Here is a 60,974-nt window from a genome sequence, read left to right on the forward strand (position 1 = left end):
ACCTACATATTTATTTTATATTTATTTCGCTCCACGTTGTTTCTTTTTCTTCTAATTGCAGGTGCGTGATTCTGACTCGTTTGATAGTTATTTACTTAACTTACATTTGTTTAAAATTGTTTAATTCAGGACGTCCAACTGCCTGTCATATGCGTTCAGGTTTGGTTCGGGTTCACTAATTTTATTGTTTTGGAGGGTTCCAGTTTCGTTCAGGATTTAAAAATACACTTTTTCGGGTTCGAGTACTTTTTTTATTGTAGTTTAACATACTTTGTTTTTAATACAGGTTACAGGAAACTTTTGAACATAAAAAGTAAAGAGATACTAAACAATTAACGCAATTTACCTCGTTTTAGGCATTACAGTATTTGTTACCTACCTTGTGATTGGACCGACATTTCGTTTGAAGAAGAATCTACCTCCATATCTTGAATGTTATCACCCATTTCGGTTTCAAAAAAACTTTATTTGTATTTTTACTGTAGTGAGCTAAAACCACTATTTCCTAAACACTGTGAAATTGAAAATATATCTTTATGAACATATAATGATCGCACAGCAAGCTTATTTGCAGTAAAAGGAAATTATTTGGTTAAATCAGACTTTAGAAAAATCCGGAGGATCAAACGTTTGGAATTATTACCATACAATGCGTCTAAGTTCAATGATTGGAATACCGGAAAACGTTAACCCTTTCCTCACAGCCGTCGGACGCTGCAAATTGGAAGGTCACTGTCTGTGTCAAGAACGTTAAAAAGCATGTTTGTATCATCCTGATGACTTTCTTTTCTATTTCACCCATCTTAAAATAACTGCGTTGGAAATTTTATACTAAACACAGTGTCCTGACTGAAAAAACGGACAAATTATTCTACTAAACAATATGCCAACAAACTCTTCTCTTGGCCTGAGCAACTGGAGTCACGCTTTCTATAGTAGCTGTTTTAAAGGATAAGCCGAAGTTGCACCACAACTTGTTACTACATGGATTTCACGGCATGACGTCACTTTTTGTATTTTACGGTGTTTAATTACGGTGTTTAAGACACAATTACACCACTTGTGCCTATATATTGTACACAACCGGATTTTTCAGAATCTCTTGGTAAATTTGTTGCTACCAACATACTGTTTATGGCTCTAGACTTCGCAGTAACTTGGGAGACCCCTAAAAGAGGTACGTGACTGAAGACCACTTTTTTAATACAAACCAATCTATTATTTTGAAAATAATAGAAGGCATTGATTAACTTTAACTTTCTGCACTCCAGGTTAAAAAAAACATTTTTTTTCTTTTGTTGTTTGCAATTAAACAATGTTTTGTTCCCGTCGCAAAAACAACCAAATTGGTAAACATCCCAAAGTTGTATTCAAATTGTTGATGTTGTTATCATGCTCTGAGTCGATATTTACAATCATTTGTACGAGAAACCAATTAGTTAGGCAAACAACACATACATCGTATGGCCAGGCAATTTGGATTAAAGACAAGATGTACAGTTTGAGCAACTTTTTAAAGCAAATGCTTTTGCCATAGAACAAAGTGGTAGGCTACGTTATTACAGCAAGATATTATACAGTGAGTAGATGTCTAATACAGACATTATTGTGAACATATTGATATCAAACAATTCTTCAACCTCAGATTTACAAGCTCACAACTTCATGCACAAAACCACTGAAACGTATTATTTAAGGTCAAGTTGTTTTGGTTCGTTGACATCTTTTCCGACGAGGTTTATCGTTGTGTTTTCGATTTCCCCATTCGAAAACAAAGTGTTAAGGTTTCTCACTCTGCTGCCAGGATTAGTTTGACGCACTTGAACTCCTTCAAAACAAAAACATGGTAATTGCTAGTGGCCGAACACTTGATTAAAAGTGTAATGTGGATTCGCTGTTGGAAATCATAGATTTTATAGCCCATGTTTATAAATTTTTTTAACTGAATAGGACGTACTAAATTCTGTTCAACAAAAACTAAACGGGCAACTGTAATTAACAGATTTTGCACAACCAAAGTATTTGATAAATTGAATTTCACAGTTATCTACCGTCCTCATAGCTGTTTATATCTCCGCCACACATGGTGAGTTCTGAATTTTTTACAGTCGACTTGTCCATGCGAAATCCCAATTTTTCTGCTTCATCATGTTGCTTTAACTGTCGTTGATGTTGCTGTTGCTCATGATTCTCGTCTGAAACACATGAGCACTTAATATTGTTTGTGTAATTTTATGTTTCAGAATGTGAAATCGTACACACCTGGACTTATTTGAAAAAACATGTCGTTTTTTGGAAATGAAAAAAAATATGTATCCTAAATGTTACCACTTTATAATCGAAAAAACATAACAATTTAAACTTGCCACTGCTGATAGTGTTCTTGCTACCACCAACGACATGTAAAGTAACAGCTGTAAGTTTCTCGTTTTCGAAGTTATGATCAAACCCCTTTCTTTCATCCCCAGCAGATGGGCTTTTAACACCAGCAGCACCTGAAACTAAGCACAATAGCTCATAATGGTTAAGTAACATTAAAAAAAATCCGTTTAAAACTAAAAGGTTGGACACATCAAATGCTGCAAGCATCCCACGTGTTTAGTTAATTCGGTTATACGAACATCCGATGAACATTGTCCATCCTCTACTTAACCATTTTTGCGAAGCTTTACTATCAAGAGGGCGAAGAAACACTAAAAAAATTCCCACTGGACACGCCACTGGTCACCATCAGCAAATTCTACCCAACCTGCTGTTACTTCTTGTGTGTAGCATACCTGATACTTGTATTGTTGCACATGACAGATATGACTTGCACGAAAGTAACTCCCGTAACTTAGTCCCGGTAAAAATCAATTTTAAAGCAATTACCCGGATGGAAATAATGAACATATTCAAGTGCAGAGTGGAACGTAAATTTAAACTAATTTCGTTTCTCACCGGATTCAACTTTTTTAACATAAAAGGTAAAGCGCTACTAAAAATTGTAGGAGTTTGTAGCAATACAGTATGTGTTACTTACCTTGTGATTGGCTCGAAGTTTCGGTTGTAGAGGAATCTACCTCCATATCTTGAATGTTATCACCCATTTTGGTTTTAAAATTGCCTTATTTGTTTTTTACTGTTAGTAAGCTAATTTCACTATTTTCTATAACAACCATAGCAAAACATTTTAAAATGTTTAAAACAAACCAAACCAAACGTGTTCCTTTAGGATAGTCATAACGATCGAACAACACACTAATTCAGTACAGGGAAATTCATTGCTAAAATCACTTTCTAAGGAAATGACCACAAGAAAAGGAGAAAGAAGCCACTAACCGCGAGGGTCAAAAGTTCAGAATTATTACCATACAATGCGACTGCAATAACTTGAACAGCAGAAAAGGTTTTTTCTTTGTTTTAAGCACTGATGAATAGAAGGCCACAGTCTAAATTCAATACTTTTAATTGTTGCTTGCTGGTGATGAACCTTTTCATTTAGCCCATCTAAAAGCAGCTGCTTTCGTAAATTTGTACCAAAAACGTTGAACCGACTAAAAAACTGACAAAATCATTCTACTAAACAGTATGCCAACAAACGTTGTTTTTGTCCGAAGCAACTGGAGTCGTAATTTCTAGCAACATTGTTAAAGAACTAGCCAAAGTTGCACCACACCTTGTCACCACCACATGAATTTCACGACTTGACATCACTTTTGTATTGTACGATGTCAAATTACAAAAATCAACAAAGACAATATTACTCCACTCGTGATCAGATTCTCGATTCAGTTACATCGCCACTAGCGGTTTCAAATTTCATTACGTAACGTTTATTTGGGGGCAGTGAACGAAAATACGGTGGTTCCAAATAGCAACTTCCTGGTTTTGTTACTTGTTTATTAAATAAAATTGGGTAATGTTGACGATTTGCGTTTGTGTAGTAGTTTTTACAAAAAACTACAGTTGTATACAAGAGAGATTTTCAGATTTTTTGGGTGAATTTGTTGCTTCCAACGTACTGAAAAAGATAATGAATGCAAGAAAAGGAAGGTGCCACAAACAGTGAGGTTCAAAAGTTCGAAATTATTACCAATGCATCTGATGACTAAATTAACGGAAAAGATTTGCTATAGTCTCGCAGCCGCCAGGCACTGGAGAATAAAAGGTTACTGACAGTACCAAAAACTCAAAAAGCATTTTTTGTACCTTACTGATGTTTTTTTTAAAAAAAACTGCGTTCGAAAGTTTGTACTAAAAAAATTGACTTGACTAAGAGAAGGCTGACAAATCATTCTACTAAACAGTATGCCCACAAACGCTCTTCTTGCCCTGAGTAAGCGCATTTTCTTAAACAGGAGTTTTGATGTAATAGCAGGAGTTGCACCACAGCTTGTCACCACTACATGGATTTCCCAAGTGACACCCCTTTTATATTTTATATTTTTTTAGGGTGTCAAATTATAACAATATACTGAAACAAATAAGTTCCTGATTCAATTGTTTTACACCTTACGCCACTCGTGACTATATCGTTAATTCAGTTACACCACCATTGACGGTTTCCGACGGTGATTCAAAATTGAGACGGTGGTTTAAAACAGCAATTTCCATGTTTTAGTGCTTGTTAATTAAAACAAAAATGGTTGATTTTTTGACGATTTGTGTTTGTTGAGTAGTTGCCCGAAATAATAGTTACACATAACGTAATTTTTGAGATTTACTTGGTGTATTTGTTGCTGACAACGTACTACTTTGGCTCTTGGGCTTTGCAGTAACTTTTCGCTTTCTTTATGTTATCTTGTCTTTCTTAAATCAGCTGCCTAACTTCAACTGGTAAAATTGTATGATGAACCAAAATATTGCCTTGACCAAGCATATTTACATCTTTTGCTTTAAATGCATTAACTGTTTGGCATAAACTGTGAAAACTCTGCCTTAACAAAGTCACAGTACAAAAAGGTCATTGGCTGGATATATTGTATACACTTTGTTTGCGATTATCGAAGCGGAACAAGTTCAAAATGTCAACCACCCTTCAATAGAGTGAAACCAAACAACTGTTAGGAAGAAAAACAGAGCACAAAGACCAAACAGAATGTGCTTAAAAATTAGGCACAAAAAAAAGAAAGCAGCCTGTTACACGTATACAATGTGTTTTTATGTATAAATACCCTTTTATAATCTTGATGTATTGTATCGTGTGTTTTTTTCGATATTTAAGTGTGCTCCACGTTGTTTCTTTTTAGATAACCTATTGCTGCCAAGCATAATATCAAGGTAATAGAGCTCTTCTGGCAAATGTATTTTATTGCTACGTTTTGACGTCCTATCATGCCGCCTTCATCAGCGTAAATGACACTAAATGCGCGTAGTACAGTGCAAGATAAACAAAGGAAAAAAAGAATTAAACGCAAGCACGTTACAACGCAACGAAAACACCGCGCGATAACGGATGATTGGGCCTCTAATGTTTGAGCAGGTACCTGTAGCACGCTGAAAGCATCACGTCTGTTTTGATGTTCATTGTGTTGCCCCGTTGGTGAATATTCCATGCTTTAAGAAATAGTCTTTTCCTGTGGTCAGGCTCTCAGACCACAACAGACGCCGCATTGAAATTAATACGGTGGCCTTGTGACACCGCGTGATTGGAAAGGGACGACTTCTTCGCGTCCCTGTTGACAACATCCCGTGGATGTTCTTTTCGGCGGGTGTTGAGTGACTTTCCAGTTTCCCCGATATATACCAGAGGATACTCGGCGCAAGGAATAAAATATACAACACATCGTTGTTCAAAGGTATTGATGGGATCTTTCGGGTGACTCAGTAGTAACATGTTGCGATGTTGCGACGCGAAGAAGTCGGCCCAGTGCAAATCAACATAGCAGTTGACTCACCACTGTGGCATATCTTTCAAACCAGTGGTACTCAACCTGTGGTGCGCGTATAACTAGCGGCACGCCGTATCATCAAGTTGTACGTGATTAGCTATCTGTCTTACTCAGTTTAAGTCAGATTCTATATCATAACTCAACTGACCCAACTGATCAGCCCTGGTTTGGGGCGAAACTCGATAAGAACATAGTGACTTGGGACCAGCTAATGAAACCAAAATGGCTAGTTGCATTAAGCCATGCAGTGGCTTAAAACAATCCGGCTAAAAACGGGTCGTGGCTTAAACTCGTTGTATCATATTGCATAGTTTATCTGGCTTACATGTCATTACATGTAGCCAATTGAAAATCCATTTTGCCTGACTTAAAACGTGTCCGAAAAGATAAATGTCATTGCAGAAGGTTTTGCGACCAAACGAATCAAATCCCAACCTACAGTCAAGAAAAAATGACCAGCTTAGGCATTTGGATTATCACCTGCCAATATTAGCCTTTGACGTTTATATACATATATACACATAGAAATATGATTATCTACATACAGAACTGTAGATTTGGAGTTCTGTAAATGGTGGAGGCTGATTTGATTGTAGACCGCTTTAAATCAATGAAATATTTTGAAAATAATGCAAGGAATTTTACATCGCTTTTGTTCACTCAAGTTTGGAAAAAAAACGCACAAATTTGTTTCAAACCGTTGTATTTAAGTTGTTGTTTCTTGTAGCATCACGTCAAGAAACCAAACAATTTTGCTGACAATATTTACAAATCCCTTGCTAATATTTACATTTCTTAGCTCGAGAAACCAACTGATTAAGTAAACACATCATTTGTTTGATCAGGCAGTTTGAATTAACGGCTAGTTTGTCCAATCAAAACAAAACGTTCTCCCAGATAAAATGTAGTTTGTTATTACAGCAAGATTGTAGAACAATCACATACACTCATACAGTGTAGTTCAAATACAGATTTTTCAACAATTTAACATTAAACAAAGTAAAAAAAAGCTTACTATTCTGGCATAAAAAGCGTATAGGCTAATTTTAAGCACAAACTTCTGGAAACTTATTATGTTAGGTTAATCTGTTTCGGTTTGTTGACTTTTTTCCCGACGAGGTTATATCGTCGTATTTTTTAATTTCCCATTCGAAAACAAAGTGCTGGCTGTTTTGTTTTCGTTGCCAGAACCAGATGGACGCGACTCAAAAACGTTTTCTTTAACTGAATTGAACTTCCAAGTTCAATTCTGCCCAAAGAAAGCAAAACGGACAAATGTAACGGTATTGTGCAACCAAAGTATTTGATGGATTGAATTTCACGGTTACCTACCATCTTCGAATCTGTTAAAATCTCCGCCACACTCGGTTATTTCAGAATCTGTAGCAGTCAAATTGTCTGCACGAAAACCCAGTTTTCCCGCTTTGCCATTTTGTTTGAGTTGCTGTTGTTGCTGCTGATTTACAACTAAAAAACATGGACACTTAATATTTTAATTGTGCTACAAAAGGATCGGCAACCATTTTTGCACTTTGGACCGTTTTTAAAACTGATTATTTTGCGGACCGGCCTTTAAAAAACTACAAGTATTCAGCAATACAAACGCATTTATTAGTTTATGATTTTAGGGATGGACGGCAAAGTGTTTCAAAGCATCTGATATAACTTATAATTTAATATAACTTTCATTCTGAAAAACTAAAACTAGATCAACTTACCACTGGTGATATCGTTCATGTTTTCACCAACGGCATTTAAGGTGGCGCCTGCAAGTTCCTCATTTTCGATGTTGTGGTCGAACCCTTTCTTTCATCTACGGCAGATAGGCTAACGTCAGCATCATCCAAAACTACAAAAACACAAACACTCGTAATGGTCAAGTAACGTCTTAAACGAGTGCCGTCTAAAACTGTGGGTACGTTGAACACATCATAAGCTACAAGCCCAAAGGTCTGACGAAATTCGACTGTACAAATTTTCGATGAACTATCTTCGACCACTGACTTAACATTTTTGTGGAAGTTTAAAAAGAAGCCCAAGAAACATACGCTTCTAATTCCCAGAAAAATCAACTGGGTACATTATTAAACCTATCGTTCCTGTTTTTTCGTGCAACATGCTAAATATTCGTATTGTTGTACATGTACAAGTAGAACGTAAGTTGATGATGTTATTTTTCGCGAGTGTAAACTTTTTTAACATAAAAAGTAAAGAGATACTAAACAAATAATGCATTTTCCCTCGTTTTAAGCTTTACAGTATTTGTTACCTACCTTGTGAATGGCCCGACATTTCATTTGAAGAAGAATCTACCTCCATATGTTGAATGTTATCAGTCATTTAACTTTATTTCCTAAACATAGTGAAATTGAAAGTATATCTTCAGGAAGTTTTCCATAATGATCGCACAGCAAACCAATTTACCGTAAAAGGAAATTGTTTGGTTTAATCAGTCTTTAGAAAAATAACTATAAGAAAAGGGAGAAGACGTTAATCACCCGGAGGATCAAAAGTTCGGAATTATTACCATACAATGCGACTAAAGTCCAATGACTGGAATAACGGAAAAATTTTTGCCTCTCGGCCATCGGAGGCTGCAAATTGGAAGGTCACTAACTGTATGAAGAACTTGAAAAAAGCGTTTTTTGTATCATCCTGATGACTTGCTTTTCTATTTCACCCATCCTAAAATAACTGCGTTCGTAAATTTTTCCTAAAAACAGTGACCTGACTGAAAATACTGACAAATCATTCTACTAAACAGTATGCCAACAAACGCTGTTTTTGCCCTGAGCAACTGGGCTCGCAATTTCTATGCAGCAGTTGTAAAGGATAAGCCGAAGTTGCACCACAACTTGTCACTATATGACGTCACTTTTTGTATTTTACGGTGTTTAGTTACAAACACAATTTGTGACAAAGACACCATTACACCACTCGTGACTATATTGTCGAATCAGTTCCATCACCAACAGCGGTTTTATATTTCATTACGCAACCTTTATTTAGGGTAGTGGACGAAATAGACTCTGCTTTGAATGGGCAAGTTCCTGGATTGGGTGCTTGTCTCTTAAAAAACTTGGGCATTTTTTTTATTTGTTTGTTCAGTAGTTGCCAGTTGTACTCAACAGAATTTTTCAGACACTGCCAACGTACTATTTATGGCTCAAAATGTATGCGGACAAATTACCGCTTACGTACGCATTTTTGAAGAAAAAATCCTAAAATTTGATTAAACGTTGCCGCTTAGACCCATGTTTAGGGCACATGGGGTTCCATTATTCAGTCTATCTAAGTTAGCACGGTTGTACTAATTGTTTACCAACGGCGTTTTTTCGTTGACCATTGCCATCTACAACCAGTGGCGGCTCGTGCCTAAAATTTCTGGGGGTGCTGCTCCAAATTTTAGCCTTTATTGAACATATATAAGTTGGCAATATATATAGGAAAGCCACATTTCTAGATTTCCAGCCATTGTTTTGTGTAGAAAAACAAGTAATACAAATCTTAATTAGCAACTCCATTGTGACGTAATTTTCGTTACGCATTAATGTATACGAGTGTAACAGCAGACGGTATCATTGGGGAATTTTGTTTACTTGCATGGCAACGGGCCAAACTCAATAACGTGCAGTAATAATGTGACACAAAAACACACGTGACACAGACTGGAAACGAAGCGGTTGCAAATACGGTAAAACACAGCAACAATATATTGAACAAAATAGTAATAAATGAGTCGAAAAGTATTTCAGTTTGACAACACCTAAGAATAACTGGTTATAACAATGACCACTAACTAACACACCTGCTATTCAGTCATTAATATAGTCATGTTTTATTTGAGTAACTTATAGTCACAGACTACAACACAAATGAATTGAGAGCTTTAAACATTGTATACTTTTTTCTGGAAAAAAAGGTAAACGTATACACAACTTTAAACAAATACAGAGTGATTGGAAAGGAATTTTATAGTTAACACGTTTTGTAGTACATGTATAGCTTATGTGTAACGGTTAACATCGCCCGCGTTTAGATTCAACTGTCCTCCTTTTATCTCTCCTCCAATGAAAGTATTACTGGTAACCACAGTTCCGGTCTTTTTAACACCACCATCTTTATTTGGTGCAGCTCCTATAAACCACGTTAAATTATACTGTGTTTATTAAATTTTACAACATTTAACATCCACAAAGTTATATGCTACTGGAAAGCACACAAGAAAAAAAAACTAGGCAAACTGCGCCCTCGTTGGAATCGAAAATGGTGTATAATCACTTTATTGTATTGTGATGTTGCAAAACTTACCAGCTTTGTATTTGTTTACATCTCCTGCGTTTCCGTCAAATGTCACATTTTGTAATGTTGTATTTTCAAGGCAGTTTATCGTTTGTCTGTTCCCGTCAATTGCAGCCCTTTGTTGAGAAGGTCCTTGTCCTGAAAACTAATTGTTTGACACAGCCTTCTAGTAGTTATTTTTTATGCAACGTGTTATTAAACTTCGTTTCCGTGCAGAACAACTAATGAAAGTACAAACCTAACCGTTTTGCATGTGTATGAGAAAATTTAGACTTGTCTAGAATTTTCCTGTTAGTGATGTTTTTGTATGAATTATTCTTACCTTTCGTATAGTCGTTTACGCTTCCTGCATTTGCGCTTATAGCTGCATCGGTAATTGGAATGTCTTTGAATTTATTTTCCTGAACATATTTTTTTTCCTTGTTTACTTGTTCTGTAATTTGAAAACATTTGCAAATTTTTTAACTGATAATCAAAAACAGATTTATATAAGATGCAGCCTTCCACACTTTACTGGTACTTTGTCGTTTAAAATTAGTAAATTAATTAAATTGTCGTTTATACAATTACTATGCAAAATCTTTTCAAACCTAGCTAAGATATAAAAAAAGCAGAAAGTAGGTCGCTTTGTCATTATTGCTTCGTCTGTGGCATAGAAATATTGCTATAACTAAACCAAGATACTCTTAACTTACGTTGGGCCTTGGGATACACATCTTGGAATGGACTGTGTTTTTTTTGTTTTTGCTGATGAGGTGTTTCTTTAGGACCTGGCATGATACGAGATTGATGATTTTGTTTCATACAGCTTGCGACATTTTTAAGATAAACGGTAATCAATACAAAACAATTGCAGTAGTTTGTAACATTGTACTATTTGTTGCCTACCTTATGATTGGCTCAAAGTTTCGGTTGCTGAGGAATCTACCTCCATGTCTTCGACGTTATCCCCCATTTTGGTTTCAAAAATGCTTTGTTTTTTACTGTTAATGACCTAAAACCACTATTTCCTATAACAACCATAACAAAACATTACAGAAAGTTTAAAACAAACAATATGAAACCAAACGTGTTCCTTTAGGTTAGGTTCCATAACGATCGTGCGACAAACTAATTCAGTACAAGGAAATTTATGGATAGAATTACTTTTTTATAAAAATGACCTCAACAAAAGGAAAAAGATGCCACTAACCATGAGGATTAAAAGTTCGGAATTATTACCGTACAATGCGACTAAGTTCAATGCCTGGGTACCGGAAAATGTTTGTTTTTGCTTTAAAACTGCCCTGCACTGGAGAATGGAAAATCACTGTTTGAATCTAATACTTGTACCTTCGTGGTAATCAACCTTTTCATCTAACCCATCTAAAAACAGCTGCTTTCGTAAATTTGCACTAAAACATTGACCCGACTCAAAATACTGCACATCATTCTACTAAACAGTATGCCAGCAAACGCTGTTCTTGTCATAAGCAACTGGAATCGCAATTTCTAGTAGCAGTTTTAAAGGATAAGCCGAAGTTGCACCACATTTTGTCACCACCACATGGATTTCCCCAGTGACGCCAATTTTGTTTTTTACGGTGTCAAATTATGAAAATCTACTGAAACAAGTTCCTGATTCAATTGTTTTACACCTCACACCACTCGTGACTTTGTTAATTCAGTTACGCCACCATTGACGGTTTCAAATTTCATTGCGCAACTTTTTCATTACGCAACTCCGACGGTGGTTCAAAAAGAGACGGTGGTTCAAAAACAGCAATTTCCATGGTTTGGTGCTTGTTAATTAAAACAAAATTGGTTGATTTTGTGTTTGTTGAGTAGTTGCCTAAAATAATAGTTGTACATAATATAATTTTTGAGATTCACTTGGTGAATTTGTTGCTGCCAACGTACTATTTGGCTCTTGGGCTTCGCAGTTACGCAGTAACTTCTCGCTTTCTTTATGTCATCTTGTCTTTCCTTAAATTAGGTGCCCAACTTCAACTGGTACAATTGTATGATGAACCAAAATATTGCCTTGACCAAGTATACGTTACATCTTTTGCTTAAAATGCACTAACTGTGGCAAAAACTCTGCCTTAACAAAGTCACAAAAAATAGTCATTGGTTGTATACATTGTATACACTTTGTTTGCGATTGTTATCAAAGCGGAACAAGTTCAATATGTCAACCACCCTTCAATGACATTTAGTGTTTGGTACAGGATCTTTCCCGCATGCAAGTAGTAGGCATCTTTATTGTCGACGATCGCTGATTATATATAAAATTATCTGTAAGAATAATTGACAAAGCAACAGTGTTTTCTAATCAGATAGAATCTATTTGAATAAGAACGACTCAAGATGCCTTTTTTGGGTGAAATATATATCGTTAAACAATTTTGTTGACTGATTTTAATTAGGAAGCACTGTTGCTTTGTCAATTATTCCACCCTTCAATGGAGTGAAACCAAACAACATTGGTTGCGAAAACATTTTTTTCAGTTAAAATCGAATAATTAACTAATATGAGATGGATTTTAAAATCTATGTCCATCACCTAACATCTGAAACATATTTTTGATCATTACGGGAAAATTTTTATTGCAATTTGGTTGCAAAAAGATCTAAGATGCAAAATATTTTGTCGCATTGAAAAGTCCCGAAGGAATTGAGTTACGAAAAACCCACAGATATTTTGTACTTTCCAAAATCTAAATTTGGGGTACTCTTCCCACATTTTAAATAAAACCCCCATCTTTATGACACGTGAAGGGTTTTGTATGGTGTTAATTCATTCGTAGCGACTACTGGCTGCCAGGAACAATGGCAAAGCGGAACTTGATGTCTTTGTGTCTGATACGCGCAACACACAGATGGTGAAATACCCAGCAAACTTTTCCAACCCGTATATTTGAATACGAGGAACTTGTCATTACCAGCTGATCTCAACTGTTGATCTTTTGCTTGTCGGAAAACGAACTAAGCAACGAATCAACTTTACTGTTGTTGTTTATTATGTTGTAACGAACTCATACCTTAATTGTGCATGTAACTTTGTCAATTTATGATTATGCAGACGAATTAGTGCTTATGATTACTGTTTAAAAATCCCCGTATTTGTTTAAACTTTGCCGTTTAGAGCCATGTTTGGGAAATATGGGATTCCACAATTCGGCATAGTAGGTTACGACGATTATACTAATTGTTTACCAAGGGTGTTTTACACCTTCACACTTTCTGAACGATTTTCTACAATTACACTACAGTAGTTCATGTAAAACGAATTTATGTAAATTATCTGAAATCAAATAAAATTGACCAATTTAAAATTTGCACTTTTCCATTGCATCTACCACACAAATGAACCGACAGTTTTAAACATTGTACACTTATTTACAACAAAAAAGGGTAAACGTACACGCAACTTTTAATATTCAGAATGACAGTAAAAGGCTTTATAGTAAACACGTTTTGTTAATATGCAGTTCATTTGTAACGGTTAACATTGCCCGCGCACAGATTAAACTCCCCTCCTTTTATCTTTCCTCCAGTAAAAGTATTAACCACATGTCCTGTCCTTACAACGCCACCAACTTCACTCGGAACAGCTCCTATAAACAATGTTAATTAAACCAACTTGGATGCTACTGGAAAAAAACAAACAAAACAATTGAGAAAACAACGCTCTCTTTTCGTTGGAATCGAAAATGGTAGATTACTGACTTTATTGTATCGTGATGTTGCAAAACTTACCAGCTTTGTATTTGTTTACATCTCCTCCGTTCCCGTCAAATGTCACGTTTTCTAATGTTGTGTTTTCAAAGCGGTTTATTGTTGTTTTGTTCTCGTCAGTTGCAGCCCTGGATTGTGATAACCCTTGTCCTAAAAAGTAAATATTTTGACATAGTCCGCAAGTTATTTTATTAATGCAACGGGTTATTAAACCTCGTTTTGTGCAATAATTAACTTTACAATGAAGGCAATGTCGCCATAAAAAGCTTGCAAAGGCGTTCATTTTGCTCATTCACAACGGGTTAATAACTTACTTATTGTTTATCAACCTGATTGCAAATCCAATTCTTAACACTTTTAAAAAACTTTTACAATTGCATGTGAATTTGTTAACTTATATTACATCTTGACCAAACGGTAAAGACACACAAACAAACATATCATTCTTACCTTTGGTGTAATCGTTTACGCTTCCTGCACATGCGCTTATGGTTGCATCAGTAATTGGAATGTTTTTGAATTCATTTTTCTGAACAGCGTTGTTTGCTTTATCTGTAAATTGGAAACATTTACACTAATCATTGAAACATATGAACATAACATGCAGCTTGAATTCACATTTTAATGGTGCTAATTTGTCGTTTCAAATTAGTAAATTAAACGAATTTTGTTTTTACAATTACCGTGGAAAAACTTTTATAACCTGGCAATTATACAAACAAAAATGCGGAACATAGGTCGATTTGTCATTATTTCGCTTTGTCTGTGGTAAAAGATTTGCTGTCACAGAATCAAGCTACTACTAACTTTACCTTGAAATAAACTGTCCTGTCTTTGTTTTTCCTGATAAAGTGTTTTGTGAGGGAGACCTGGCATGATTAATCGGCTTCTGACTTAAATACAAAAATTTGTATAAAGCTGAAAAATAGCTTGTAAAATAAACATAAAGAAGTTAATGTAAGACCAACCATCTTGTATAGGTTTTGTTACGATCTGATATTTCGATCGTCACACACAATCATACAAGCTTAGCAACAAAGACAGAATTAGGAGCTATCTGACAGCCGTTAAGGCTAACGCGACTGAACGCACATTAGAACCCGAATTGGGAACTATTTGATGGCCAGAAAAGAGTATGAACTTCGAGGTAGTATTTTCCACGGTAAAGTCCCTAAAAACTCCCGGGAAAATGTTTTAGGTTCATCCCCATGTCGTCTTACCCAAGCTCTTTTTGTGATGATTTCGCCACAGTTACGACATCGACAAAATTAGATATATATCGCAAAACTACATTATTTGTTGGGTTAAGCGTACAATAATATGATGTCGACCACTCAACAATCATTAACGGTGGTTGTGACGGGACTACAATAATGAGATGCCTATTTACGTTAACAGCCATAATAAAGTTACATACGTACAAACCTGTATGTTGCGCAACCCATTTGCCATATATTGTCTTTCGCGTGATCACCCTTAACACACCTGCTCTAGAAGGAACCGAAACTACACCCATTTTAAACAGCCAACTTTGCTAGCAGGTAGGTGAACATCATTATCCCCAGAAAGAGGAACTGAAACTTCCATTACCATTTAAGGCCGGTTATAGCCTATACACACCCACTGACTTCATCGGTGTTGACGCTTTTACCAAACGCGATTAATATAGTACTGTCTTATAGTTACCTATTTGTCGAGATGGCGTTTTTGGGGGGTAGTGGTGTTGATGGTAGGTTGTTGTTGCACAACATCCTAATGCATTGACTGCACATTTTGTATAATATTTACATCCTTCACCACCATGGCCCATATTACTCTGAGGGACCCAAGAATATCAAACTAAAATGGTTTGTTACTAATTAACTTTTACAGTTTCTGTTGCGCTGTCTTTTAATTGGTAGAGGGCGTGACTCTATGCGCCCAGACAGCACAGCAGGGGCGATCGCTTATATTCCTAGAACGGTTCTCAACGCGCCTTTCCTCGCGCTCAACAACTCCAAGGCACCAAGAGCCAAAATAACGAATTCTTTTATTAAGGCAATTCAGGACAGAGATGGCGCTCAAGGGTTCAGCAGCAAGACGAGCACAAGGGCAAATGCGGTTTCTGCGGGTGACACTAAAACGCTGAATGGGCGGGACGGGCGGAATGGGCGGGACGTCGTAAAAACCGCTGAATATCGGGTTAAATTGCTGACGGTTAGTGCTACTAAGGTTGGGATAAGGTTTTATAATAGAAAATCATTAAAAATAATTCCCCCGGATACCTTCCGCGACCGAGCGAAACATTCAGCGGCCGAGGGAAACATTCAGCGGCCGAGGGAGACTTCCCGCCCAAGCATTTTTGCTGAATGTCAGGAAACAGCTGAATAAGTTTTAGGCAGGGACATTTTTTGATTCACATACTTTTATAAAACCTCAACCCAACCCTAATAGCACTAACCGTCAGCAATTTACCCGATATTTAACGGTTTCCGCGACGTCCCGCCCGTCCCGCCCATTCAGCGTTTTAGTGTCACCCGTTTCTGCAAATATGCACTAATTTAGTTAAGGAAACAGACGAGAAATTATCAGTACATTTGACTCTTACCGAACTATTATTGGACCAGAGTCACAGTAACATTCAAAGCGATCAGGAGATTTTAGGTTCTGCAAATACAGCATCAAATTCAATAAACATCACCAAAACACAATAGTAACGAACTGCGAGACTTTAAGCAACAAGGCTTACCGGAAAAATACAGTTATTTACAGCAAACAGCAAGTTGGCTGACGACGGTGGGATCCGAGGGCCAGAAATGCACAAATTACACATTGGACGACCGGCAACAATTCAGTTAGCACAAATTTCCTATTTGTTACCAAAGAAACAAACATAACCGGTCAATTAGATAAAGCATGCTGCCTCTATAACATCCAGTCGCTAATAAACACGAGGCAGTCACGCTTACAAGTTGGGACTTCAGTAAAACAATGCCAAGGTTGTGACATCATAAGCACCGATTGTGTGATAGATAATGTCACCAGGTTGCACAACATTGCGCCATGCAAGAGAGTTAAGGTTACTGGCGGGAAACATAGAAAACATAATAATATGTACGATGGCGATGTAACAGTTTCTATTAAGCTGAAAGTGTTGGTGTAATGTGGCATTATGGGTCTCTCTTGTGATACAAAAAAGGTAAACCAGTTATGACCAGTGTTTGAAAGGAGCAGAATGTCTCGAACCAGTACTACTATTTCTTTTTCGGGACCCTGTATATTCCATAAGATGCATGTGATCACAAAAACTTTAAACACATTAGGATTTGGTAGTTAAATGAATTGAATGCATTTCCAACAGCAATGTTGCACACACGGTTGTTATTTCACCACTCATGACTTTCCTGACGGTTGAGTTACAACCGTAACAACGTCATTGCAGTTTCAGATTTCACTACGTATTTCTTCTCCGTTTAATGAGTCATTGGATCATATCGAATTAAAACATGTTAATTGAAAACCTAACACTGAATGAGAAATATGTTGTTATTGAATTGCACCTGAGTGCCATAAGTTACTTTTTCTAAATTTCGGGATAAACATGTTATTTAGCTTTACATAATTTAACAACCTTTCCACAAAAGCACAAACGTATTTGCTGAGAATTCACAAAAGTGTTTTGCAAAGGTCTTTTGTAAAGCTTTTATCACCGAAATTGGCTCATTTCCAGCTAGAAGCATTATCCTAGTTTAAATTTCCACATTTTGTAGATAATAAATCTTTTCCAGTCGTTTCGTTAATTTTTTGTAAATACGGTATTTGGTTTGTGGTTCAAAGCTTGACGCAACTAATATTTGGAACAGAAACTAGCCGTAACGCGAAAGTAAACGCAGGCTCTACAAACTTGTATGCAAATTAGTTTCTGTCGTTGTTGAACGATGGACCCCCAACACTAGTAATTTGGACACCATTTTAACGACTAAACTGGATGATTGTTGGAATGCACATTTTGTAAAGGTGCAAACTATTGTGCTGGAATGGCTAAAAATGTTTGTACATTTTGTGTTTACTCTGATTTTCAACCAAATCATTTTATTTGATTTTTTGATTTGCAAAATGAGGAGACCAATGTTAAAAGTTTAAGGCTTACTAAGAATGGCTTTATGGTGTAATTGGCATTCAAGGTAATTGCTTTGTTTATAGCGATTTTACTTAAAACAGCTACGTGCGGAAAACATAATAACCAGTAACACGTCAATGTAAGTAAATGTTTAAACAAAGAGGTTTAGTCTGTTAACGTTTAACCTGCGATACCGATATCAAATTTGGACGGCGCTGTTTACTCAGCTTCCGTCCATCAGTTTTCAACTTGAATAAACCAAGTAGCTTAACGAAGAGGCTCCTTTACCAGCACAAACCGCATGAAAACGCAAATCTACAGCACACAAAACTTTTACTCATTTATTAACCAAAATTTTATTTTTGATATTTATCTGTCAATATGTCAATACGATTCCGAAGTTAAGAACTAGTTTTTCTTTGGCCCCTTGTAAACGTTGCCAGCATTGAGATTGATGTCAGTTCCCTCAAACGTCCCACCAGAAAAAATGTTTGTAACGTTTCTTTCCCCTCCACCAGATTGACCCCTGACCGGTGGTTCAGCTCCTGCAAATCAATTAAACACCGATAATTAACATAAAACTATTAATGAGAAAAGTTTATTTAAAGTGTCGACGTGTTAATAAATAAAATAAAAGACCATCAAGCACTTTCAACACAGCGGCTAGTCGAAAAGCAAATAATACCTACTAACCTTACAGTCAAGCCGTCGAAAAATTAATCAACATACAAATAAAGGCATATTACATACCGTGCTCATATACATGTCCTGCGTTGCCTTGAAGTGATGTGTCTGTGTAAGTTCCTCCAGTGATAGTATTTCTCACCTCTGCCCGTTCTAAAACGCAAGGAGTTAAAATGATCAGAAAACAAACATAAATCTAAAGTCCAAAATAACTTGTTTTGCAAAAAAGGTATTGCTGAGCACTCGCAATGGCTATATTATATTGTACTTACAAGTTAAGGCCATTTTCATTGTTTAACGTTAACTTAAGCCTTGTAACTTACCCACAATAGATATGGCTCTCAGTTGAAAATCTTCGAGGTATGACAATTGGAATTTTCGTATTGCTTCCATGCATGTATCTTGAAGTGTAGTTCTAAACTTTCCCGACCGTGTGCTGACCACCAAGTTTGCTTGTTCATCTTCGTCCAAGTCAGCAACAAACGCCACACTACCAGGGCCAAAATTGTATGCTTTGAGGCCTAATTTGTACAAAGCATAGCAAAATACGACCACTGAACCGCCTTTAAACAGCTTGTCGTGTTTTCCAGCAAATATTTGGAAAAGGTTGGTGGTGAGATCATGCACGTTTCCTTCGACTACCAGTTTGTACTTTCCATTCTCAGTTTGCAGGTGAACCGCTGCATCCATAAACGTTCCTTCTGCTACAAAGGCGGTAGGCCGAAGTGCTTGTTCAGGGTTTGGTTGAATTGCACTGCTCATGATGTCGTTCGATTAATTCAGTAATGAACTGTACAGCTATAGCTTTTCAAAAAAACGATGTACCTGCAACTAATTTTACAAATTACTGTATTTGCAAATATTACTGTTATTTATGCCTGAACTTGTTATTTTGCAGACAAAACGTTTTTTATTTATTTATTTTGACATGACGCTGTTGTCTGAAGATTATATCAGTAATTAACAGTAGTTAATAAGCAATACCTAATGTAGCCACTTTCTAAAAAAAAAACTTGCCACAACTTTATTGACCTGGACTTTGCAGCAGTCAAGTAATAATGCCAAAACGAACGCAAAATAACCGTCTCTTAAACCAAAAGACTTATCTGATTTTTCGCTTGACTTCGGGTAGGATTAGAGACTATTGCAGAGGTTGGATATATTTTTTCTCTCATTTACCGCTTTTAAAGATCAACTGGTCTTCACTACAAAAATGTCAATGACGACAACCAACAAAAGTTAAAAGTTAGTTAATAAAACCTTGTTTTGCTAAATGTCAAGACTGTCGTAGAATCAAACGGCTTTTGTGTACAGTGCCAGCTCTGGTATCAGGTGAAGGTGAAAAAACACAAAATGAGGAAGTAAATTCAACGCACAGGAAGGTACGGTGCATTGTAATTCAATAGGCTTTGTAAGGTTGTGTATCCACAGACACAATGATAAAATAAAATAGCAACTGAAAAAATTATTTTACGTCTTAAAACAATTGCTCACAATACAATCGGCACAAAAAGAGGGAAGAACAAGATATGTCAGATGGTGGCTTTTGCGCTTTGACAAACCAAATGAGGCACAATTCAACGTTACTCTAAAATAGCAAGGCAAGGATATTACTGTGCTGAAATTTGCCACAGCATTTAATTTATTCCCTTTTTACCTTTTCGTTTTCCGAAAAGCAAATCTTACTCGCTCATTTAAACAAAACGTAATAGCTTTTTGCCTCCCTATACTTTATCCATTTAAAGTGTAAGTTTTTTTGCTGTCAGCAAGGTGTAAAAGTGGAAAGTAAAGAAAAATAGGAAAACTAAGTTACTTAGATTTAAGTAGTGGTGCTACAAACGTGAGAACTTAAATTACAAAAGTTTGCGAATCACTGGTAGCGCCAAGAGCATTAATAAATATTTCAAAGCAAAGTTGTGTGAAAATACTGACGTTAAGATTTTAGTTTTAAAATAGAAGAACTTTAAAATAAACCTAAAAACATAGTTGGTAACCTTAATTTAGTACCCAAAGCTGAAATAACTGAGCTCTTTGCGTCCTGTATCAGAATTTACCAAACTTTTATGATTTGAATGTTTACGTTAATAGCTCCACCTCATTTTATTCGTTATGATGAAAACGTTCTCAGTGTCTTTTAATCAGCTACCAGTAAGAGAAACAAGACCTGTTTATAATATGAAATTTATCTACAGCTGGGATTTAGTCGAGATACTGATGATGAAACATCATTCCTATAGATCATTTTAAAAATGTCTCTTTGTAGAATGCAAATGCTGATTTGTTTTTTGGAAACGTGTTCTCATAATTAGCAGTTCTCAACAGAATAATTGTGCGGATGCTTTTGGAAAATCTACTACGCACTGGATGGTCGCCATACACAGTTTGAGAACCACGGAAGGGAAGTAGTCCGACAACTTTTCAACCAAAGATATTCCGATTATCAACCATATTTTCAGCGCTGCTCCAGCAATGGTGGGGAGACAATGTCTCCGAGACATGCCCAGGAAATACAACCAGCCAAGCATAACGGCAGGAACAAAAGTCCAATTACTCACGCACATCATAAAATGTGTAGTGTAAAATTTGCAAAATCATACTTAATGCTGTTAGAAAAGAATGCTAAAAAAATATTTAAAAAATAGGAAACACTTATCTAGCCATTTCTATGGCGACCTCCATTTTTGGCACATTTGGCGCTACAGAGCTTTAATGCATTTCTACCTTACTACGTGCTGCGGCATTTAGTAATGCCGAAAATCTAAGCAATTGTGGGTGTGTCTGTGGCTGTGATTGTGTGTGTGTTGCCAACAGAAGTTTAAGTAGTTGTAAACAGTTAGTTATAAAATAGCTCTAGAAAAATATCAGTCAAAATGGACATTCTCTGGCGAGTCACCGATTACCTTATGGATTTTAATAAGGTGCGAGCATTTCAAGATTTGTGTGGCTTGCGCGAGTCCGAGGAAAATCTCCCAACCGGCAAAAGCAAAAACACCGATGATCACAGCAACATGTTGTATGATGAGTTTGAGCCGAGAGACAGCACATTACGCCAAGTTAATCAATCCAAAAAACATATTAGTTCCTGTGGAAAAGCGGAGAATGCTTCCTGTCCAAATTTGCCAGAACGGGTTTCTGAACAAAAAACTTATAATGTCAAGAACTGGTTTCTTTACTGTCTGTTTCGTTTTGGATCTACCCTTGGCCACGAAGTCTTTTACATCACGTTTATTCCCTGTATATTTTGGAACCTTGATCCATTCATCGGAAGAAAGATGATTGTTGTTTGGGTTGTTACGATGTAAGTGACAAGTTAATACAGCTTAATATAGCATATTTTGCTACAAATTGATTTAGTAAATGAAAATGCGATGACTAAAGATGACACTTAGATAAAAAAAATTAGCTGATATTTGTTGTTAAACTGTGATTTGTGGATTTCAACAAACCATGATTTTTTCAATAGCATTCAGTTCATTGTTGAACATATTTTGCTTTTTTTATTTGTAGGTATATTGGCCAAGCCTTAAAAGATTTAATTAAATGGCCACGTCCAACTTGGCCACCTGTATTCAAACTAGAAACAAGGGTTGAGGCTGAATATGGAATTCCATCCACACATGCTATTGCAGGAACAGCATTACCATTCTCATTTTTAATGGCAATGTATGGTAGATATGAGGTAAAGAATAATATTTTTATTTTGTAATAACAAAGCTTTTGTAACATTTAATTGTGACCAAAATAGTTAATATATACTTGGTAAATGCAACTACTCTATTCAATACGCATTGACTAACGTTTAGCATTAATTAACTTTTTGGTGAAACTTGCATACAAGCTAAAAAATGTTCACAATGGCAAGGTCTAAAAAATTGCACCTGACTTATTCTTGCTTTTTGCAACTTTATAGTTTCCTTTGGAGATTGGAATTATTCTTGCTTGCAGTTGGTGCCTGCTTGTGGCCCTGAGTAGACTTTATGTGGGAATGCATTCAATACTGGTATGCAGGAAATTGTTGTTGGTATTTTTGACACAAAAAGACACTATAATAATGTGTTTGCACTCTTGTCAAGGATGTTATTACTGGTGTCACCCTGACAGCAATTTATTTATGGCTTGGTTGGCCTTTCATGGATATGGTTGAGATTTATGCAATGACTTCAACCTTTGCACCATGGCTCATAGTAATGTCACATTTTCTGCTCGGTAAGCTTTTTAAAACCTTTAAGACTTTTTTCTAAAACCCAATGGTTTATGTTTCAATAGCACTGATTTTTTGCATCGGGTCATATTTTGACATCATGTGTGTACTAAATAGTGAAAATACAAGTTGGTCTTTGAGTCAAACCTTAAATTCATACTTTGAACTAGATTCAGTTGTTTACCAAGTGTCACATGCAGTTTGGCTCACATCATGTTAAAATAAACCTTTGCCCTAGTTGCATTTGCATCAATTGCCCTGGGGTTATGTTACATTCAAGAGGGCTTTGAATTTTGTCTGTTTGCTTCAGGTGTGTTTTATCCAAGCACCGATCGTTACACCACAACAAGAGGAGACACTGTAATTATACTGGCTGTTGGAGCTGGATCAAATTGTGTTACACACTGGCATTACCAATATGGATACAACTTGTAAGTGAGAAATACCTTTCTCAGTCTCTTTTTAGTATTAATATTAAATATTATATGTAGTTTCCTTGTGGTCACTGGTATGCTTTACTTTTTATGTAAATGCTTAATTAACTAACATTATGTGCACAAGTTGAGTCATGTTGGATATTGTCCAAGTTCCATGTCTGGAAAGTTTAGAACCTTGTTGTGGGTATTGAAGTATAATTTGAAATAAATTCATTTACCCAAAACTACCAGCAGATTTATCTTTTGTTATATTTTATTTACCCAATTAAAAAATTGACATCAAGGGTGTTGACTGCAATAGTACTAAAGATATAAGCCTTGATCAAACTGCTTCTATACGTCATGATGTGGTCACATGCAGATGTAGTAAGGCACAAGCAACAACAGAGTCACATGTCCCAACTGCTTCATTACAAAATATTTGTACTTTTTTACCTTTGTAAAGCGATTGATCTTGTTTCAACGAATGTAGTTTGTATTGTTTAACAAAAATTTGATTGATATTCTCTGTACTGTCTGTAACTGAAGTTTGTATTTTTCAAACAATTATGTGCATTTTGTTTTTACACTTCCTTGTTTTTTTATTTACACCTTTCAATTTTTGTTTTGTCAGTGGACCCAGTGGAAATGTCCCCTTTCTGTTGACTTTTCCGACTCTTTCTTCACTGGGCATAAGTCTTGCAAGGGCCGTTATTGGAATTCTCATTACTGTGTTAACCCGGCAAGTTATGAAGGCAGCAAGCCTTACACTTGTCTGTCAAGCAGTAGGTGTTTCGAAAAATGATCGCTTGGCTCGACAGCGTAAAGATGTGGAGGTCACATACAAGTTTGTGACGTACACGGTGGTGTCCTTCGTGGCGCTTGGTATGGTACCTATTCTGTTACAGCAGTTAGGATTGGTCCACTCGTAAAGGAAGATTTACAAGTTAATTAAACATTGTGAAGCGTAGGCTTATGAATTATGTAAATATAGACAGCTTCGCTCCACAGCAGTGTTGTATATGTCATTGTAGCGTCATGTTGTTGCAAATAACGTGGTAACCTCGCAAAATTCTGTCGCAGAAACTGATACAATTCGTTCTAAACTGTAGAAGACATTAAATATACTTTGTCCGAAGCAACTTGTGTCAACATTGTAAATACAGTTTGCCTAGTGTTTATACGTATCTTTTTTCGCGCATAACTATGTACATTCTTCTACTTTTTATCTATACCCCATTTACATTTGTATGAGATTTACTGTAATCATCGCTTGGTTATAAATCGTGTCTCTTGTATTATGATTACTTACGCAATGATCAGGTAACTTTTGCCCGGGAGTGAACGGTAATTCTGCTCGCCAAATTATTACATTTGCGTGGTTTTTTAACAGAAGATTAACGGCCGTGTTGTTTTTGCAGAAATCGCGTAGTTTCCTACCAGTCATTTCGTACGTCATGCCTGTGCGCGTGACTGCCTTGACAGGCCTAATGATGCAGCAGAGCTTTTTGTTTTTTTTTACCATATGCTTTTTCAACTACCATTGTGCCTTTGAGTTCGTCCGGTTTCGTTTTTTCATTGTGATTTTTCTATTCTCAATACCCGTCTTGGAGTAGCATTTTTTCGGTACATCGGTATCGTGATGTTAACCTTGTGATGAAATCTATGCCTATAGCAGAGCCCAAACTAAGGTTAATCCGTCCAAATCAACTTGTTTACCTCAAACTTTCACGCAATTTTTAAAATGTCGCCCCGCCCAAATGGTAACACAGACTCTGAGTTTATGTGATGTCATATCTTACATTATGTACATAGCAATACACAAAAGATATGCTGATAACATACTTACAAAATTTCATTTCAACTGTTTGTGTGTCAGTTGCAGAACTTTTTTATTTAGTCAGCAACTTGCTCAAACAAGTTACTACATTTAAGACGATGCCGCAACTGGGCAAAGCCAACAGAGGAAACTGGTTCACAATGGCCAAGCAACCGCTTAGGATATTAATGCTTCTACATGGATTTAGTGACACTGAGCCGGCATCGCTTTAGTTACCAAGCAGTTGCTCGGCCGTTGTAAAACCAGTTTCCACTGTGATTTATGCTCTGTTGTGGCATCTAGCAGAATAGTTAGGGCATGGCTTTTATCATGTTACTGCCAACAAACTGGTGTTTCTGTTGGATTGCTACGCTTGCCAATGCGGCCTACCAGCTGCACTGACGAGACCTTGTACGTCGAAACAAAGCGCACTGTCTACAGCTCACTTAACATAATGACGTTGTCAAAAAGCGACACTAGCACACATATTTTGCAATTTTTGTGGTTCGCAACCAAAAATATTTCTCAATAAAGGCATGAAAAAGTCTAATTGTTAGGCTATGGTATACCAGAACCAGTATAAGCAGGGTTGCCATCGACATGGACCTCAAAAACGGACAAGCGAAAAAAAAAACTTATATAGCAAACAAAACAAACGTTGTCGAAAAAATCTTTGCATATATGCGACCCATGACATATCACGTGCTATATTTTGGGCCAGAAACAATCTGTTCCAGCAACCCCTTGTTCGTAGAAACTACTTCGTGCATCTCACGACAGCTCGGGTCCAAGTTTACTTTTACTTGTAGCTGGGATTTGACTTGTAATTGTTGAAAAGAAGGGCTCAAGGCTAAAACAAGGACATTTCTTAGAAATACAATAATTAAAGGACAATAATTTTTTCCCAAGACATTGTTCTTCAAAATAAAGATAATTTTTAGAAATAAGGACGGTATGGCAACCCTGAGTATCAGGTTTCACGTGCTAGTAATACCTCCCTCACATTTGGCTTCGCCACAACTAGGCAAATAAGAACCGCTTTACACATTGGACTTTAACCCATAAAATAAACTGCCGGGTCGCGTTGCTTTGTGATTGTTTCAAATTCCTAATTTTCCCGTTAGGTGTCGTTAAAGAACATCTATCCACGTAAGAACATCACGCTGGGCTGGCAAGATCGTGCGATTAGAGGTTAAATAGTAGTCTTTTACCAAAGCCTGTTGTGTTGAGTTTAAACTTAATCAATATTCGCTCGAAACCCCACACTTTTTTGTTTGTATTAACTAACCCAACGCCGTCAAACTGCAGGTCGGCGGAAGTCCAACGTTTTGATGACAACGATCGATTTTGTTTTCAATGTCCTAAAATATAATGATTAAACGACACAAAAATACAGTAAAATTTACCATAGTGTAGCATGACAAAGCATTGTTCTGCGTCAATCAATCTGTCATTTTTACGCCATACAGTTGACTCGAAACTAAAAGTTTTAAACGGCTGCTTCTTGCTGGTATACCAATATAATAATATTAAAAGAGAATAAAAGCGGTTTGATTAACAGGAAGAAAACTATCTATTGTTTGAAAACGGTGTATAGCCATTAGTCACCCACTGGCATAGGCAGCCGAAAAGATTTGCTGACGTTAAGCATAAGAGGTGTTTTTACCAAACCTATGGTTTTCCAAACTGGGGTTCGACGGGACCAACAAAGACTTTTTTATTGATTTCCAACACTGAATAAATTGTCTTAATACACAAAATCAAAAATTTGACCCCTCCTGGCCGTCATAGCCATCCTAATGTTTGTGTCAGAAAACAGTTTCAGTATTTAAATGCCATGGCAGGTATTTATCTGTTCTGGTACATAATGGGACCGCGTGAATAAAATGCAAGGGTGCCATCACGCATTCCTAATGCGTTTTCCGCTGTGCAGTCAGGCATAAAAGTAGTATAATACGTCGCATGAAATGACTCGCGTAGCAACGGGTGGTAGGAAGTCGGTTGACTCACTGTCATTTGCAGACGTGGAAGCCAGCTCAGTGACGCTGTCATAATGGTTCAACCGTTAGCTCCCCAAACCAGTGGTGATCGCATATTACTTTCATCGCTTAAAAGAGGTCAGGGAAGGCCAAAAGTTGTAGTTTCGTTACGAGCAGCAGCATTATTTGGTGTTCACGCATTACACGACTTCCGCAGACGACGTAAATGTATGATTATGCTTGCGCAGAGTTAGGCAACGGAATTACCGACACTTCATCACTTTCGTCGTGTGTTAGGTGTGCCACGCATTCTACCAGCAACCTCTTCATAGAGTTTGCTATTGTTAGGGTGTATGCCTACTGTGTACAATGTATGTGAATTAAAGAACAGTAGATTGGTGTGAAAGTAACAGCATTTTTTGCAACGGTTACTTTTCTTTGCAGTTAAATTCAGGCGAAACAAAATACCTTTACGTTGTTTTGTAAAACGTTTTGTTTTTTTCTGTGAAAAAAGCTTACCAACGCCATTGTTATTCAATGCCTGACTAATATGGGGCACAACATGGCCAGGTTTCTGCAACGGAAAAGAGTGGCTGTTCTGATGCTGGGTAAGACAATGCCTTATTAACCTATAATTTAACATACGCGATCGATACTTAAAAAGTGGGACCTGATTTCATTGGTTCCACTGCTGATAGGAAGACTGATTTTAAGATTACTTAATTCTGTGATCTTTAAAAGCACAGTTTTTGGTATAAGATGGTATGTTTGGGTATATATTTTTGGTATAAGATGGTATGCTTGGGTATATATTTTCGGTATAAGATGGTATGCTTGGGTATAACATGTCAGATTTTGAGTTTGGCTGAAGAAATTATTAACTCATAAACCTTGATGGTGATTCAATCACTTGTAGTAATTGTTTAAATCCTAAACACGCACTCTTCAGCAAATTGTTTTCATGCGCTAGCTATTATTAACAGAAATATATAGCCGATATTAACGCAAACTGATTTTTGCGGGCAAAGTATTTGGACCTGTAACAACCATTTTCATCATTGTCACATTATGTGTGATTCAACTTAGTCTCGAATGGGGCCACTACGTTTCACGTTGATTCACCGCCCTGTATTAACTACATTGCAGCATTAGGTATGTAAGGGATCATTCATGACACCTTCCCTGTTCTGTATGTCTTATTTAGGTTAAAAAATAACCAACGACATTCAATCCCAGGTTGGCGCTGCATTAAGTAAACCCTGGGAAGTATTTCTGTTAACTAGTTAGTTAATCAAGTTTTACTAACCAACACATCCTCATCGCGGAAGTAAACAGAAATGACGCCAGTTGTTAGTATTTAAAGCAGTGGTTCCCAACCTTTTTGTAGTCACGGACCCCTTTTATAAACTTCATCGGTCCGCGGACCCCCAACGTAATTTAGTCTATTTTCGTTTCCTACATTTTACATTATTATACGTTGTTTTTGGGCAGAATTTTATTCAACCTTCAAAGTCCTTTAATCTCAATAAAGTTACTGTAGTGTAGCAGTCAATGCACTAAAAGGGATAAATTTTCTAGTGTACAATACTTAAAACAAAGCACTAAGAATTCTATTGTTAATGTGTGTTGTGATGTCACAATGGAGGTAACAATCACAAGTTTTCCTAATCCAAGGGTTTGATAAACAGTTTGCATTATATACAGGATTGTAAAAACGGTTTGGGAACTTAAAAATATTGCACTGTTGTTAATGCTACTACAAATGTTTGCCTCCACGGACCCCTTGGGGGTCCGCGAACCCCAGGTTGGGAACCACTGATTTAAAGCATGCTGAGATTAAAGCATACTGTACAAACAGCATTTAAATGTGTAAAACAAAATGCTTTCGCTAAGGTTTTATCAACTGTAGACGGTGTACAGCAGTCTTTACGTATCATCAAATACTTGCTTGTGGAGAACTCAAAAACATTATTTTAATCTTTTCAAAACACACTAGAATTACCAATACTTCTGATATTTGCAATATCCATTTACTGAGTAGTTTCTTTATGGTACATTAGCTCATATGTTAAGGGCTAAAGTGAAAGGGGATAAAAAAGTGAACAAAGTACCCGTTTTACAGTTTTTGATTAGTGTTATTATGGGTCCCCTTCCCTGAAGGGGACACATATTGTTTTTGTCTATATTTTTTTTTCTTTTTTCTTTTTTTCTTTTTTCTTTTTTTCTTTTTTTCTTTCTAACGCGGATTTGTTCCCACGTTTTGGTCAAGAAAGAATGGTTCAAACTTTTTCAAATTTGCACACATTACAGATATTGGTCTAAAGATGGTCCATGTGAATTTTGACCCCGTTTGCTCCCTCGGTTCACCCACAGCCCCCCAAAACGTGAAATTTTTAACGCGGATTTGTTCCCACGTTTTGATCAAGAAAGAATGGTTCAAACTTTTTCATATTTACACACATTATAGATATTGGTCTAAAGATGGTCCATGTGAATTTTGACCTCATTTGATCCCTCAGTTCACCCACAGCCCCCCAAAACGTGAATTTTTTAACGCAGATTTGTTCCCACGTTTTGGTCAAGAAAGAATGGTTCAAACTTTCTCAAATTTACTCTTATTATAGATATTGGTCAAACGATGGTCCATGTGAATTTTGACCCCGTTTGACCCCTCGGTTCACCCACAGCCCCCCAAAACGTGAAATTTTTGAAACGGCTATACTTGCTAAAGCAGATGTTTCTGGAGTTTCATACTTTTTGATTGGTACATTGCAGCGTATTTTAAACTATTTTGTAACTTGAAGTTGTATATATCCATTTTCACCCCTTTACCCCCAAATATTTGTTTGTTTGTTCGCATGTTATTGAGGCCAGAAATACAAGACTTAAACTGCTGAAATTTTTAACAGCTGTGGATAGGGTGCTCCTTGTTGGCTGGTAAAAATTTCAGTGCAATCGGCTCAGTAATAGTAAAAATATGTTTTTACATGCTGTCTTCTGTCATATTTGTGCTCGCTCAGTGCACAGCTGACGCAATGGGAGTGATTGACGATAGTGGCACATGGAAAAATGCCTCTGCTTCACGCATGAACGCAGTCGTCACTTGACCATTTTCTCTCTGGTTGGAATTGAGATGATACGGTGTTAGTGATATTGCGCTGTAAACGTTAACGCTGCGGGGTCACGGCAGGGACAGGCGATGCGTATGACGTCATGACCGTATTTGCCTGTCGCTCAGTGCACAGCTGACGCAATGGGAGTGATTGACCATAGTGGCGCATAGAAAAAATGCCTCTGCTTCACGCATGAACGCAGTCGTTACGTGACCATTTTCTCAGTCAGATAGAAGTATCAACTCTCAAGGGAGTAATTCACTTGTTTACGATTAAGGCGGGTGAATGCAGCGGGAGTGCTCAGCTTGACGTCCGGACCGACGTTTTATGAGGCAGTCGTGTCGGTGATTAGAAATCAGCTGTTTTTGCGCAGCTATGCTATGTCGTTTTATTAAGTTATCAAGCACATTTTAAGTTTTGGAAAATTGTGTTTGAAAACTGACCTTGAACGACAATATCAAGGTCAAAGCATGAGAATAAATTGAAAGTATTTCCTGTTATTTTTTCCTATTTACTGTTTTTTTTGTAATTATATGAAAATAATGATGCAAAAACAATACGGACAAAACTTTTTGGGTTAAGGCTAAAGTTGGTTAAGCTTGTCCTTAAGAATCTAAAAATAACCAGGATGTTTGTTTACCATAAATCCGCACAAACGCGCATATGGGGACCCATTCGTTTTTGCTTGCAAAAACAATCATATATGTAGATCAAATGATGTGTATAGTAAATTGGTAAATATCTAACAGTGATTGTGCCCTATTTTTACTGTTACCAAATCGCATATGCATATGTGTGGGGACCCATTAGATTATGCTTGCAGAAACAATTAGGTTATAAAGTGCCAGGAAAAAGATAGGGACCCAATGAAATGTAGGTGCCAAATATATATCCATTATAAATATAGTAAATGGAATATGTGATACATCATTAAATATGATGTAGTATATATAACCCAGCAATATATAGGAAAACCGCTATTCTAGTTTTGTAAGTGATTTCGCGAAGGAACTTGGTTCGCACTCAAATTTGTTCATCACAAACATGCTGCAAGTGTTGCAATTTGAGGCGCCACACGCTCTCGAGCAATCCAGTATTGTACAACTACGAGTATGTTGTTTTGAGGTGAACAACTCAACAGTTTCCTTCCTATACGACAAACGGTTGAACCTTTCTTTCGCTACAACCGCTCAAACAGTAAACAAACCTTGCAAAGTAGTATGGCCAGCGAAAACCGGATAGGCTCACTTTATCTTAAAGTTAAGGGTCCGATGTTTTTCATACAAAATTAATTTCGAATAATGCAGCAGATTTTTTTCAGGACTAGAGAATTCCGGCAAAACAACGATACTGTACAAGTTATTGACAGGAGAAAAAATACTTCCTGTACCAACTTTCGGTAAGATAGCTGTTATCAACTGTTTAACTAAATTTGAGGTACTTTTTCATCTTTACTTGTGCCTTCCACAGGGTTTAACATGGAAATCCTTCCATTTGATGACATTGAGTTGGACGTGATGGACGTTGGTGGCGATGAAAGGATAGTACCTCTGTGGAAGCATTATCTTATTTCGGCGTCAGCCCTGATATATGTACTGGACTGTTGTGACGTAAATCGTATGGAAGAAAATAAAGATTTGCTGGAGGTTAAATCTCTAACATGAAAAGAAAATTGCAAAACCGTTTTAGAATGTTTAATCAGCAATTAGGTATCGGTGCATTTTAGTTGTTAACATTAGTGATGCACCGAACCCGCCTAAAAAGGTTCGGGCCGAAACCGAATATTCGGCCACGAGGCCGAATAATTTCGGCCGAATCAGGCCGAACCTAAAATCCTGTTCTTATGGATGTTTTCAACTGAACCTTGTGTCGTTGATGCGAGTGAAGTGAATTATGACAAATCAAAATCACTTACACCATCTGGAAGCTTTACTAAACTTGCAATATTTTGCAGACAAAGTGGCTCGTATTTTATAGAGACAACAATTAGTTAATTTATGACGTTTTGTATAGGTGAAAATGCTAGTTTGGGCATTAATTGCATGCAATCAAAAAGTTCGGTTTAGGCCGAATTTTCAAAAAAGTTCGGGCCGAAACCGAAACATCGAAAGACAGCGTATTCGGCCGAAATGTTTCGGCCAACCGAAACTTCGGTGCATTACTAGTTAACATGTTTAACCGAGATTGGATTCTGATCAAAGCTATTGAAATAATCCATAGAAAATTAACCTCTTTACTTCCAAGAAACAATAACAAATGACACGGGCATTTTTCTATCAGTTAATGTAAGTCCGTCTAGTTTTAAAATAAAGTTAGAAACAAATAATTACTTGGCTTCCTTTAAAAATATTGTTTTGCAGGATATAATGTCGAGACCCGAAAGGAAAGGCGTCCCATTGCTAGTGATTGTAAACAAAACTGACAACTTGGGCTACGAATTGTCTTCAGACGACTTGCAACTGAGACTCGATTTACAGACCAACTGTAAAAGGCGCCCATATAGTATGTGCACCTGTATAACATTTTGTGCTTGAAAAAATATCTATCAATGACAAAATGGTCTGAGAAAATGTTCGATTTTTTTAATTGTTTTTTTTTACGTTAAAACAGTTTTGGTCAGTGGTTCTCAACCGGGGGTCCGCTGACCCCTGGGGGTCCGCCAAGCCTTTTCAGGGGGTCCGCGACAACCTCTTAATTCCCGCAAAAAAGAGTCGCCAATTGAATAAAACGCTTCGGCGTTTAAAAAATAGCATGAAACTTGTTTGAAAACATTCTTACAAACCACAATGCCATAATGCATTATGACGTCTAAACCCCATCGTGATGCAACAGACGTGAATTGTCAGTGGAAAACAACGTCACATTACACCAGGGCTGCCAAAGCTTGGGTTTTGCCCCAAGATCTTGGGTTTTTACTTGACATCTTGGGTTCTTGGGTTTTATTTTGAAAATTATAGCAATTCTTGGGTTTTGAGTCTTATGGATGAAATAGATATATATAAGAACTATTTTAACGAGAAAAGTTTTTCGGGTAGTTGCACTGTTTGGGCCATTTTATCATCTCTTTTATTTTCTCTCTATTCTAGACCTTAATTCTTTCTAGATAAGTATACAGTGAAAGCAATCGTTACACTTAAAAATGCAACTAGATCAATGTTCGTTAAACATAAAAACTGCGAACCATCAAAGAAGTTTTAAAGTTTTTAAATATACTGTAGACATTACTAATTTTATGAAAAAGAAAACAGATGATGATCATCAAACAGCCAAGAGTGAACTGGCGATTGCTGCATATTTTATTGAACATAATATTCCCTTTGCTTACATTGACCATTTCCTACCAAAAGAAGTTGCATTTCCGGACTGTAAATTGTCAAATATTTGTCAATGAAACGAGTAAATTTCTTAATTAATTGCATTTCTAACCACATTTTGCATTCTTGGGTTTTCATTTAAATTCTTGGGTTATTTTGCTGTGAGTCTTGGGTTTTGTTGAAATTCTCATTGGCAGCCCTGCATTACACTGTAATGGCTCTTTCTTGTTGATTCCCGATGTCGCAACCCAGAAAAAGGGATTGAAATTTTGGTCCTGGACCGAATGTGGTTGTAACTTTATGCACCATGTTTTGGTTGCTTGTTAATAAAAAAGGACAAAATTGCCTAAAACTTCTAAATCTAAGGGGTCCGCAATTAGATTACAGCACCGAAAAGGGTCCGCGAAGGCAAAAAGGTTGAGAACCACTGGTTTAGGTGCTGCAAAATTGACTTTTAATAGGTTATCGCGTTTAAATATGATTAGATTGGTTTAAACAGAATATTAGATTTTCAGATGTGAAAATCACTTTTACGGTCGTGGCTGCTATTACACAACGGAAGTTTTATTCTTTGTGTAGTTGCGTACGACAAGTAAGTCTTTTCAACACATTGCAAACACATATTGTTGTCTGCTTTGCAGAAGTACAAATGGTGTCAGCGGAAACTGGCGACGGTTTAACCGAAGCATTTACATGGCTTTGTGCCACCTTGGGATCTGGACACGCCAGCAAGAAGCTTAAACGCATGCGAGAGAAGTTGGTCAAGAAGGAAAAGGAAACGGTCATCAACAAGCGACGAAAAACTGATTCACTGAGCGACGATATGCTCTCTGATGACGATTTGGACACCAGTGATGTCGGAGATGTACAGACTCCAATTGCGAATGTTGTAACTAATCTGAAGCCAACAACCGATGCAGAAGATCCGATCGATGTTCGGACTTTCTCATTTGCGGAGAGCTACGACCGCGTCAATGCGTTTTTCAAAGGAAAGGCTGATGAGATCGGCTTGATGATGTCGGGACTGAAATCACCAACTCAACCTGAGCACACACCAGAACCAGTCACTGATCAATTCCAGTTTGGAAATGCTGTTGACACTCTATCTAGTAACCCGCATAAGCCCATGTCGCCACGCCGTATGGGCAGCATGATGCGACTCCAGGAATTTGTTGAGAAACGGAACATGGCCAAAGCGAAGGTTGAGGCAAAACGAAAGAATGCGGCAATGCAAAGTGAATCAGCAACCACGTCTAAGAAATTTGGTTTCTCGCCAAGCCCACAGACTGCAGAGTTTACATTCAGTAGACTGTTCAGTTACTTCTCTCGCAATTCGTCTGTGGCCAGTCAGAGTGACGAAGAGAAACAAACGTCACTGCCTTCACCAAATCGAGCTGCCAGCGGAAAAGAGGAAAACCAAGGAGCTGAGAGAAGCAGCAGCCTTCCCCATCTGAAGCATCACAACGTTGGAGTGTCGAAAAGCAACTCGGTCTACTGGAAAGAAAGGCACCTGAGGCGTATGAGTGTCGACAACGGCCTAGCCGGAAGTTCCATTGACGAAACAATACAGGAAGAAGTATTAAAAGAACAGCCAGGAACTCAACGCTCGCCTGCTAAGAGCATGAGACCGACAATTTTATCTGTATTAGCTAGCATAAGGCTGTCGTTTGGTTCGTTGCGAAGAGGATCCAAAGACGGACAGAGCAGCAATGAAAACACTGCACGTGAGAGCCCGTTAAAGATCGGGAACTCCGTTTTCCACGTTGCACAAGAGGTGAGTTGAAATCGCAAAAAAACTGCTCTTCACAACGTTGTGGAAAAAACCTTTGACATGGCTGATATAATTTTCTTAAATACAACCATATATTAGTCGTTACAGTTTTTAGTGATTACGTTTTTGCCAAGAGATTTCCTTTCCAGTTGCAACCACCGAGGTCAGCCGAAGAAAGGTGACAGTTATGGCTGACTTTCATTCAGAGTTTTGGCGTAACAGCGACATCATGAGGATGATTGTTTAAGAATTCAAGCGCTGTATCCCGAAAAGAAAAAATTCAATCGTTGCTGTTTTTAATAAATGAAATGTTTCAAACTGTTTGTGGGGTTATCTTCACTTTATTATGACAATTTGTCATTCTTTACCGCAAAATTTAAAGTAGTAGATGATGCAAATAACACGCCCAATCAGTTTCAAACAAACTTGGAAGTGATCACTTAGCTTGGTGTCTTTCAAAAGATTCTGTTATTGACATAGTGGGTACAGGCAACCTTTAGCTCAACATTTGAAAATTTTGTTCAAATAGGTAATTTTTACACAGGATAAGTAAAGGCAAACAGAAACAAAATGACTTAAGGTGATCTGAATAAGTCAATTTAAATCCGGTTTTTCAACTCGAAAATGTCCAATCACACTATTTTCAGTAAATGTGCTGTGTTGATGTACCTCTCCATAATCGACAGCATGTAGAAGATATAAACTCGCGTGACCCGAAAAAGATCACGGTGTGCGGTCGACTATGTGAAATGATGTGAAACCTGCTAGAACCAGTGTTCGTTTTAACTGTAGGCAAACTACACTGTGGGAGAAGGAGGTCATTACACGCCTGGTGGTAACGCCAGACGGAGAGAAACCGCAGCGGTTCGGGTTCCACACTACAGCACAGGGACAAACCAATACGTGTGCGATAATCATATTTCGCCTGAAGGGGCTGTAGAACAGAATTGTTGTTGGCTTGGTTTTAGTTCAATAAAGGATGAGAAAGAAGTGTCAGATCGGTATTAAAATGGTCATACGCATGTCGACAGATTTATTGTCCATCTCGTGTTTAGTGATGCGATTCAACTGTAGACGAAAAACAAGCCTCCATAGAAAACGTTTTCAAGCGGGACGCTAAGTTTAAAACATTTCTATCAAGCGCCTGAGAGTAATAATGTACAGGTAAAATAGTATTTCGGTACGTTATAACCAAAACCTGTGTTGGATAGCTGGTACCAATACGTAACTCTTACATATTTGTATTGTTTGTTACGTAAATTTTTGTGTTGTAGCAGTCCAGCAGTCGCGTTTTTATCATCTTCGGCCAGACAGCTTAGCCCCAACTTTTCTTTGACCCGGTAATTTATTTTCTGACAACTTCACTGACATGTGCAAAGCTGCGTTACCACCGATATTCGCTGGCTTTGGGATCTTGGTTGGTTGTGGTGCGCTTGCTATTCCATTTTGGACGATAGAGGACAATGGAAACGATGTGGTCACAAAAGGCCTTTTTCAAGTTTGCCTTAACGGAGTCTGTCAGCTAAGAAATATGAACAAAGGTTTGTTGTCTTGAACATTTTATTACCAGCTTATATCCCATTTACTACATTTTCTAAAATTTACGCTTTTAAATTTGACATACAAATGTGCTGCTGCAATTGCACTGTTGATTAATAGTTTTTGTGGTATAATACCCAAATGTTACCGAAGGTTGAACAGGTGACTTTTATCCAAACAAAGAAACTTTTAAAAACATGCCAAAACCCATAAGTTCGGTCGATTCAAGGTTTTTTTTAACCATTGGTTACAATTAAGGGGTAAAAACCTGATGTTCACTTTCCGCTTCAACAAAAGTGAGAAAGCTAAGAGAGTCATGGTATGTGTAAATACAAACCCATTTTAGGGAACATTTTGGCTCTTAAAATCAAAAATGAACATTTATGCCAAGTTTACTAGAAAAGAAAACAATGTATTTTCAAAAACAAATGTGGCAATGCTGTTTAATGTCAAAAAACGTCAGGTAGGGTCATCGATTTTGGATTTCTATAAACCTGACCTTTAAGTTGATTTACGCGGAAAGTTAGTCACCAAAAGTGACGAAAGAGATTAAAGGTGGTAATAGCAATGATGCAGCCGGTCATTCGAATAAACGACTTTTTGCTGGAGGCAACAATTTTGAAAGGTCACGTTAAGTGTGCGTTATCGTTGGTCGTAAACTTGTCGTGTTATCTCTGAAAATCAGCTTATAAGTTTATTACGTCAGCATTGCAATAATAGGATCGATAAACAGACAAAATCAAACGTCAACTACATGTGATATTCACAAATCAATAATATTCGCACGAATACTCACTTAAAGAGAAAGGTTTTTGCCAACATTGAAAATATGAACTTACATAACTTAAATGTGTACCGCCACCAATCTTTACAAAACGCCCAAGTTGTGTAATTGTTACACAAATTGTGGTTGTTTTTGCTTGTTGAAACAGCCTGACCAAAACGCATGCTTTTGGGTCTGGTAGAGCTACTGACGCGGTGCCTCCTAGGAGATCCAAAAGTGCTTAATTTTCGATAGGTGGCGTAAAGAGCAGAATTATTTATTTAGCGGCTAAAGAGGGTTGGTTTAGGATGCAAATGTTTAAAATTTTTACATTAGTAACTAATTTTTGGGGTTAGTTTTATTGAATTTTAAATGCTAATACCTTACCCCGACCCTAAGGCTAGATCCACACACACGCTCGCGCGCCAGCGCACAATTGGTTTGTTTCTTTATAGCCAGCGTAAAACGCCGGCGCGCGAGCTTAAGAAACAGACCAACTATGCGCTGGCGCGCGAGCGTGTGTGTGGATCTAGCCTAATAGCCATAACCGTTAGCATTTTTTGAGATATACCGTTTCAAAAATTAGACACTTTTGGATCTCCTAGGAGGCACCGCGTCAGTTGCTCTACCTTTGGGTCTTGGGTCGTTCTGTGTTCTGTCATATTGCAAAATAACAATAACGTTTTTGAAACAATCACAACTTATTTGTTTCAGCGGAACTGATAGCGGTAACCGTTTTGCTCACATTTGGTGTTTTCGTTGGATTGGTGGGAGTCGTTCTAAACACATCGATGCTTCTACTGAAAAGATGCCTCATGCCACAGCCATGGATTCTCGGCGCTACTTACTTGATATCTGGTACGTTGGGTTGTTAAGTAAGCCTTGAAATGCCTAGTTTAAAAGTACTGTATGCTTGACCTATTATAATATCAGAAGGGGTATTAGAGGAAAGGAGATGCACAGTACTTTCTAGCACCTAATACATGTGAAAGTCAAATATCACCTACATAAATGCATAACTTATAATTTTCAACTCATTAATTATTTTCGCCAACGACAGCAAAACAACTTGACCAGTTGCCAATAAAGTTACATTTGTAATAAAAAATAATAGGCTTTACATAGTAGTTATGGGTCCCCTTCCCTGAAGGGGACACATATTGTTTTTGTCCGTATTTTTTTTTTTCTTTTTTTCTTTTTTCTTTTTTCTTTTTTCTTTTTTCTTTTTTCTTTTTTTCTTTTTTCTGTCTAACGCTGGTTTGTAACGCTCGTTTGGTCAAGAAAGAGTGCTTCAAATTTATTCAAATTTGGACATATGTTAGATATTAATCCAAACTTGGTCCACCTGAAGTTTGACCCCAAATTACCCAGCGGTTCACCCACAGGCTCCCCGAAACATAAAATTTTTAACGCTGGTTTGTAATGCTCGTTTAGTGAAAAAGGCGTGCTTCAAATTTATTGAAATTTGGACATATGTTAGATATTAATCTGAACTTGCTCCACCTGAAGTTTGACCCCAAATTACCCAGCGGTTTACCCACAGGCCCCCGAAACGTAAATGTGTCTAACGCTCGTTTGGTAAAGAAAGACACTGTAGGCAGAAGTCCCAAGAGAGTATGTTTACGAATAATAGGGCAAAGCGGGAGGGCTCAGCTTGACGTCGGACAGACGTTTTACGAGACGTCGTTTCGGTGATTAGAAATGAGCTGTTTTGCACAGCAATGCTAAGTCGTTTTATTAAGTTATCACTCACATTTTCAGTTTTGGCAAAGGTTTCACACATATGACGCGATTTAAACCTAACAAGCGTGCTTCGGTTTCGTATAATGTCAAGCAAAACTTTGTTACACAAACTAAATATGAAAAAATAAACTTGACTTTTTTGCAAGATAAAAGTTTTTTAAATGTTCGTTGTCATGTTGGCCGCTGCATGACCGCGGGTTACTTAAGGTCAATTAGTAGGTATTACTAACACAGTTCAGAACTTTCATTCGCCATAACGTAGCGTTTTTGTTTTTTTTGAATCAAATACTCAAGGCATGTATAAATTAGGTCAAACGGTGTTTTTGAACACCGAGGACGGCGTGCTATTGAAAACGGTGTCAAAAGGTCAAACAGTCGTTTGGTGTGTGCACCCTAAAGGTTACTACAGGTCAATGGCACTCGTTTTGCGAAACAAAATTAAATGAAAAACTCGTTTTGCGAAACAAAGTTAAATGAAAAGTTATGTATACACTTGCAGCAAATCGCTTTTTAATTGTCTGTAACACAACTGTTACAGCTTTCTAGAAAAAATTCTGTTTGAAACCCGACATTGGACGACAATATCTGGGTCAAAGCAAGAGATTAAATTGAAAGTATTTGTTTCGTTCTTTTTTAATGTTTTTGTAATTATACGACAACAATAGTGCAAAAAATACAACAAAATTATTCATTGTTGGGTTAATGCTTTCTAAAAATTTGTTCTTAAGAATTTAAAAATCACCGCAACATTTGTTTACCGTAGATCCGCACAAACACGCGTGTGGGGACCCATTAGTTTTTGTTTACAAAAACAATCATATGTGTAGATCAAACGATGTGTATAGTAAATTGGTAAATATCGTATAGAATATATAAAATGGAAGTATATCAGAAAGCCACCATTCTAGTTTTTGTATGTGTTTCAGGCATCGTTCTTTCTGCTGCACCGTCGATGTTTATGTTTACTGTTCTCGAGGGCGCCTTTTCGTGGTCGTTTGCACTGGCCTGGTGTTCATCTGGCTTTCAATTTCTTGCTTCAACTATTGCTTGTTGCTGCACGTCAACAAGTAGCTATATTCGAGGAGAGGAGCGGTGGAGATTTGTGTCAACCCATGTTTAAATTCACTGTTACTTAGCAAAAAGCTGTGACTGTACATAGCAAATTTTTTTACATTTTTCCTTCAGCAATCAACAATAATAACGATGATGTAACATTTCACACGCACTGAATAGGGACTTTTTGATATATCTCCTTTTTGCAACGCGATCTTGTAACCAACACTTTAAAGTGAGACGGCTTCGTTTAAAGCTTTCGTAACCGTATTAGAATTGCCAACTTAAATGAACTCGATCAGTTAATTTTGATCTGAGTACTTTCGTATTGAGCAAAAACGTCGTTGCGCAAAACTGATTTTATTTTAAATAGCACGTGCAGCTTCATGACGAACTTAAGAAACGATGGCAGTAAAAAGCGCGTACTGCACAGTAATATACAAATAAGAACAGTTGGCAGCAACATTCAAATCATCGGACTGTATAACAAAAAACGCAGCACATAGGAAGTTTACGTGTAAAATTATTTAGGTAAAAAGTCTTTCGAATATTTTCTTATAGAACGGCGTTTGTTGCTTAAATTTCCTCCGCTACTTCTACCGCTTAGCACTGGTACGCTTCTTTTTGTGTGGACACTAACAGGGGGCAAAATTTTTGACAAGTCTATTTTTCGTGGCTGAGCTTTAGGTACCAAAGCCGACGATGTTTGCACTTTGAGCACAAAATCAGCTTTTATTACCACAGTGGTCGGGTTGGTCGGTGGGATATGTTTGACAACGCTAGTCTTTACTACATTAGAAGCTGCCTTGCTTGGTCCCACTTTTTTCTGTGCCACGCCTACAGACCGTGTCCTTACAATTCGTTTATTCTTGGCCCTTCTCGCACTTGCAGCGGACATTTTTCGTGAAGTTGCAATTCCAGATTTCGTTACTTTTTGCTTTTTCTTTTCGCCACGTTTCTTTATCTCTTTGTCCGCGTTGCGATCCTGCTTTACATAAGTGTGGTCTTTCACAACTGGCACAATTTCCACTTTGTTATTGGTGTTGATTTGCTTAGCGCTGCGCCGGACGTAGCTGCTGTTCGCAAGCGCCACAGTCGAACCAGATTCCTTGCTTTGCTCTCCGTCGCTTTTTATGTCCACGTTTTTACCAATGCATTCCACCGCTTCCGTTTTTTCCTTTGTTTTATCTGTTTTTACTGTGTCTTCGTCAGAGGGGGTTTCCCCGATCGGATTCTCGTCGCGTTTTGATTTGAGCAGCAAATTTTTCTCGTGGCGCAATGCACGCCTCACTTGTTGCTCGGTCTGCAGCGCCAACACTGCGTTGTGAACAGCTTCACGGTCGAGCAAAACCACAAAGTTGCATATTGGTGATTCCACCGGTTCATTTGCAGCCGGTTCATCGACTGCTTTGCACTTTTGCTCAACTTTTTTCTTTGCTTCGACAATTTTGCTTATTTCTGCAGCATGCGGCGATTTATCTAAAGGTGCCTAAAAATAAATTAAAATTCAGTATAATAACTGCATTTAAATGGTCAGCAATAAAAAACGATTTGCCGCAAAACGATAAAAAAACGATAAATAAAAACGATAAATTAGCTAGAATAAACGTAAATTCATAACTTCGTGACCGACTGATTCTGTACAACGCCTTTAAAAGGCCCGACTTACAATGAAGTCACTTAGTCACACATTTCCCTTTTTGCGGGCTAGTAACAGTATGACTGTATTTACCAGCTGTGAAAGTTTTTTTTTGTGTGGACTAAATTCAGCGGGAAAAAAAGAAAAATATAAAAAATAGACTACAATACAAATGTGGACCCATGAGGAAAGTTGGTTAAAAACAACAGAACCTGTCTTGAAATGTGATGACTCACCTCATTGTGCTTCATCACATCATCAAGATTTTTTTCTTTATTAGTTTCGGTCGATTCTTTTTGCACGACAGATTCGGGGACTGGTGGCGGGTTGGGGGTTGATTTTTCACCTGCTTTGCTTCGTCTTCGTGGCGATACTGCCATGGCATGTAACTTCTGACGCGATGGGGTGGCAGTCTGTGTGTTTTGTTTTATTTTTAGAGCGGTTACGTATTTTAACATTAATGGTATATAAGTTGACAAGATGGTGTACAAATCAACTGAGTTTTATGTCAGATAAACTTCGTCAATACTTTCAAACAAACACGTATCAAAAAGTGACAAGTTTTCACCTTTGGTTTTTCATTCGTGTTTTTCAAAGGCTTTGGATCAACAGGCAAGTCCTGTATTGCTTTCTCCTCAGGAACCTTTTCCAGAACATTCTGACCGTTTCCCACCAAGGTCCATTGAGTTTTCGATGCTCCATCCTGTATGTATTAAAATCACGAAACATGTTGTTTAACAGATAAATACAGTTTCAACATAAAAAACTAAATTGCCAGGAAGTTTTTAACCTACTTACTTTACATAAGCATTAATTTTGTTACCTGTGATTTTACAGCGCGTAGTTTTAACTTTTGCACAAACTTTCGCGAGGATTCCATTACTTCGACGGGCTCTGACTTCTCTAGAGCTTTCTCCAGTGGGTCTTTGTGCGTCGATGATAGCGTAACTGGACCTTGTGTTTAATGGTCGCAAATCAAACAAAGCCAAGGCATAAATTTAAATTAAATAAAATTAAAATTTACGTACTTTCGTTTTCGCACTTTGAGGGTGCAGAATCAAGTTTGCTTAGGTTAGTTTCTCTCAGTTGGCAATCGCCTGACACTCCGCTCTCTGTCGAAAGATTCGTTTCCTTTATTCCACTTGGAGATGTTGCTGCAGAAGAAGAACAACTCGTATTATCAAACAGTATGAGTAATTTTACAGTCTGAGAATACATTCAACTCACCCTTACTAACTAACCAATATACACACGTTTAAATAACAAATATTAGTTTAATATATTTTTACAAACCAACCGGTGTGCTGAGGTGTGAATATTTTGCATGTATTTGATGAAAAGGTTGCTTCATCTTTAGTCGGAGAATTCATCATGTCAACATCCTCAGTAGTTTCCTGAGCCTGGTAAATTAAAATTTTAGCTGTTTCACATAACAATATATTCAGTAAAAAACCTCATGGCCACTAATTAAGCTTTTCATTATCAACTGTTTGTAGGGCCAAAAACATGACGAAATGTTTTACATACCCTGATGTTTCCAACAGGGTCAGTAATATCTTCCTCTGATATCATCTTGTCACCAAAGCCGTCGTCGGGCTTTTGCAAATCAAGTGAAATGTTGGATACTGATTCCTGGACACTGACTTCACTTTTTTCATTGCAATCCGTACACGTCTATATGTCATGTGAGAATTGTAGATTAGTACGTAAAAAAGGTAAAAAGCTGTACAAATTTAGGTCCAATATCTTATCAACTGTGGCTTATGTCATCAGTACACTTAAATCTCATCACTCAATCACACTAAAGAGCCATACCAATACAAGAGAGACATTTGTACCTCGTTCGTAGATGTCTGCTTACCTTATTAGAATGAACGAGGTCTCCATGTTTGACGTTGTTTGGGTGGTCAGTCGGTGGATCTTCCTTGGGGCTTAACGGTTGAGTGGGTTGCAGAGATTGGGGACTAGATTTTAGTGGTGCTATTCGATCTGTCTCGTCTCCATCCCTACTTGAGTCCTCGCCATTTGTGTCGAAACCAGGCGTCATAGTAAGTTCGTTTCTGCTCGAAACTCGCTGTCTGATGCCTGGACAGTCTTTGTTCGCACCTGAAGCAGTCACAAAATGCAACTTAAAGTCACCTTGATTGCAGCAAAGGCTACTGAGACGAGTACTATAAGCTTAGTTTAATATAATGCGTACAATACATACACACACGCAACCTTTCTGGTTGACAATACTGAAAATGGTACATACAACTGTTTTTGTAAATGTCGGTGAAAACAAATAATTAAACCTCTATGTATGTCTCCCGTACAAAACATTTCAACAACCTGTAGCCACTTCCTTTTCAAACATGCCAGAAACCAACTTAACGAGTGACGAAATAATGACACTTGCGTACCACGATTTGTCAAGAAATGGTTTTGTAAAAAATAGATAATTGGTTGGTTTGTGAATGTTTCCCCGCACTTGCGTTTGGGTTGTACCTGGTAATAGTTCGATGCCATCTGATGTTGAATCATTAGATTCGTGTCGCATGTAAGTTCCATCTCTAGTTAGTAGCTGATGATCTAAATGAATTCATGAAATTCTTATTTTAAAATACAATTAGCCCATGTTTATGACTTTTGTCTATGATTTTATCTATGATTTTTCGCTCATTACCAGAAAATCCTGCCAAGATGACAGTAAAGTTCGTTAACAGTAAATTTAATAACAGCCCTTCTACAACCTATTCAAACAAATGGTTACGAAAAATCAGTTTTATACTCGATGCTAAATATATTTTATTTCTTAGGAACACTATACACGGACTTAAAAAGTAGTTTAATCATAAACATTACTGCCAAGGTAGTGATGTATAAAGAATACACGATGTATTCTTTATACACCACTACCTTGGCAGTAATGTTTATGATTAAAATATTTTATTTCGTTATCAGTTTTAAAAGCGGTTAAGTGTTTGTCGAATCCCAGCATTTGAAATATGGAAAAAGATAAAAACTTAAAAGCAGTTGCTTTCCTTACCGTTAATATTGTGCAGTGTTGATGCCATGTTAGTAGACCTGGCCTCGTTTAAAGGGGAAGCGTCAACGAGTGGTGAATTATGCGCTACATTGACATTTCCGCGCTGAAACGTCCGCGTTTGTGAAGGATGAGTCGGGATAGAAGATAGCTGGCCTCGCTGCTGCCTTGCATCGGCGATCGCTTGCATTTTTAGCTGATACTGGGCTTTCTGAATACATCGTGTCATAACGTCACGATCCAGGTCCCACGATGTTAAACGTGACTTATTATGACGACCACTTTCCTGCTTTGATGTAGAAACTTTTGAAGTACTTCCTGGTAAGTGATTAAGACTCTCCAAAGATGTCCGTCTTGCTGGAATTTCAACTGCAGAATGTGATACTGGTTGTTTCGGGGGTTGGTCGGTTTTGTAGATTGGATATTGAACAGATGGGCGGTGGGTGGGATACCGGGGCGGTTGTCGACCAAAATTTGAATTCAAATAGGAAGTATTCCCAGTCACGCCTTTGTTCCTCGTGGAAATAAGTTGTTCGCGAATAACGTCAACTGATGGTGGCTGATTGCTGCCACTCGGAGTAGAGACAATCGGAACAAATCCATCGTCGCTGTAACGACGTTGTTCCAAATATTGTGGCGGTTGGCGTTTCTGTTGCGGCGAGTTTTGATGCATGCGAGAGCTCATTCCTGAGTAAGGGTTAAAACGGCTATCGGACAAATGTGGACTAGCAGTGAATTGATCACCCTGGTGAGATCGCGGCCGTTGACTTCTGTTGATACGTCGAAGCGACATTGGGCGGCCGGCGGTGCCGGCACCGTCAACTTGGCGGCCTTTATGAAATTTTACGTCGTGAAACTTTAACGGCAAATTCATCGACATTGTTGGCGCTACACAGCTTGGTGCATCCAGTTTCTGCAAAGTTTTTTGGTTTGAGGGACCAGAAACACTCTTAAAGACCGATAGATTTTCTTGCAAGCGAGCTTGCTTGGCTGGATGCAAACAAGATGTAGATTTGGTTAGCGCAAGAGGCAAATCACTCCTTTCCGGTTCACTTGGCCCATCTTGCAACGACTCTCTTGTTTTCTTACTGAAGTCCAGTGCCCCGTTATCGGTTACAATGTAGTCATGTGTATGCTTTTTACTTGGATGTCGCAAATCTAGTGGTGAATCTGATTCCTTCGCTGTTTTTTCGCGTGGTCTCTTGCTTCCACTGCTGACTTTCAGGTTTAAGGGGTTTACGTCAGGATTGGTACATTTATAGTCTAAATTTACAGTGGGCCCTGTTGGCTCCGGGCGGGGAATGTGAGCAGTCTTGTATAGAGCGCCACGCACTTTTTCAGATACGACAGGGCTGATATGAGGGCGGCTGTGGGACGAACGTTTTCTGTACGACGACGAAGGTTTCTGTAGAACTATTGATTGCGACGACCGTAATCCGACCTGGTGGGTGGAAGGGATGCTATGTCGCTTTGGGTGCGCAACCGTATACGTCACATCAGCATTGGCAGTGTCTCGCGTCGGTGTGGAACTGAAGGTGACAAAATAGTTAGGGATCGCTTCAGGCATGGAATATTTTGTTTTTCGCGGGCTAATCTTGTGTGAATGTTCTTTAGGTGACATCACAGGTGCTGCTGCTTGGTAATAAGGATGAAAAGTCCTAGCTCGAATTTTTCGAACCTCTCTGGCTGTTTGCTGGCGCTGAGGGCTTCTTAGCGAGTTTGCAGCCTTGGCGATCAGCAGTGAAGAAACCCCTTTTTCTGGCATAGGAAACAAATCCGATTCGTGGACAAGGTTTGGTCCACGGCTGTGAGCAGGTTCGGGAAAGGGGTCTCCTCGCTGCGATGGAACCGGAAGTTTTCGCTTGTTGTTGCGGCGTTGCGCGTCATCTACTGCCGTTGCTTGCTGCTTTGTTTCTCCTGTAGGCTGAGCTGACACAGTTTTCAACGCGCTGCGAATTACAAGTACCTTTATTACAGACAAGCCCTATCTAAAATTCACTTAATTTTGCGGATACATAAGGCAACACGTTCTACACATTTTCACGCGAGTCATGTTCTGTGTACTTACTTCACAATGAAACTCCACACCAAAATTAAGAATCCATAGTAAAGCATTGTAACGAAACTTATTAATGTAAGCTTTTCGTAAACGTTTGACGTTTGCACGACTCATGAAACAACGCCTCATTTGCATCAGTATTTATACTCAGACGTCCTTGTCTTAATTTGCCTCATCACTAGCAATGCAATCCAGTTCTTGCCTTATGGTTTTTGGCGAACAAAACAATCACTAAACGCATTGCAGGGGATAAAGCAATCATCACACAATATCTAAAACGCAACGGCCAGGAAAATCAGTCAATCAAATGCATTTCCTTTAGTGGACGACGATTTCTCGCTATAAGGCAATACTTTACAAACATTCCTTCAACTAACCATTAAAATTACAGTCAAACATAGCTAGATATAGAATCTAATACAAAATTTAGGCCTTAAGATTAAACTTGCAAAATCCCTTCTTGAAGTATCGTTTCGCAAAATAAATAGGCAAATGCAATAATCCTAGCCCAACAAAACAAAACAATTTTAGGCACAAACCTATCTTGACGATTTGACAGACGCTGCAGAATACTGCTGAGTTTGGAACCATGCTGCTTGCCTCCGATTTTACGTGGTGACAGGTTCTTTGTTACCGAGACAACATTAACACTGGGTGAACTGTTTGGCAGGAAACTCGGTGTGATAGCAACTGAAGAAGAAGGTAGCTTTGAATCAATTGTAGACTCCATTGCGCCAGCAGTGATGGGGTTCATCATTGGTTGTTGATTGTCAAGCTGTTCATTTTTCTTTTCCTTTGTCTTGTGAGGTGATGCGCCTTTGTTTATCTCGTCTAAACAATATTGTGGTGTATGTAATTGGGAAATATTTCTATTGATGGATTCATACAGGATATTAAATAAGCGTTATCAGGTTTGAAACCAGTCCTCCTCAGTGACAAGGATTGCCTTTTGAACCGAGACTATTTTTTAGTCATTTTTTTAGTCTTTGAATTTTGAGGAATAAAAGCTATTCATTCCTACTTAGAGTGGAGTAAAACCAATGGACGATAAAATCCTTGGTAAAACAGAATCAGTCGGTTTAATAAAGGAATATATATTTCGCCTATGTGGCATCATCAGTTCCTGTAATCGAAATACAAATCGATATAAAAATGCTGCTTTGAGTTTATTTTATTCATTTTAGCGTGTTTGTTTTAGCACTCATTTTTATGTGGATTTGTATTTCGATTACAGGAACTGATGATGCCACATAGGCGAAATATATATTCCTTTATTAAACCGACTGATTCTGTTTTACCAAGGATTTTATCGTCCATTGGTTTTACTCTACTCTAGTTAAAAAGGCAAACAGTGATCGTCAGGTTAAGCCATGCTGTTGATGGTTTTGATCTATTACTAAAGTTGTTATTTTTTTCCTGATTAGAGAAAACGCAAGCCCGTCACATACGAGCATTAGGAGCCGTGAGTTAACGCTCTATAACAGTGGTTCCCAACCGTATAGTCGAGGAAGAAATGCGGGTAGTTTTATCGAATGTGCCTTCACATAAAAAGGGACGTTGTGCAAGAAGCCAAGCCCAAATTTCACACTGACTTTTGAATAAATACATTTATTTACACGCGCTATACTGCACAACTCATTCTGTGTTGTTTCATACAGTTATTTGAAATACAGAAGCCCTACAAAACTGATCCAGTTTTGCCAGGGTGCCGCAAACTATTTATCTCTTTGATAGGGTGCCGCAAGGTCAAAAAGGTTGGGAACCACTGCTCTATAAGTTATATTTCCAACACATAAGAACGTTGAATTTCAATAAAATTACCATTGAAACTTCACATACATGAATTAGTGTTGCTCTAGATTTTAGACTTAACGTTTTATTTTTAGTATGACTTTAGCGTATAACATCCAAACGTCTTTTTTATAGTTTCATGACATTATTAACTTCTTGAAAAACAAAATAACAGAATATGCCCTATTGTAAAATCTACATAACGTAACAAGAACATATGTTGGGAGCAGTGCCAGCAGTTAAAGCTGCTACTTGCAATTTCATTTTGGAAATGGTTAAGGATAAGGTTTTCACCGTAAATTGTTTTCCAAAAGGTTGTTGCCAACATAATTTTACAAGATTGGAGTACAAAATTGTGTTTTAACGCTTTTCGATTTGATTGTCGAGGGCATGTACTGTAGTGTGCTCCACAACTTACCATCTACAACTGTGAGCTTCTTATTTTCTTCATCTTTTCCTTCTTCCTCGTCTTGAATCTTGAATTTCTCCACAACCATACTCACGGGCATAGCTGCACGCACGACCTTGAAAAGAAAATTATATATTTTACCACGTGAAGCACTTTTTGAACCAAAAGATTTTCAAAATATTTATTATACCCGTGTGCAGAAATCACTGAGGCGTAATCACTGATACGCATCAAGGGGCAATATAAAACGGGAAACCAAACTTTAAAACAATAAGCTCATTGCCAAACTGCACATGCGAGTCGCTTCAGTGAACCTAAACAAACCACGACGGGGATAGGCGCGATGTGCTCTTTACCTGATTTCGCTCATGTTTGAGCCTGAAGTGACGACGCAGGTTGACTTGACTTGTGAATGACTTTGGACACTCCGTGCATTTGTGGCCGCGTCTCGGTTTTCCGTCCACTCCCAAAGTCTCGCTTGAGTTTAAAATCATCGGGTCATCCATTGACCCTTTTGCGGCTCTCTCACTGCCACGCTCTTGTGTGCTTGTCGCTCCTATGTTCCTGTTTAAACAAATATTTTCACAGGCGGACAAGATACCGCTAACGCAACGACTGTCACAACCACACTGTTGACGTACTTTTGGTTCAGCATGCCAGCATACAAACTTTGGTACTATCTTAAAGATTCTTATCGCCTTGGATACACCAACCCTTTTGTATGTCGTAAATATACAAATATGCAAGCATTTTCTGGGATCAGCCCCGAGCGCTCACATTACACCTATGAAAACGGCAAAGGCAAACTGCCATACAAGTAACAGTTTAAGTCAGGTCTGCAAACGGCATCATACCAAATCTGATTTTTTTCGAACTCTCACCCGGGGATTTGTTAAGACGTAACGTATCTTGGTTTGCTAAAACCCACCTGTTGTTGACACCTGTCGACTCCACAACACTTTGACCTCCCATGAGCGACCCTTTTTCGAACTGATCCAGCTTCAGGTAAGCTGCAAAATCTATGTTCTCTTCAAATTCGTTGGTCTTATCCCGAACTCGCTTAACAGAAGTTGCAGTTTGAGTCGGTGCTTTCGGCAGCGCTGGCGCTGAAGTTGAGATCGCTTCTGACAAACTCTTGACTTTGCGCTTCTAAAATAATACGACAAAGAGGTTGGTAGTGAAATACTTTCGAGAAAACTGTGTATAGTGTGATAACTGATAGCTTGGGCGTTGTAATTCTATGAAACTATAAGTAATATCAATTCTACATATAGAGACAGGAAAACTTTCGTAAGGACTAGATTAATTTTTGAATGTTACAAAGTTATCAATACGATTTGGCAAACCAAAAATGTGTTGCGGGCCGTAGTTTGGTGACCCCTGCTATAGACCAAAACATATGCAAGTTCAACGCCCTGAGATCGATTAAATTCAAATTACCATTCTGACTGCACGTTCCGCTTTTGTTTTGGTGACCTTCATTTTATGAACCGACCTTAAATGTTTCACCATATCCGTTTTTTGAATGAATCCTTTCTTACAAACCTTAAAGCAAGACAAACTGATTAGAACTATCAAGGGGACCTAACCACACTTCCATTCTGCATGCACTATAAACCATTCATGTAAAGTTATAAAAACTGCATTATTTTGATGTAAAGTAAGATTCCATAGATGTTAGTAAAATGACATAAGTGGGTATGCCTGCTATCCAGCAAAAAATATTGCACAAAGTTATGTTTTACACAATGCCCTAATTCATTAAGTTCAGAAATTTTTCTCAGCCATTTTTGGGAAGTTAGTTTGGTAACTGATGAAGTTACAAGGATCGATACACCAGGATGATACTAGCCAGATTTCATCTTGATTACACGCAGAACGTATGGAGGGACTAACTGAGCAACTGCTGATGTTATAAAATCACAAATGATAACAGAACAGTTTTATAAAGTCTACCACCTTACATACCACAACACATTACAACCAACAGCCTGTGGAATATTTCGCATTGGGCCCCTGTTTACCAACTTGATCGTATGACAGGACAAGTAGAAAAAATAGAAAGCTGTGAGGTCATCAAACCCGTGACTCAACCCACTTACAGCCACCATATGTAAAAAGTTTTTACAAAGGTGTACACGATGCAAGATGATTACACAGCTCTTTTGTTGCTTGCCCTTGTAAGCTCAAAACGCATCGTAGTAGTTATCCTGTTTACACTACGAGGTTAAGATGTAAAGTTTTAATCCGTTGGTACAAACGGGGTTCACAATTCCATGATCTTTACAACTAACTTTTTTGCCCTGTAAGACTTAAGCATGTACTGACTCCACTCAGTGCCATGTAAGGACTAGCATCATTACAAAGTTTAAACAATGAGATAAGGTGTTACCTAAGGTTCATGTGAGACTTTGATCACTTAAGCTTGTTTTATCGTGAACAAAATCTACCAACTAGGTATGTAAAACGATGAAGGTCTAGGCCTACCTTGCACAAGTGTGGCCGATCCCCTGTGTGTGTCCTTTCATGTCGTCTAGCATTTGTGGATGTTGGGAATCTTTTGGCGCAGAATCGACATGCGTAGGGACGTTCACCTGAGTGACTTCGTTGATGACGTCGCAGTTCGTGACGTGTGGGGTACGATCGCTCGCAAGAATCGCACTTGAACACGTTGAGCATTTTGCGGACTAAGTTACCGTGTTTGGCCTGGAAAAGATTAGTAACTATAAGGTTCGTAGAGATACAGGGAATTGCCTACATTGATAACTTTTAAGCAACTGTCAAATGCAACAGTTCGATATACATACTGTCTATACACACACTGATATGATCTGATTACAAAAGCTAGACAGTTTCTAACAAAAGCTAATTCATCAAACTATTTACAAATCGTGAAGGTTAAATAAATGTAAAATATATTTTTTTCTTTTCCTGAACAATATCCGTTTTTATTAACAAACGTTTCATTGACAATTTGTAAAATATACAGCATGAAAAACGTGATCTTAGTTTACGTACAGGTCATGAAATCACAATTCTGTACACATCAGTGGTATTGTGTGCTAATATTGGGAAATAAAGCAAAGAAGAAATTGGACAAGCTTACTTGGTGATGTCTTCTCAATTCTTCTTTTCGTGTGAAAAATATTTTCTGGCGGGAACACAACTTGCATGCAAACAAATAGAATGAGGCGTCTTTATCACCTGTTTCATCACTTTCTGCACTATTGACGATTTCTAAAATACGAAAAATATACGTGAATAACTTCTAGGCTACAGCAGATGATTTTCAATCGAGCTTATGAAGATTAACTAATGCACACTGGCGTCCAAGTTCAGGAATAGCTATTATTGTAAAATAGATATAAATCTATTCAAACAACGTTCTTTACACAGTAGTAACACACACAACGATAGAACAGGATGAAGTGGTAAATACTGAAGAGATTTAGACATCGTTGACGCAGGTTGGATTGGGAAAACCTTTGTAAACATGAAACCACGACACTGACAAACCAATGATAATTAATTATCTCCAAAGAATTTATAAGGAAGTTTTTTATAAGGAAGTAATTTTAGAGATAAAAAGAACCTTAACAATCATATGATATACCTGCTGGAATTTCCGAATCTGAAGTAGATCGGTCAGATGCCGTGGTCGCATTTTCTTCGATTCCTTTCTCCGAATCGCCTGTACATAACAAAATAAATTCAAGCGACGTGAGATGCGTTTACAATATATAGCCTACGGCGAAGACTTAACAAAAACGCAGCGGGCAACTTTAACTAAACATTAGTCTCATTGAACAAAAATGGAACTAGACGGTATCGTTATATATGCCGTGGCTTGGGTAACTATGAACACCTTTCTTGTTGTCTTTGCTGCTCTCTTGTCCATTGGGTTGGGTCAGTTTACTTATAATTTCTTGGTCCTTCTTGCCCTTGTTCCGAATAAAGCGTGGATTAATGTGAAGACGCTCGTAGTGACGACTCAAGCTGAACGAACGTGGAAAGAGCATATCGCATATGTCGCATCTGTAATACACACTCCCGTTTTATCATACATTTTTAACAGTTACAATACAATCTAACATACCCAAAGTGGGCACTATCGGGGTTACAAACTTTCGAACTTTAAGAGAGAACCCATTGTTCTAGTGATTTTAGTTGTTTACATCGTGAAAAGACACAGTTTTAGAGTTCATAGAAATAGCAATACTAAATGAGACACGAGAAGCTGTTTCGGTAAAAAATATTTCTTTGTGGGGCGTCTGGGAAATAAGAAACTAGCAACTTGGTTTCCCCGCAATCGAATATATAGCTCGATGTCCAGCACAACCGCAGGCTGGGTTTCAAATATTTGAATATCCACTGCGTATGTTCTAGTCGCATTTAACAAACGCTAGTAGGACTGATAAAAGATCTGTGATAAAATTATTCGCTTTAGTTTTTTTGACAAACATGATTGGGTAAAAACCGCTTACATAGGTTAGCTTAATCAATACGCTTCTTCGTAACTCCATTCCTTAACAGGCTAATTGAATGTGATACGCCTAACCAGAATGTGAATTGACCTTACCTGTACGACGTAACGCCACCTAATTTGCTCCGAATCGTATGTTCTTTGCAGACCTATGAGAATTCATTTTCATTACTAAGATGTGAAGTAAAATCTCATTGAATTATTTTAACAAACAATAAATTGGAAACTAGTTACTACAAAAAGCATGAATGTTTCTATAACGGGATAAATTACAGCATCTACATGTGAACACACTTGGTACCTTAAATCTAAAATTTCCTTCTTCATCAAAAGTCACTGCGCCACCTGAAAAGGAACACATACGTAACAGGAACGAATGTTGTATTTGCGAAGTGGCTGGGATAGTAGATATGTGATTTCTGCACCAAGGCAACTTCATTGAAATTGGGGTGTGATTTAAAACAAACCGTATTAAGTTTGGGGCGCATATTTTTTTGTATTTAAGAAGAAATATTCATAATAGCACAAAAGTAATCAAAAAGCGCGGATGCGAAGGTTATTCGATTTCCCAAAAAGTTTTACAAAACTTTAAATGGTAAATTTTGTTTCCAGCATCTTAGGCACCAACAAGCACTTACCGGCACTTTCAGCACAAAATACTGCAGTTTGGACACTAGGAGGGGAAGGCAATCGTTGATTTCGAAGCTTTTCAGTAGATTTTGATTTTAGAATCTTGGGAGTTCTTTTGTGACATTCACGAAACACCTGTAAAGCGAATATTTTTTAAAAACTAAGTTTAGTTGCAACATCTCAAATTCTGTTATCAAAGGGTATGTTAACGGCATTTCCACACCAGGGATCGCGACACTGGCAACAGCCAGTGTTTGTACGATAGGAACTCACTACACATTATCTTCATTTATAGAAACGGTTACATCCAGTGTTTTTTTAAGGTGTTTTGGGGGACCGTGTTTCCCAAAAGCAAATATGGCTATTTTTTTGTATTTAAATAATACACTTGCGGTCTCTTAAAACTACTTAGCGGTCACCCAAACCAAACCTTAAAAAAACCCTGGTTACATCAGTCAAATGGTCACCCTATACTTAAGGCTGTGTCAGCAACTCTACATCAGAAACGCTACTTTTTGTTAAATATAAACGGAAAAAAGCTGGTAAGTGTTGGCTTTACTTTACCTCGGCTGGTACTGTTCGATTGATGTTCATAAGTTTAGTTGGAATGTCAAAAAGACAGTCCTGATATCGAGAGGGTTTCCGTTTGTGACGAACCAACTTTATTTTTGCCAAAGGAGCTGTGTTGTTGTTATTTTTGTTAGCTCCAGATTGAGTTCGTTCTTTAGGTATATTGATCTTCACACGTTTCTTTTTTTCTGTGTTACACATTATCTGATGTTATGTCATAAAATGCAACCTGAACTTCCAAATTAACAGCAGGGTTCCAAAATGTTTTGCTATATTAGGGTATGTTTTGCTATATAATACAAAACCTTTATAACGGATGTTGAGGTCGAAGCTTCTGGACAGTGCCAGTTTCTAACCTCACGGACCTCGTGCAGCTTGGGCCCTCAAGTGGATGTTAACAGCGCTCGGTCAACACTATGGGTTTATTTTTATAAAGCTCGCATTGGATATTTGGTAGTAGTGTGTAACGTTTAAAACAAAAATTTAAAATCAAATAGTGTTAATTTTTAAAATGTGGAAGCACGTTAGGCGAATGGTTATGTGTCGTTGTGTTTATGTTGTTACTTACTTGCAGTTTCTGGGTTAGCTGCTTGGTTGTCAAGTACAGCTTCGGCAGATTGCAAAACTTCGTCATTAGCGTCCTGAAAACATTTTGAATTTTTAAGATGCTATAAAATACAACACAAAATAATACGTCTGACTCTCTGTTATGCCGCAAAGTGCAACAATAGCAACGATAATGGTATATTTGAAAGTGAAGCTGCCCCAAGGGATTACACTTACTGTACAGTCAGTCGTTTTCACAGTGGAATCTGCTGGAAAGGTTTCGTGTGATGATTCGGCCTCCGGATCTGCATTTAAAACTTGCTTTGCACGAGAAATTTCCATGTTAAATATCATACAAAGTGCCTTTGAAACAAAGCAGCGTGAAAAAGAGGTGTACATGTAGTTCGTTTAAGTCATGTTTTTTGCGTAACATGTTGCCCAAAATTGTACAAAAAGTAGTTTTTATTGTATTTGTGACTATTTGTGATCGAAAAGATAACATAGATTTGGACCACACCTCTTACTTCCCCCGACAAATACAGCATTTGCGTTTCATGCTGCTGTGCACAGAAAAACAGCATGTAGCAAGATTGCCTAGTTAATACTGAGAACCACGGGTCCTGGTCTACACAGTTTTCTAGTACCACTGCTTTACACTACCAAACAGTTTCACAAGGTTACAACCACACACAATAATCATGTGCCTGATTAAAGTACATTAGGCTTGATAACGTCACAGCAATCACGACATTTCCAAGCGCGAATTAAGCAAAAAACGACTGGTGACCTAACCACTAAAACCATGATTCGACGCTTTACATTTTGTTTATAGTTGTTGACATTTATGTCGACTATCCTGTAGCCAGTTTCCTATGTTGTGCTTACTATAGCTTAAAACTAACTGTCTACAGTGAGCCCCACCACACCACATACAACTATACAAGTTTTGAATGGGCTTCCAATTGTTCAGAATCAGAACACACGTCACTCGTGCTTAATTCGCCTAGAGCAAACAATACAGACCATCGTCACACAAGAAACGTCCGCACCCACTGTGCAAATCGATCCACCACTTTCCATACCCATTTCCATGCCACATTTTTTTCGGATCAATGAAAACCTTGACTATACAGCTTGCTTGCAGTTCTCCACTGTCAATCTTCTAACCCAGAAATTAACGTTAACCATAAAAGTGCTCGTAAGTGTAGTTTTTGATACACATTATATAAAACGATTCGCTAAACTTTATGGACCAGAAAGCATGGCTAAGCCTACTGATATATGTCAAGATTGTGGTAAAGCGCGAGCTCTAAAATTCCAACCAATTTCTCTTACTTCCAAAAAACAACCAAAAGTATTTTCTGAGAATACAGAGCGGCGAAGGCTTTGCTTTTAGTCCGAGGTGGACCAAAGCACACGCATTCAGTACCAACACATGACGCATTTTATTCTTATCTTAAAGCACCTCAAAGCACAACTAATTACCTCCAAAACGAATGTACGTACAGTATGGTTTCTTTTTACTTTATCTAATCTATAGTCTACAACTGCACCAGTCACCACGCAACTAAAAAGAGGGTTTCGACCGTGTTAACTGACAGCAGAACGTGTACGGTAATGCCTTTTTCACTATTGACACAATATCCTCGCTTGAATTCACTCGATTTCAACATGGCGGTTTGGTTGAGTACCATGCGAACGAAAGGAATCCGTCTGGCGGAGCATAGGCGCTTGGTACTTCAACTAAACGCTCATAATCTTAGCACAAAGCGTACATACGTTTCATCAAACCACTACATAGTGTCTTGAAATCATGTAACTTTGTTACTATGTCTTAGTTGGGTCAGTGGCGAACACAAAACTTGCACAAATAGCATGTCAAAACCAGCAAATTTTCGTTGTTTTTCAACGTTTTTGGTAGAGGCAACATCGTGGTGCTGAATGCGGTGTCTCGCAGACAGGCGTTTCGCTTGGGTTGGGCTGGATTGGCTGGCGTGCGATCATTATAAAGCGTGCTGGGCTGTGTGCTTGTTGTAAGCATTCGTAGAGAAGTCCGTGTGGTGCGTGTGTGTATGCGCAACGTGCCACTGCGCAACTTTCCTACAGTGCTGAAGGAGCCGGCGCACTGAAGTAGTCATCAAGCTGTTTTAATAGGAAATGAGCACCTTTACAATATGGGGTGTCAGTTTTTTTTACTACACTACACTTTGTTTAGTGCACCAAACCACCAAGGAGTTGGTGCATCACAGATGACACCAATCATAAATTAGGACTTAAGTGGTAATTTTTAGCCTTCTTACTGGTTAAAAATTATTGCTTTTTAAGAAGACTGTTTCATCTAAAACACCATGTTCATGTACATCCTGTGGTTTGTTTGTGTACATTTTTCATTGTATTGTAAGAAGGTCAAAAACAATCACTATTTACTTCAAGTTGATCACTTAATTTCAAGTTTGTGTGATTTACAAGACTATTTGCAATTTCTAGATAAACTGTACAGTAAGTTTGTTCTTTAAATTCAACGATTTTTTGGTTGAAATGTTTATGAAGACATATGCAGTTTGAGCTATTACCAAGTGACGTACTTGGGTGCTGAATATTGTAACTAATCTTCTCGCTTGGTTGGTTTAAGCACCCTGGTCACAGAGGCGATAAACAGCAGTTTTTAGCTATCATGTTTGCGGTAGTCTTGTGCATAAAAGAATGCACAGTAACAAAACCATTTTGCCGGAGGCGCCCTTTTTGCCACAATCTGTGTTTGTGATACTGGTTTAACGTCATCTTCGTTGGAAACTGGAATGTTTTTCCGTTTGTTAAGTGACGTTATTCAGCTCTTAACAGAGCCTGTGAAAATTACACTTCAACATTACTGGATGCTTTCTAACCTCGCCCAGAAGAACAGTCCACAATCAGCCCTGCTGTTATAAATTATTAACCAACAGCTATTTCCTTGTTTAGTGTTGGCTTCCATGTTCCCGATGGTAAACTACGCGTGTGCATGTTATCTCATAAGGATATATTTGATTGCACCATCGTTTAAGTTGTGAGACACGAAATGATTCGGGAAATCAACATATTTACTTAGTACAACCTGTATCCATTAACGTACATATACATTAAAATGTATACAAGGCAGCTGGTGCACTCGATTTCAAAAGGAAGTGGCTAGACACTTCCGACAGATGACTAAATCAATGTGAACTGCTGAGCTTTGCGAATCAACACACACAATTCCTATAATGAAAGAGCCTAATGCAGCTCAGGCGTTAAAAAATGCAAATCATGTTCCGTTTTTTCTTCTTTTGGGGACATTTGACCATTTAAAATTGGCATATAAGTTGGCCCTTTGTAAAAGACATGTATCTTCGTAAACTTTTGCAATACATGAACTATTAAATCGGTATCAGCATGATGACCGATATAGTGGAGTGCATCTAAAATACGTCTAGTCTTGCGTGTCTAACATCAAGAAATGGAACATTTTACAGCACTTAAAAGCTTAACTTTGAGCCCACTTGGAAGAAGTGTTTTCGATATTTCGGCGGTATGAATTGGTTTTGTCTATTTTGTTAATGCTTTAGATTTTAAGTTATGCTATCCCGATTGGTCAACACAATCGTTGAATATCCTGACCTATTATAGCAGGCCCAGCAACTAAAATGCAGTTCCGAAATTTCCTCTAATCTAATCCTTGTTTGCATATAAGCCTTAACGTTACGCCTAATGAGCACCAAATGTAACCTAATCTTTTATATTTGTCTGCGCAAAAGTGTGATTTTCCGAACAAAAATGTGACTAAATTTCATGCTTGGGCCTATAGTGTGTCGGTGTGTTTATCCGAACTGATTGATTTACTGGAGTTTGAAATGGAAATCTCTCCATAATTAATACTTTAAAAAGGTTGTAAAAAATCTGTACACTTGTATAAAATTTGTTGAGAAATTTACAAACAGTGTTGCTATAGGATAATTTAAAGCTTTATAAGTTGTCGTTTTGACATTAAACACCGAATTATAACGAAATCCACGTAGTGGTATGTAAAGCATGTCGCTTTATTTAGAGGGTAAATTATCTTTCTGTTTGTATCGTTGGATAATAACGTAGCCTACGCGTATTCATACCCTTCGATAAGTGCTCAACTCTGATGAAAGACCGTTTATTTTTATGAAGTTATACCTGTTTAAATAAAATTAGCAAATATATATTTGTAAGTTAGTTATCTTAACATTTTACTAAAACTGGAATGATGCTTCAGTTCAAGAAGTAAAAAGCGAAGAATGCAATTTGTTCTTTTTAACATCAACAGGGTTGGGAAACCTCACATGAACATAACTCCCAAAGATTAACGACAGAAAGCTTAAAGCCCGATACACTTTTATGGACTGGAAATTTTTCTTACATTGCACCTAAACAGTCTAACGCATCGAATTGACTGATCACTATAATGTAGAGAACAGAATGTTATTGCCGTATTTCTGTGCTCTAAAAAAAGCATTTTCCTGCATAAAGTTTACAATGCATAAGATTGGTGGCGACAGAGAGCTTATAACATTTGCCAAATATCAGATAAATGACTCCATACTACGGGATACTTTTGTGAAACGTTGACGCACTTTTTACTACACAATCTTATGTGCACGTCGAGGCATCCGTTACTTGTACATTTTGATTATGCTTCGTGAATGTCGGAAACTTCTCAATATTTGTTTTTATACTCCAACGAAAAATTTTTACTTGTTATTTAGGCTGTGGTTTTGTAATGTTTTGCACACTTTTAGTTATAATACTTGTACACTACATGCCTTTCCATCATTGAAACAAACAGTAAATAAAAGATCAAGGCCGAATGAAAAATTAACGACGGTATTGATCACTTTTGGCGCTGTTGGGCCTCGCAGTCTCGATTCCCAGTCCGAACAACAAGCAAACATCGCAAAATACTCATATATCAGAAGTAAATACATATATCTAAAAAAAAACAATTCAAATATTTTATTTGTTTTTAATTAATACAGAGATAGGTCAATGTTGAGTGCAGGAAACTAAATCAACATTTTGCCGGCTTGGCTGAGACAACATAGAAATAATAAAGATTGCTTCTGATTGTACTTGCAAACAGGAAAACTACAAAAAAACGGGTTGAAGTTTGTGTGCAACGTTGGTGAGCTGCGACAAACTGCCATTCTTTTTAAACACACAGCGCTTTAAGTCAAGTTGCGAAATGTAAATCTAATGTTATTGTTTCATATTTTTGTTTCAAAAAGTGTGAAAGTAACCGTTGATACCATTTCTTTTTTTATTTTGAAGCACCCCTGAGACTTATTAATTTCTGTGAATATTGCAGAAGTTTAAGTTAATGGATGAATTTATTATGTTTAAGTGGCATTTGTCACCAGGCAACTTCTCATTGATCTGTCAAAATGTACCAAAATA

The 60,974-nt window shown here is 37.8% G+C and overlaps 6 protein-coding genes and 1 long non-coding RNA gene across 8 annotated transcripts; 3 read left to right on the forward strand and 4 right to left on the reverse strand.

Moving 5' to 3' along the window:
* Positions 1-1,392: 1,392 nt before the first annotated feature.
* LOC145229556 (uncharacterized) lies at positions 1,393-3,136 on the reverse strand. Its single transcript, XM_080094910.1, has 4 exons — positions 3,023-3,136; positions 2,367-2,501; positions 2,052-2,195; positions 1,393-1,828 (listed from the first exon to the last, which is right to left on the reverse strand). Exons 1-4 carry the CDS (start codon positions 3,087-3,089, stop codon positions 1,689-1,691), a joined length of 486 nt encoding a protein of 161 aa, XP_079951036.1. The 5' UTR covers positions 3,090-3,136; the 3' UTR covers positions 1,393-1,688.
* A 6,646-nt stretch (positions 3,137-9,782) lies between these two features.
* LOC145229557 (uncharacterized) lies at positions 9,783-10,952 on the reverse strand. The gene is made up of 4 exons (XM_080094911.1): positions 10,871-10,952; positions 10,498-10,608; positions 10,185-10,313; positions 9,783-10,010 (listed from the first exon to the last, which is right to left on the reverse strand). Exons 1-4 carry the CDS (start codon positions 10,950-10,952, stop codon positions 9,880-9,882), a joined length of 453 nt encoding a protein of 150 aa, XP_079951037.1. The 3' UTR covers positions 9,783-9,879.
* A 2,485-nt stretch (positions 10,953-13,437) lies between these two features.
* LOC145230763 (uncharacterized) lies at positions 13,438-14,443 on the reverse strand. Its single transcript, XR_013860758.1, has 3 exons — positions 14,346-14,443; positions 13,917-14,045; positions 13,438-13,774 (listed from the first exon to the last, which is right to left on the reverse strand). It is a non-coding gene; the product is annotated as an uncharacterized LOC145230763 (long non-coding RNA).
* Positions 14,444-21,388: 6,945 nt separating this feature from the next.
* Positions 21,389-25,135, forward strand: LOC145230301 (sphingosine-1-phosphate phosphatase 2-like). The gene is made up of 6 exons (XM_080095688.1): positions 21,389-21,976; positions 22,186-22,357; positions 22,589-22,678; positions 22,752-22,884; positions 23,190-23,310; positions 23,930-25,135. The coding sequence occupies exons 1-6, from the start codon at positions 21,549-21,551 to the stop codon at positions 24,225-24,227; spliced, it is 1,242 nt and encodes a 413-aa protein (XP_079951814.1). The 5' UTR covers positions 21,389-21,548; the 3' UTR covers positions 24,228-25,135.
* Positions 25,136-27,542: 2,407 nt separating this feature from the next.
* LOC145230316 (uncharacterized) lies at positions 27,543-35,609 on the forward strand. Of its 2 annotated transcripts, none has more exons than XM_080095710.1 (6): positions 27,543-27,701; positions 31,528-31,605; positions 31,677-31,852; positions 32,567-32,708; positions 34,162-35,294; positions 35,441-35,609. In XM_080095710.1, exons 1-6 carry the CDS (start codon positions 27,644-27,646, stop codon positions 35,471-35,473), a joined length of 1,620 nt encoding a protein of 539 aa, XP_079951836.1. In that variant the 5' UTR covers positions 27,543-27,643; the 3' UTR covers positions 35,474-35,609. The 2 variants fall into 2 exon arrangements, with proteins under 2 accessions (XP_079951836.1, XP_079951837.1); XM_080095711.1 differs by having other exon boundaries at positions 31,677-31,798.
* Positions 35,610-36,280: 671 nt separating this feature from the next.
* On the forward strand, positions 36,281-40,555 carry LOC145228429 (uncharacterized). The gene is made up of 4 exons (XM_080093489.1): positions 36,281-36,455; positions 36,566-36,832; positions 38,308-38,451; positions 40,263-40,555. Exons 2-4 carry the CDS (start codon positions 36,661-36,663, stop codon positions 40,454-40,456), a joined length of 510 nt encoding a protein of 169 aa, XP_079949615.1. The 5' UTR covers positions 36,281-36,455; positions 36,566-36,660; the 3' UTR covers positions 40,457-40,555.
* A 178-nt stretch (positions 40,556-40,733) lies between these two features.
* Positions 40,734-55,926, reverse strand: LOC145228428 (uncharacterized). Its single transcript, XM_080093488.1, has 25 exons — positions 55,779-55,926; positions 55,564-55,636; positions 54,990-55,183; positions 54,434-54,560; positions 54,097-54,140; positions 53,892-53,944; positions 53,178-53,347; positions 52,926-53,003; positions 52,419-52,549; positions 51,800-52,018; positions 50,753-50,857; positions 50,241-50,461; positions 49,669-49,876; positions 49,322-49,427; positions 47,652-47,943; positions 45,057-47,002; positions 44,516-44,599; positions 43,890-44,134; positions 43,556-43,702; positions 43,326-43,428; positions 43,057-43,182; positions 42,852-42,982; positions 42,597-42,731; positions 42,265-42,441; positions 40,734-41,878 (listed from the first exon to the last, which is right to left on the reverse strand). The coding sequence occupies exons 1-25, from the start codon at positions 55,893-55,895 to the stop codon at positions 40,913-40,915; spliced, it is 6,198 nt and encodes a 2,065-aa protein (XP_079949614.1). The 5' UTR covers positions 55,896-55,926; the 3' UTR covers positions 40,734-40,912.
* Between the last annotated feature and the right edge of the window lie 5,048 nt (positions 55,927-60,974).

Source organism: Phallusia mammillata, chromosome 5 (assembly GCF_965637545.1).
Source record: "Phallusia mammillata chromosome 5, kaPhaMamm4.hap1.1, whole genome shotgun sequence".
Lineage (NCBI taxonomy): Eukaryota > Metazoa > Chordata > Ascidiacea > Phlebobranchia > Ascidiidae > Phallusia > Phallusia mammillata.

What these genes read in the sequence shown, in the direction of transcription:
- LOC145230301 (XM_080095688.1), top strand. Translation starts at nt 21,549, where the DNA reads ATGGACATTCTCTGGCGAGTCACCGATTACCTTATGGATTTTAATAAG. An exon ending in TGGGAATGCATTCAATACTG is followed by an intron (nt 22,679 to 22,751) that starts GTATGCAGGAAA and finishes ACTCTTGTCAAG; the next exon opens with GATGTTATTACTGGTGTCAC. An exon ending in AATGTCACATTTTCTGCTCG is followed by an intron (nt 22,885 to 23,189) that starts GTAAGCTTTTTA and finishes TGTTTGCTTCAG; the next exon opens with GTGTGTTTTATCCAAGCACC.
- LOC145229556 (XM_080094910.1), bottom strand. Translation starts at nt 3,089, where the DNA reads ATGGGTGATAACATTCAAGATATGGAGGTAGATTCCTCTACAACCGAA. An exon ending in AACTTCGAGCCAATCACAAG is followed by an intron (nt 2,502 to 3,022) that starts GTAAGTAACACA and finishes TATTGTGCTTAG; the next exon opens with TTTCAGGTGCTGCTGGTGTT. An exon ending in CAAGAACACTATCAGCAGTG is followed by an intron (nt 2,196 to 2,366) that starts GCAAGTTTAAAT and finishes CATGTGTTTCAG; the next exon opens with ACGAGAATCATGAGCAACAG.
- LOC145230316 (XM_080095710.1), top strand. Translation starts at nt 27,644, where the DNA reads ATGGGGCACAACATGGCCAGGTTTCTGCAACGGAAAAGAGTGGCTGTT. An exon ending in AAAATAAAGATTTGCTGGAG is followed by an intron (nt 31,853 to 32,566) that starts GTTAAATCTCTA and finishes ATTGTTTTGCAG; the next exon opens with GATATAATGTCGAGACCCGA. An exon ending in TTTTCCACGTTGCACAAGAG is followed by an intron (nt 35,295 to 35,440) that starts GTGAGTTGAAAT and finishes TTTCCTTTCCAG; the next exon opens with TTGCAACCACCGAGGTCAGC.
- LOC145228429 (XM_080093489.1), top strand. Translation starts at nt 36,661, where the DNA reads ATGTGCAAAGCTGCGTTACCACCGATATTCGCTGGCTTTGGGATCTTG. An exon ending in GCTAAGAAATATGAACAAAG is followed by an intron (nt 36,833 to 38,307) that starts GTTTGTTGTCTT and finishes TATTTGTTTCAG; the next exon opens with CGGAACTGATAGCGGTAACC. An exon ending in CGCTACTTACTTGATATCTG is followed by an intron (nt 38,452 to 40,262) that starts GTACGTTGGGTT and finishes TATGTGTTTCAG; the next exon opens with GCATCGTTCTTTCTGCTGCA.
- LOC145228428 (XM_080093488.1), bottom strand. Translation starts at nt 55,895, where the DNA reads ATGATATTTAACATGGAAATTTCTCGTGCAAAGCAAGTTTTAAATGCA. An exon ending in ATTTTGTGCTGAAAGTGCCG is followed by an intron (nt 54,141 to 54,433) that starts GTAAGTGCTTGT and finishes GTTCCTTTTCAG; the next exon opens with GTGGCGCAGTGACTTTTGAT. An exon ending in AATTGAGAAGACATCACCAA is followed by an intron (nt 52,019 to 52,418) that starts GTAAGCTTGTCC and finishes AATCTTTTCCAG; the next exon opens with GCCAAACACGGTAACTTAGT.
- LOC145229557 (XM_080094911.1), bottom strand. Translation starts at nt 10,952, where the DNA reads ATGCCAGGTCCTAAAGAAACACCTCATCAGCAAAAACAAAAAAAACAC. An exon ending in CGTAAACGACTATACGAAAG is followed by an intron (nt 10,314 to 10,497) that starts GTAAGAATAATT and finishes ATTAGTTTTCAG; the next exon opens with GACAAGGACCTTCTCAACAA. An exon ending in TGTAAACAAATACAAAGCTG is followed by an intron (nt 10,011 to 10,184) that starts GTAAGTTTTGCA and finishes CGTGGTTTATAG; the next exon opens with GAGCTGCACCAAATAAAGAT.